This window comes from Lepidochelys olivacea (genome assembly GCF_965140295.1).
Source record: "Lepidochelys olivacea isolate rLepOli2 genome assembly, chromosome: 24".
In the NCBI taxonomy this organism is placed as follows: Eukaryota; Metazoa; Chordata; order Testudines; family Cheloniidae; genus Lepidochelys; species Lepidochelys olivacea.
Window position 1 is genome coordinate 6,900,665 of NC_140434.1, and position 70,189 is coordinate 6,970,853.

Genomic DNA, 70,189 nt, shown 5'->3' on the forward strand with positions numbered 1-70,189 from the left:
TGTGGTGGCATCACGATCCTCTTGGCTCGAGTCAGCCACTTACTTGTGTCTGGTTTTTAGCTTCCTCCACAGCCCCTGCCAGGGAGTGCTCACATTACATTGTGCCCCTTGCGGCTGGAGCTGGTCTGCTGCTGCTGGTGGTGTCTCTGAGCCTCGTCTGGACCCTCTGCCCTTCTGCACTAGGTAATAAACACAGCCCAGCCCAGACACTCTCCCGCAGAGAGAAATCCTGCTCCCCTGCTTGCTACTGGGGACTGCAACTGTCCTGTCCAACATATGAACACTCTGCAAATGTCACAACTGCCAGCACTGATCTCCGAATGTTTGTTTTCTGAAACTTGAATGTCCTGTGTTGGGAAAACGGCTTTGTTCTCCGTGACAAAGGGAGCGATGTGGCAAGGCTTCTCCTGCCCATGGCCCGTTGTGTATAGCTCACAAAGAGCACTAGCCTTTCTGACGAGCCCCTCTCATGGTGCCATGCATGGAGGTGCCCTGCGCACCCACAGCTCGGATGCACCACTCATCAGTGAACTGCAGCTGGGGGGTGACCGTGGAAGAGGAACTTTGACTGTTGTCTTTGTTTGTTCCAGGATTCCAGCCCAGGGTCTCAGCACCCCCAGCTTCCGAGGAGAACCAGGTACCTCAAGTTACAAGCGATCTCTGTCTAAATCAATGTGTGCGGTGTTTGTTGTAGCCGTGTTGGTCCCATATTAGAGAGACAAGGTGGGTGAGGTAATATCTTTTATTAGACCAGCTACTCTTGGGGAGGAAGACACATGTTAGCGTTTACACAGAGCTCCTCTTCAGGTCTGGAACACATACTCAGACTGTCAGTCAATGTGTCTCTCCGCCATTTCCAGTCCCTCAGTCCAACTTCATAGATTTCACACTTAAACTGATTGATCTTGAAGCAAAGGTGAAAGTCAGGTCTAGCTGTTGGAGTAGCAGAAGGGGAAGAAGGAGCTTTAGTGCTACCTCTGGTACCAATTTACTGTGGGATAGTGGGCAAGTCACTTCCTGCTCTGTGACTCAGTTTCCCCATATATAAAAACTAGACTTACTGCGCAAGAATGAGGAGAACTTTAATGTTCTATTGTTACTGACCATACCCTTTACGGGGTTTTTGTGTGCAGCTGGGAACATTTTTGGAATTTAAAAGATAAAGAGCTATAAGAAATTATATTTGTAAAGCACATGGAGATTTTCCAGTGAAAGGTGTTAAGGACCTGATCCAAAGCTTATTGACCTCAGTAGGAGACTGTCCATTTATATGGGGTTTGGATCTGGCAAGTTATTGTCAGTAGTTGAGTTCTGAAAATCAGAATCCAGCGCTGGTTTCAATTCTGATAACACGCACAATTTGTAGGAGAAGTAGGAGAATCAGAGATGAGAGGAAATATTTCATCAGACTAAAATCACTTGGATGTTCAGTTCTGTCTCACTCTACATCCCTTCATTTTACAAGGAGGAGGCTAATTTTACTAACTGTCGCCAAACAGGATGGAATCTTATACTCTCATCTGGATTTTGATTCACGGAATCGCAACAGGCGCACGATGCAGCCATTGGCCAGAGGGAAACGTGTAAAAGCCTGAACTGTCTCATGCAGGGGAATCCGCACGTGGGAACTGATGGCTGGTTCTCTGCTGATCGGACGTAGCAGCCGGAAGAAAGCTCTGTCTGTCGCCTTTTGTACTTATTTTCTCCACTTCTCTGTTTAGAATAAAATGCTCAGAAGATCCCCACAGGGTCCAGCCTCATCAGGTGGGAAATCTCCTTTTGGGATATAAAGGCATCATGGTGTAGATGACTTTACACGTCACTTGTATATTAGTTTGGAAGCTCTTTGGGGCAGGGACTGTCTCTTTGTTCTGTGTTTGTTCTGCGCCTAGCACCATGGGGCCCTGGTCCATATCTGGAGCTCCTGGAAGGAAAGGTAATACAATCATCATCCTCCCTGCATCTGTTTAGGGACCCGGACACAGTTAAATGGCTGCAGCTCCCCTGCACACAGTGAGGCCAGATGGCAGGAGCCGGCAGAAGGGACGTGCAGCCCCTGTATACTCCATAGCTCCCAGCTCCCCTGATCATCAGCAGGCGCATGCTCCCTTTGCAGTAAGGTTACATGGACGTGCCGTGGGATTGGGAAGGGGAAGGATGGATGCAGGAGGAGCTGGGAGGGATGAGAATCTCTTCCCAGGCCACTGCGGGAGCTGCTACTCCAGTGCTTCTTCTGCAGGCTGCTGCTTTCCCCCATGGGCGAGATTCACAGATCCCCATGCGCCAGCCCCTCTGCGCCATCTAACGAGAACAACACGTTACCGATGACTGGAGCTCTCCTGGTGCCTGAGCCTGCTCGCGCTGCCTGTTTGCATCACAACTTGCTGTTGTTCAAACTGTCATTCGAACTGTTACTCATTAAAAAGGGACGACAATCCTATTAGTGAGGTTTGTGTTGTCTTTATTACCTGTTCAATGCATGAAGCTCAGCTTATTGTGTAATAAGAAAGATGACCTCTTAAATCCCTTGGGCCAGATTCTGCTCTGGTTTGCAGCAGTATAAATCTGGAGGAGCTCTGTTGCAGTCAGTGGAGTTACTCCGGATTTACACCGGTGTCTCTGACAGCAGAATCCGGTCCTTTCTATCCCACTGAGCATCTGTGTTTCTTTTGATGGATGATACAACAAATGTGTTACACAGAACTTGTTGCACGCAGACACCTTCAAACATGACAGATGGTGATCAATTGTTCTTCATTTCCACTAAAGGCAGGACAAGTTATGGGCTTAACCTGCAGCACGGCAGATTTAGGTTAAATGGTAGGAAAAACTTTCTAACTCTCAGGGGAGTTCAGCTCTGGAACTGGCTTCCAAGGGAGGCTGTGGAATCCCCGTCATTGGCAGGTTGAACAAACACCTGTGAGGATGGCCTAGCTTTACTTGTCCAGACCCCCGTGCTGAGGCAGGACCTTGAGGACTTTTCAACTTCTCCTACAGCCTGACATTTCTATGATGCTCTGAATGCCAATAAAAATGAATAACTAAGGGCCTGAATCTGATCTCAGGTTACCCTGAGTGCTGAACCCAACTGGGCTGCAGGAGGGCCCAGATTTCTATTATGACTTCAAACTGAGGTCTTGAATGAAAGTTTAAGCTAGTTATTGCTGAAATAAAATTTAACATAGTCCAAATTTTATATGGTCATAATTGAAAGGAAACATTTCAAAATTATTAAAACAAAACGCTTCCTTTCATCCAAACCCAGAATGATTTTTTTTCCAGGAAAATATTTGAGATTTTGATTATTTCATCCTAGTTCATGACAGGAAAAGTTTTCAATATCTTGAAAATTTGTGTGGGATGGGAAATCCATTTTCTGCCCAGCCCTGGTAATTACATTAGTGTAAAATGTAGCTGTAGTTGGCTATATTGCTCCTTTTCCCTTCCTACCCTAAGCCACTGTGCAGGGCTACTGTGGGGCTGTCAAACAGCTGCCCCACTCCACCCCCACAGTGCATGAAGATATTTCTTTACACAGAATAAGGGCCCAATCCTGCATGGTGCTGAGGCACCTCCTGTGATGTGCTGGGCAGACACAACACTCTGCAAAGTCAAGGGGAATGGTGGGTGCTCAGCTGCTTTTAGGATCAGCGCCTAAGTCCAGTTCCTTAAAGCAATTTACATTGTAAAGCATTGTGTTTGGATCCCTTGAGCAGTAAATAAAGCATTGTGCTGTTGTCAGTCAGTGTTCCTTGGAGGTTTATAACAGGCGCTTTCTTTTATATGGGACTTTGCTGGGCAGACTTTGTGCTTGAATAGCGTTATGATTTCTATGGTCTCATCTGTACTGCCACTGACAACATTCAGCCCCTTAACAGCGAGCCTGGGGACCTGATTCTCATCTGCATTAAGCCCTTTTCCACCATGGTAAAGCACAGGGGCCTGGAAGTGGCTGTCAGTGTAATTTCTGCTCCTCTAAACTCCTCGTTCCATTGGGGCAAAAGGGAAGCTGTGTAATTGTGAGTAATGCCCTTGGGCTAGAAATCAGGCAGAATCTTGGCCGGTCCAGTCGTCCTTCGTCAGGCCAATCTCCTGCTTCCACGTAACACTGCGTCAGTCAGGGACTGCAGGATTTAGCCCGGGTCATGCCCCAACCATGGGAGGGAGGGAGTGAAAGGGAAGGCAGGAAGAAGGTAGATGGTCCCCAGCATTAGAGCATTGCTGGGAAGGGGGTTGTAACCGATCGATCCCCCCTTTGCCAGTGGAGCTGCAGCCAGTCAGTCCAGTCTCAGAAAATGGAGTAGGGTCTAAGGAGACGTGGACAAGTAACCGAGGGAATCTGGCCTTTTCTGAGCCAATGGCTCTATTCGCTAGCCCATGTTGCCCTCTATTGTCAGCTGTTTCAGAAGGGTCACTGATAGATGCACTTTCCTTTTTGTGCAGCCAGACGCAGCTTTTTAACCAGCCCCGTTCAATTTGTTTTTAGCCAGTTTATTGATAGATCCAAGCGGAGGCCCTTAACTTCCATTGACTTCAGTAGGAGTGAGGCTCCTAACCCACCTAGCCATGTTTGAAAATCCCACGAGGCACCTCTCTGCTTTATAGGCACTGAAATACTTTTGACCATCTGGCCCTAAGTCACTGCTGAGAATGGGACTTGTATTCTTGAAAATTGCATTCCACGTTATCTTCTTTCTCAAATGTCAGAGCTTTCAGTGTGATTATTTAAGGTACAATTAAAGTCCTCCAAGACAAGATGCCGAACAATCATTACATATCTGTGTTGTACCACCCAGAAAGATGATACCTTAAACCAAACATGGAAGACTGGGCAGAGACTTACGTTGGGAGTCTCAGAAGACCTTAGTGATTTAGGAGCATTCTCCTTTGAAAGTCAAAGGGACTTGTGCTCTGAAGTCATGGGGATTTGTTTCTATAGATCATCCATATTCTGGATGTTTAAATTTATTCTCAATTATCATAGTACACCCCTGAGCCACTGCAATGCAGAGAAATTCTACAAGATATGCTGTAGCCTCTTTAACCCACCCCTCTAGTATCTATCACCACAGCACACCCTCCTTGGAGGCGTTCCTCACTGGACATAATCAAGACACTGTACCCAGTCACTGCAGCAGTGCACTGGGCATCAGCCTTTGGGCCAGTGTGTCAGGATTTTGTTCTACTTGTTTAATGAAAATGATCTTTGCCGAGTATCTGGTTTTATCTTCCTTAGGTAAAACTTCTGCATTAAGCTTTGGAATTGAGAGAACAGCCTCTTCAGTAGGACACCAGTGTTGACTATGATATGTTTTCAAGCTTTAGCTGCATTTTAATAGCAGGTTATTTTAGCATTTAGGCTGCAGAGCACAGATGTTATCAGATTAAATAAATTCTAGTGCTGAGCTATCCATTCCATCTGTGGCAGTTGGAGACCTGATGGAAACTGACTATAACAATATTTTATTTCTCCAGTGCTGGGAGTGCAGTTATTTCTGCACCAGACTCAGCGGATCCAGTTTGTTGAAGTTAATGACACCGCCAAGATCCACTGTTCTTCCACAAAAGACTTGAAAGGAGGAGGATGGAAGGTGTTTTGGTATTTGAGAAGAGAAGGTGAGAAACCCACCTGCATTAAGCACTGTTTTGATGACCAAAATGTAAGTAAATTTGCTTGCAAACATGAAAGACACAGCTCTACACTGGAAATCAGCACTATCCAAAAGACGGAGTCTGGTATTTACTACTGTGCATATAAATACAGCAGCTACCTGATCTTCGGGAATGGATCCTCGCTGATTGTTGGAGGTAAGGAACCACATAACTTGTTTAAGGAGACTAATAATTGATTAACAACCCATATTTCATGTTCCTATTAACATGAAACAAGATACCATAGCTATTGATGAATGGTTCAAAGGAAAGCATGCTTTAATGCAAACAGTTCAGCTAAACATGAAATACTATGGGTACAGAGGGGATATAATACACATACATTTTATAAGTAAAAATGTTAAAACTTGAAAGTGCCAAAAATAAACTATTGACGTTTCTCTGACTGTTCAGGGCACCCGGGTAGGGAATATTTCTAACCTAAGAGCCTCGACTACATGAAACTATATGTTGAGTTAATGAAATGTTTATAAAAAATTTAAAATTTGCACACAATTTTCCTCCTGGCTAGTGCAGATACGTATTGCTCTACAATCTAGTTAGCGGTAGTGTGGTGATTTACTATTTCCTTCTTTAATAGATGTGTTTCTTGGAATTAATGTCTCAGTGATTGTTGTAGCTACGTTGGTTTCAGGGTATTAGAGACACAAGGTGGGTGAGGTAATAGCTTTTATGGGACCAGCTTCTGTTGGTGAGAGAGACGAGCTTTCGAGCTGGCAAGGAGCTCTGAGTAAATTCCCAGACCTGAAGAAGAGCTCTGTGTAAGCTCAAAAGCTTATCTCTCTCACCAAGAAGTGAGAGAAGTCCTAGTGAAAGACTAACATCTTTAATCAGACTGCAGCTCACTAAATTCTCCACCTTCTTCTGCTCAGACAGTTATACCAAGAACAGCTGGGTGATGCTTCTGGTCCCATTTCCACATGGCAGTCAAGTCACTGGGGCAGCGAATCTGGCCTGTGTGATCCATGGAGTGTCCAGCCCGGTCCATGTTTCCTGGAGTGTTTCTGGGGAGCTGCAGGAACAGGGGCTGACACGCTCACTGAAAGCAAAGGATGGATCTTTAACCCTCATAAATCACATCAGCGTCCCCATGGACACCTGGACCAGTGGGAAGAATTTCACCTGTGAAGTCAAATTCAACTCTTCCGGCAACAGTGTGAAGAAAAGTACCAGATATTCTGCAGGTGAGTGATACTATATTTGAGACCAAGGGAGACTCAGATGTGAAATAGGGGTGAAGTGGCCACAGTCAGAGCTCCTTCTACGTAACTTTCCATCACAGAAAGCTGGAATATTCTATGTCTTAGTTAGAATTTCTCTAGAGAATTTGGGGAAAAGTCACGTGAGACATTACAGGGATCACAAGACAATGTAGCTCTGATCTCGAAGGGGGCTTTCACCCAGACTGTCCATATAAAGCACTGTAAAGAGTTAAGTAATAATAAATACCAGGAGTAAAGGGGAATTCAGAGGCATTTGAGAAGAGAGATGTGTTCCAGTGAGATATGCAAAGTGATGGGGAGGCGATGAGGTGAGGAGAGACCTAGAGGGAGGATTTTGTAGATGGCAAAAGGTCCAGAGAAGATTCTGATTACAGGGGAAAGAATTTGCCTAAGGGAAAGGGGCAACACAGAGGGTGAAAGGTGCTGAAGGCTCCTGTCGCCTCTCTCCTTAGGGGTTAAGGCCTGTGGTGAAATGCGGATCAGGAGGGGAGAGCTGGATGTGGTGGCATCACGACCCTCTTGGCTCAAGTCAGCCACTTACTTGTGTCTGGTTTTTAGCTTCCTCCACAGCCCCTGCCAGCGAGTGCTCACATTACATTGTGCCCCTTGCGGCTGGAGCTGGTCTGCTGCTGCTGGTGGTGTCTCTGAGCCTCGTCTGGACCCTCTGCCCTTCCACACTAGGTAATAAACACAGCCCAGCCCAGCCCAGCTCAGACCATCTCCCTTAGGGAGAAATCCTGCTCCCCTGCTTGCTACTGGGGACTGCAACTGTCCCGTCCAACACACGAACACGCTGCAAATGTCACAACTGCCGGCACTGATCTCCGAATGTTTGTTTTCCGAAACTTGAATGTCCTGTGTCGGGAGAACGGCTTTGTTCTCCGTGACAAAGGGAGCGATGTAGAAAGGCTTCTACTGCCCCTGGCCCAGGCACCTTGTCTATAGTTCACAAAGAGCACTAGCCTGTCTGACGAGCCCCTCTCCATTTACCATCATGGAGGTGCCCTGCGCACCCGCAGCTCGGACGCACCATTAGTCAGTGAACTGCAGCTGGGGGGTGACCGTGGAAGAGGAACTTTGACTGTTGTCTTTGTTTGTTCCAGGATTCCAGCCCAGGGTCTCAGCACCCCCAGCTTCCGAGGAGCCCCAGGTACGGCTCTTTGCAAACTGTCTCTGTCTAAATCAACGTGTGCAGTGTTTGTTGTAGCCGTGTTGGTCCCATATTAGAGAGACAAGGTGGGTGAAGTAATAACTTTTATTGGACCAACTACTCTTTGGTGAGGAAGACACGCTTTCGAGCTTACACAGAGCCCCTCTTCAGGTCAAGAACATGTACTCAGAGTGTCAGTTTCTCTCAGCCATTTCTAGTCCCTCAGTCCAACTTCATAGATTTCATACTTAAACAGATTGATCTTGAAGCGAAGGTGAATGTGAGATCTAGCTGTTGGAGTAGCAGAAGGGGAGCAAGGAGCTTTAATGCTACCTCTGGTACCAGTTTACTGTGGGATAGTGGGCAAGTCACTTCCTGCTCTGTGACTCAGTTTCCCCATGTGCAAAAAATGGATAAGAAGATTAACTGCGCAAGAATGATGAGAACTTTAATGTTCTATTGTTACTGACCATACTCTTTACAGGGTTTTTGTGTGCAGCTGGGAACATTTTTGACATTTTAAAGATAAAGAGCGATAAGAAATTATATTTGTTAGGTGCATGAAGATTTTCCAGTGCAAGGTGCTGTGGGCCTGATCCAAAGCTCCCTGACTTCAATAGGAGACTGTCCATTTATATGGGGTTTGGATCTGGCAAAATATGATCAGCAGGTGAGTTCTTAAAGACAGAATCCAGTGATGGTTTTGAACACACACAATTTAGAGGACAAGCAGGAGAATCCAAGATAAGAGGGAATTTTCCACAAGGCTAAACTCGCTTGTATGTTCAGTTATGTCAAGCTTGATCTCAGCTCTGTCTGATCACCTCCTTCATTTTGCAAGGCGGTGGCTAATTTTTCTAACTGTTGCCAAACAGGGTGGAATCTTATACGCTCATCTGGATTTTGATTCACGGAATCGCAACGGGCGCACGATGCAGCGACCGGCCAGAGGGAAACGTGTAAAACCCTGAACTGTCAAGCGCAGGGAAATCCACACGTGGGAACCGATGGCTGGTTCTCTGCTGATTGGACATAGCAGCTGGAAGTAGCCTCTGTTTGTCTCCGTCTCCTTTCTTTTTGTATTTTTTCTACTTCTCTGTTTAGAATAAAAAGCTCAGAAGATCCCCACAGGGTCCAGCCTCATCAGGTGGGAAATCTCCTTTTGCGGTATAAAGGCATCATGGTGTAGATGACTTTACACATCACTTGTGTATTAGATTGGAAGCTCTTTGGGGCAGGGAGTGTCTCTTTGTCTTATGTTTTGTGCAACGTCTAGCACAGAGAGGCTCTGGTCCATAACTGGGGCTCCTGGGTGCTATGGTAATACAATCATCCTCCTCATCATCATCATCCTCCCTCTCTCTGCAGAGGGACATGGACACAGCTGAACGGCTGCAGCTTCCCTGCACAAAGAGTGAGGCCAGATGGCAGAAGCCGGCAGAGGGGACGTGCAGCCCCTGTCTACGCCACAGCTCCCAACTCCCCTGATCCTCAGCAGGCGCATGCTCCCTTTGCAGTAAGGTTACATGGACGTGCCGTGGGATTGGGAAGGGGAAGGATGGATGCGGGAGCAGCTGGGAGGGATGAGAATCTCTTCCCAGGCCACTGCGGGAGCTGCTACTCCAGTGCTTCCTCTGCAGGCTGCTGCTTTCCCCCATGGGCGAGATTCACAGAGCCCCATGGGCCAGCCCCTCTGCGCCATCTAATGAGAACAACACGTTATCGGTGACTGGAGCTCTCCTAGGCCCTGAGCCTGCACGCGCTGCCTGTTTACATCACAACTTGTTGTTCAAGCTGTCATTCGAACTGTCACTCATTAAAAACAGACGGCAACCCCACTAGTGATGTTTGTTTTGCCTCTTTTACCTGTTCAATGCATCAATCTCACTTTATTGTGTAATAAGAACGGTGACCTCTTAAATTCTTTGGGCCCAATTCTGCTCTGGTTTACAGCAGTGTAAATCTGTAGGAGCTCTGTTGCAGTCACTGGAGTTACTCCAAATTCATTCCGGTGTCTCTGAGAGCAGAATCTGGCCCTTTCTATCTAACTTAGCATCTGCGTTTCTTTTGGTGGATGCTACAGCCAATGTGTTACACAGAACCGATGCAGTGAGCTGTAGCTCATGAAAGCTTATGCCTAAATAAACTGGTTAGTCTCTAATGTGACACAAGTCCTCCTGTTCTTTTGGCGAATACAGACTAACACGGCTGCTCCTCTGAAACGGAACGTCTTGCACGCACACCTTCAAAATATGGTGGATGGTGATCATTTCCACTAAAGGCAGGACAAGTTGTGGGCTTAATCTGCCGCAAGGGAGATTTAGGTTAAATGGTAGGAAAAACTTTCTAACTCTCAGGGGAGTTCAGCTCTGGAACTGGCTTCCAAGGGAGGTTGTGGAATCCCCGTCACTGGCGGTTTGAAAGAACAGGTTGAACAAACACCTGTCAGGCATGGCCTAGCTTTACTTGTCCAGACCCCTGTGCTGAGGCAGGACCTTGATGACTTGTCAACTTCCCCTACAGCCTGACATGTCTATGATTCTCTGAGTGCCGATAAAAAATGAATGGCTAAGGGCCTGAATCTGATTTCCGGTTACTCTGAGGACTGAACCTAACAGAGCTGCAGGAGGGCCCTGATTCCCAATGAGCCTTCATATTGAGGACTTGAATGAATGGTGACTTGAAGTCACTGAGGATGCTTTCAGCAAGATGAGAGCAGCTGGCTCTGGTTCCTTGGCCAACTTCCCATTTGGGTTATTACGAGAGATGGTCAGGTCTTTAGAGGGACCATTTCTTTGTCAGAAAACTCCTATTTGTTGAAATGGAGATTTTTTTTCCCATGGGAAAAGGGTCAGCTTTGATGAATGTTTTGACTTCACAAAAAGTTTCAGAATTGAAAAATGAACCATTCTGGTTCTCCAGTTCAAAATGACGCCATGCTTAGAAGTTTAAGCTAGTTATTGATTCAATAAAATGTAACCTGGTCAAAATTTCATATGGTGAAAATTGAAAGGAAACATTTCAAAATTCTTAAAACAAAATGCTTCCTTTCATCCAAACCGATGATGATTTTTGGTTCCAGGAAAATTTTTGAGATTTTGATTATTCTATCCTAGTTAGTGAGAGGAAAAGTTTTCAGTATCTTGAAAATTTGTGTGGGGTGGGAAATCCATTTTCTGCCTAGCCCTGGTAATTACATTCATGTAAAATTGCTCGTGTCGCTGCAGTTGCCTACATTGCACCTTTCCACTTCCTGCCCTAAGGCACTGCACAGGGCTGCTGTGGGGCTGTCAAACAGCTGCCCCGCTCCACCCTCACCGTGCATGAAGAGATTTTTATACACAGTGTAAAAGCCCAATCCTGCAAGGTGCTGATGCATTGACTGTGATGTGCTGGGCAGACACAACACTCTGCAAAGTCAAGGGGAATGGTGGGTGCTCGGCTGCTTTTAGGTTCAGTGCCTAAGTCCAGTTTCTTAAAGCAATTTACATTGTAAAGCATTGTGTTGGGATCCCTCGAGCAGTAAGTAAAGCATTGTGCTGTTGTCAATCAGTGTTCCTGGGAGGTTTATAACAGGCGCTTTCTTTTATAAGGGATTTTGCTGGGCAGCCACTGTGCTTGAATAACGTTATGATTTCTATGGTCTCATCTGTACTGCCACTGACAACATTCAGCCCCTTAACAGCGAGCCTGGGGACCTGATTCTCGTCTGCATTAAGCCCTTTTCCACCATGGTAACGTACAGGGGCTTGGAAGTGGGTGTCATTGTAATTTCTGCTCCTCTAAACTCCTCGTTCCATTGGGGCAAAGGGGAAGCTGTGTAATTGTGAGTAATGCCCTTGGGCTAGAAATCAGGCAGAATCTTGGCCAGTCCAGTCGTCCTTCGTCAGGCCAAACTCCTGCTTCCACGTAACGTTGCCTCAGTCAGGGACTGCAGGATTTAGCCCGGGTCATGCCCCAACCATGGGAGGGAGGGAGTGAAAGGGAAGGCAGGAAGAAGGTAGATGGTCCCCAGCATTAGAGTGTTGCCTGGAAGGAGGTTGTAACAGATCGATCCCCACTTTGCCAGGGGAGCTGCAGCCAGTCAGTCCAGTCTCAGAACATGGAGTAGGGTCTAAGGAGACGTGGACAAGTAACCGAGGGAATCTGGTCTTTTCTGAGCCAATGGCTCTATTCGCTAGCCCATGTTGCCCTCTATTGTCAGCTGTTTCAGAAGGGTCACTGATAGATGCACTTTCCTTTTTGTGCATCCAGACGCAGCTTTTTAACCAGCCCCGTTCAGTTTGGTTTTAGCCAGTTTATTGCTAGATCCAAGCAGAGGCTCTTAACTTCCATTGACTTCAGTAGGAGTGAGGCTCCTAACCCACCTAGACATGTTTGAAAATCCCGCGAGGCACCTCTCTGCTTTATAGGCACTGAAATACTTTTGACCATCTGGCCCTAAGTCACTGTTGAGAATGGGACTTGTACTCTTGAAAATTGCATTCCACGTTGTCTTCTTTCTCAAATGTCAGAGCTTTCAGTGTGATTATTTAAGGTACAATTAAAGTCCTCCAAGACAAGATGCCGAACAATCATTACATATCTGTGTTGTACCACCCAGAAAGATGATACCTTAAACCAAACATGGAAGACTGGGCAGAGACTTACATTGGGAGTCTCAGAAGACCTTAGTTGATTTAGCAGCATTCTCCTTTGAAAGTCAAAGGGACTTGTGCTCTGAAGTCATGGGGATTTGTTTCTATAGATCATCCATATTCTGGATGTTTAAATTTATTCTCAATTATCATAGTACACCCCTGAGCCACTGCAATGCAGAGAAATTCTACAAGATATGCTGTAGCCTCTTTAACCCACCCCTCTAGTATCTATCACCACAGCACACCCTCCTTGGAGGCGTTCCTCACTGGACATAATCAAGACACTGTACCCAGTCACTGCAGCAGTGCACTGGGCATCAGCCTTTGGGCCAGTGTGTCAGGATTTTGTTCTACTTGTTTAATGAAAATGATCTTTGCCGAGTATCTGGTTTTATCTTCCTTAGGTAAAACTTCTGCATTAAGCTTTGGAATTGAGAGAACAGCCTCTTCAGTAGGACACCAGTGTTGACTATGATATGTTTTCAAGCTTTAGCTGCATTTTAATAGCAGGTTATTTTAGCATTTAGGCTGCAGAGCACAGATGTTATCAGATTAAATAAATTCTAGTGCTGAGCTATCCATTCCATCTGTGGCAGTTGGAGACCTGATGGAAACTGACTATAACAATATTTTATTTCTCCAGTGCTGGGAGTGCAGTTATTTCTGCACCAGACTCAGCGGATCCAGTTTGTTGAAGTTAATGACACCGCCAAGATCCACTGTTCTTCCACAGAAGACTTGAAAGGAGGAGGATGGAAGGTGTTTTGGTATTTGAGAAGAGAAGGTGAGAAACCCACCTGCATTAAGCACTGTTTTGATGACCAAAATGTAAGTAAATTTGTTTGCAAACATGAAAGACACAGCTCTACACTGGAAATCAGCACTATCCAAAAGACGGAGTCTGGTATTTACTACTGTGCATATAAATACAGCAGCTACCTGATCTTCGGGAATGGATCCTCGCTGATTGTTGGAGGTAAGGAACCACATAACTTGTTTAAGGAGACTAATAATTGATTAACAACCCATATTTCATGTTCCTATTAACATGAAACAAGATACCATAGCTATTGATGAACGGTTCAAAGGAAAGCATGCTTTAATGCAAACAGTTCAGCTAAACATGAAATACTATGGGTACAGAGGGGATATAATACACATACATTTTATAAGTAAAAATGTTAAAACTTGAAAGTGCCAAAAATAAACTATTGACGTTTCTCTGACTGTTCAGGGCACCCAGGTAGGGAATATTTCTAACCTAAGAGCCTCGACTACATGAAACTATATGTTGAGTTAATGAAATTTTTATAAAAAATTTAAAATTTGCACACAATTTTCCTCCTGGCTAGTGCAGATACGTATTGCTCTACAATCTAGTTAGCGGTAGTGTGGTGATTTACTATTTCCTTCTTTAATAGATGTGTTTCTTGGAATTAATGTCTTAGTTAGAATTTCTCTAGAGAATTTGGAGAAAGGTGAATTGAGACCTTACAGGGACCACAAGACAAAGTAGCTCTGATCTCTAGGGCAGCTTTCACCCAGATTGTACATATGAATCCCTGTAGAGAGCTAAATAATAATAAATACCAGGAGTAAAGGGGAATTGAGAGGTATTTGAGAAGAGAGATGTTTTCCAAAAACAGATTTCATAGTGGAAGCTGAGTTAGTCTGTATCAGCAAAAGCAACGAGGAGTCCTTGTGGCACCTTAGAGACTAACAAATGTATTTGGGCATAAGCTTTCATGGGCTAGAACCCACTTCATCAGATGCATGGAGTGGAAAATACAGGAGCAGGTATAAATACATGAAAAGATGGGAGTTGCCTTACCAAGTGTGAGGTCAGTCTAACGAGACAATTCACTTAGCAGCAGGACACCAAGGGAGGAAAAATAACTTTTGAAGCGGTAGTGACAGTGGCCCATTTCAGACTATTTCCCCAATACTAATTTCCCCCTACTCTTACTCACACCTTCTTGTCAACTGTCTGTTTATTTGTTTTTTCCACAGCCCCTGCCAGCAAGTGCTCACATTACATTGTGCCCCTTGCGGCTGGAGCTGGTCTGCTGCTGCTGGTGGTGTCTCTGAGCCTCGTCTGGACCCTCTGCCCTTCCACGCTAGGTAATAAACACAGCCCAGCCCAGACACTCCCCCACTGAGAGAAATCCTGCTCCCCTGCTTGCTACTGGGGACTGCAACTGTCCCGTCCAACACATGAACACGCTGCAAATATCACAACTGCCAGCACTGATCTCCGAATGTTTGTTTTCTGAAACTTGAATTTCCTGTGTCAGGAGAACGGCTTTTTCTCCGTGACCGAGGGAGCAATGTAGCTTCTACTGCCCATGGCCGAGGCGCCTTGTCTGTAGTTCACAAAGAGCACTAGCCTTTCCGATGAGCCCCTCTCATTGTGCCGTGCATGGTGGTGCACTGCGCACCCACCGCTCGGACGCACCATTAGCCAGTAAGTACAGCTGGGGGAGTGACCGTGGAAGAGGAACTTTGACTGTTGTCTTTGTTTGTTCCAGGATTCCAGCCCAGGGTCTCAGCACCCCCAGCTTCCGAGGAGCCCCAGGTACGGCTCTTTGCAAACTATCTGTGTCTAAATCAATGTGTCTGTCTTAGACATTTCTAATCCATCAGCTTCATATATTTGGCACTTAAACTGATTGATCTGGAAGGAGGAGGTGAAAGTGAGATCTAGCTGTTGGAGTAGCAGGAAGGGAGGTCCGAGTCTTATTGTGAGCTTTAATACTAGCTACTGATAATGGGCAAGTCACTTACTACTATGACTCAGTTTCCCCATGTGTAAAAAGTGGATAACTAGACTTACTGTACAAGGATGATGGGAAGTTGGATGTTTTATTGGTTCTGACTGTACCCTTTACAGGGTTTTTGTGCAGCTGGGAACATTTTTGGCACTTAAAAGATAAAGAGCTATAACAAATTATATTTGTAAGGCACATGAAGATTTTCCAGTGACAGGTGCCGTGGGCCTGATTCAAAGCTCAGTGACCTCATAGGAGACATGGGGTTTGGATCTGGCAAAATAGTATCAACAGGTGAGTTCTTAAAGTCAGAATCCAGGGCTGGTTTCCATTCTGAGAACACGCACCGTTTATAGGACAAGCAGGAGAATCAGAGATGAGAGGGAATTTTTAATCAGGCTAAACTCACTTAGATGTTCAGTTCTGTCTCAGCTTGTGTCCCTTCATTTTACAAGAAGGGGGCTAATTTTACTAAATGTCGCCAAACAGGGTGAAATCTTACACGCTCATCTGGATTGCGATTCACGGAATCGCAACGGGCGCACAATGCAGCGATCGGTCAGAGGGAAACGTGTAAAACCCTGAACTCTCTGGTGCAGGGGAATCCACACGTGGGAACTGATGGCTGGTTCTCTGCTGATTGGAAGTAGCAGCTGGAAGAAGGCTCTGTCTGTCTCAGTCTCCTTTCTTTTTGTATTTTCTCCCCTTCTCTGTTTCGAAATAAAAGGTCAGAAGACCCCCACAGAGTCCAGCCTCATCAGGTGGGAAATCTCCTTTTTCGGATATAAAGGCATCATGGTGTAGATGATTTTACACGTCACTTGTGTATTAGATTGGAAGCTCTTTGGGGCAGGGACTGTCTCTTTGTTCTGTGTTTTGTGCAGTGCCTAGCACAACTGGGGCTCCTGGATGCTATGGTAACACAATAATTGTCATCATCATCATGATCCCCCACGTGCAGAGGGACCCAGGCACAGCTGAACGGCTGCAGCTTCCCTGCAGAGAGTGAGGCCAGATGGCAGGAGCCTGCAGAGGGGACGTGCAGCCCCTGTATACGCCACAGCTCCCAGCTTCCCTGATCCTTAGCAGGCACATGGTCCCTTTGCAGTAACGTTACATGGGCGTGCAATGGGATTGTGAAGGGGAAGGATGGATGCGGGAGGAGCTGAGAGGGATGAGAATTTCTCCCCAGGCCAGTGCGGGAGCTGCTATTCCAGGGCTGCCTCTGCAGGCTGCTGCTTCCCCCTCATGAGCAAGATTCACAGGCCCCCATGCACCAGCCCCTCTGCACCATCTAACGATAAGAACACGTTATCGATGACTGGAGCTCTCCTAGGCCCTGAGCCTGCACGCTCTGCCTGTTTACATCACAACTTGTTGTTTTTCAAGCTGTCATTCTGTCTCTCATTAAAAAGGGATGGCAACCCCACTAGTGATTTGTGTGTGTTGCCTTTTTTACCTGCTCAATGCATCAAGCTCAGCTTATTGTGTAATAAGAACGGTGACCTCTTAAATTCCTTGGGCCAGAGTCTGCTCTGGTTTGCAGCAGTGTAAACCTGGAGGAGCTCTGTTATAGTCAGTGGAGTTACTCTGGATTTACACCAGTGTCTCTGGAAGCAGCATCTGGCCCTTTTTAATCCCACTTAGCCTCTGTGTTTCTTTTGATGGATGATACAACAAATGTGTTACACACCACTTGTTCCACACACATCTTGGAATAGGGTAAGGGCTGTTTTGAAGAGGATGGTGATCAATTGTTCTCCATGCCCAAGGGAAGATGGACAAGAAGTTATGGGCTTAATCTGAATCAAGGTGATTTAGGTTAGATATTAGGGAAAACTTTCTAACTTTAAGGGGAGTTCAGCTCTGAAACAGGCGTCCAAGGAAGGTTGTGGAATCCCCATCATTGGAGGTTGAAAGAATACATTGGACCTGTCAGGGATGGTCTAAGTTAACTTATCCAGACCTCTGTGCTAAGGCAGCACCTTGATGACTTTTCAAGGTCCCTTAAAGCCTGAAATTTCTGTGATTCATTTTTTCATGGACATTCATAGAATGACGAAGGGCCTGAATCTGATCTTGTATTACCCTGAGTAGTGAACCCAATGGGGCTGCAAGAGGGTCCAGATTTCCAATGAGTCTTCAAACTGAGGTCTTGAATGAATGTTAACTTGCAGTCCCTGAGGGTGCTTTCCTCAATTTATCTTAAAGTTTCATAACTGAAAAATGAATAATTCCGGTTCTCCAGTTCAAAATGGCGTCTTGCTTAGCAGTTTAAACTAATTATAGTTGTAAAAAAATAACACGGTCAAAATTTGACATGGTCAAAATTGAAAGGAAAAATTTCAAAATTGTTAAACCAAAATGCTTCCTTTCCCCCAAACCAGAAATGATCTTTGGATTTTTGGTTCAAGAAAAATGTTTGAGATTTTGATTTTCATCCTAGCTCAAGACAGGAAAATTTTTCAATCTTTTAACAATTTTTGTGGGATGGAAAAACCATCTTCTGCCCAGCCTCTGTAATCACATGAGTGTAAAATGTAGCTACATGGCTCCTGCCCTAAGCCACTGTGCAGGGCTGCTGTGGGGCTCTCAAAAAGCTGTCCCACCCCACCCCTGCAGTGGATGGATGAAGATATGTCTAGACACAGCATAAGGGCCCAATCCTGCATGGTGCTGAGGCACCTGCTGGGATGTGCTAGACACCTACAACTCTCAGCAAAGTCCCGGGGAGTGGTGGGCGCTCAGCTGCTTTTAGGATCAGAACCTACTTTCAGTTCCTTAAAGCACTGCACGTATTCTGCTGGGATCCCGGGAGCAATAAAGCATCGTGCCATTGTTAAGCGGTATTACTTGGAGGTTTAGAACAGGCACTTTCTCTTATAAGGGACTTTGCTGGGGAAACATTGTGCTTGACTAGCATTAAGATTTCTATATTCTTGTCTGTGGTACCACTGACAACATTCAGTGTCTTAACAGCGAGTCTGGGGACATGAGAACATAGTGCAAAGGACAATCAGGTCTCTTGATGATTAAGCCCCTTTCCACCATGGTAACACACAGGGGCCTGGAAGTGGGTGTCAGTGTAATTTCTGCTCCTCTAAACTCCCTGTTCCATTGGTGCAAAGGGGAAGCTGTGTAATTGTGAGTAATGCCCTTGGGCTAGAAATCAGGCAGAATCTTGCCCAGTCCAGTCGTCATCCATCAGCCAAACTCCTGCTTCCACGTAACATTGCCTCAGTCAGGGACTGCAGGAGTCTGGCCAGGTCGCTCCCCAGCAGTGGGAGGGTGGGAGTGAAGCAGGGGAAGGAAGGAGATAGATGGTCCCCAGCACTAGAGAGCTGCCGGGAAGGGGTTTGTGACAGATCAATCCCCATTTTGCCAGGGGAGATGCAGCCAGGCAGTGCAGCCTCAGAAAACGGGGTACAGTCTAAGGAGACGTGGCCAAGGCACCCAGGGAATCTGTGCTTTTCTGAATCAATGCCTCTTTTTGCTCACCCATATTGCCCTCTATTGTCAGCTGTTTCAGAAGAGACACTGAGATGCACTTTTCTTCTCTATCGCTTCTTTGTGCAGCCAGACGCAGCTTTGCATCAGCCCTGTTCAGTTCATTTTCAGCCAGTTTATTGCTAGATCCCAAGAGAGGCAGGGGAGGCGCTTAACTTCCATTGACTTCAGTAGAAGTGAGGTCCCTGACCCTCTTAGCCATGTTTGAAAATCCCGCTAGGCACTCTCTGCATTTATAGGCCCATAAACACCTTTGAAAATCTGGCCCAAGTCACTTTTGAAAATGGGACTTGGGTGCTTTTGAAAATCATATTCTTCATTTTCTTATTTCTCACACAAGTTGAAACTCCAAATGCTCACTCCTGGTCAGCATCGTACCACCAAGAAACACAGTACAAAGATGGACCAAACATGGAGTGTTGGGGAGAGACTTAGGTTGGAATTGTCAAAAGCAACTAAGTGGTGTAGGAGCATTTTCCTTTGAAAGTCAATGGGGTGAAGTCAGATGGGCACATTTATTCAGTTTATACATAGGAAACATTGTGCCAGGTACTGGATGTTGTTTAAAATTGTTATTAATCATTATAGCACACCCTTGTGCCAGTGGAATGCAGAGAAATTCTACAAGAAATACCGTATCCTCTGTAGATTCGTTAAACCACCCACACACCCCCCAGTATCTACCATGACAGCACATGCTCCTCGGAGGCGTCCCTCACTGGAAATGACCAACATACTGTACCCCGTCTCTGCAGCAGTGCACTAGGCGTCAGCTTTTGGGCTAGTGTGTCAGGACTTTCTTTCACTTTTTTTTTCCTAAAATGATCTTTGCTGAGTATCTGGTTTTATCTTCCTTAGGTAAAACATCTGCATTAAGCTTTGGAATTGAGAAAACAGCCTCTTCAATAGGACATCCTTGTTGAATATATAGGATATATTTTGAAATTTTCCTGGATTTTAATTGCATTTCCATTTACTTGAACAAAGTTATTGCAGGTTTTTTAGCATTTAAGCTGCAGAGCATAAATATTATCAGGTGAAGTATATGCCATTGCTGAACTATCCACACCTGATGGAAACTGACTATAACAATGTTTTATTTCTCCAGTGCTAGGAGTGCAGTTATTGCTGTACCAGACTCAGCGGATCCAGTTTGTTGAAGTTAGTGACACTGCAAAGATCCACTGTTCTTCCACAGAAAACTTGGAAGGAGGAGGGGAAGTGTTTTGGTATTTGAGAAGAGAAGGCGAGACACCCACACACATTAAGAAGTGTTTCAATGATCAAAATGTAAGTAAATTTGTTTGCAAACGCGAGACTCAACGCTGGAAATCAGCAATATCCTAAAGACTGAGTCTGGCATTTACTACTGTGCAGTTACAATGACCAGCTACCCAGTCTTTGGGAATGGATCCGCACTGATTGTTGGAGGTAGGGAATCATAGCTTGTTTAAGGAGGCTATTAACTGATTGACAAAGCACATTTCATGTTCCCATTAAAATGTAACCAGATACTAGAGCTATTGATGAACGGTTAAAGGGAAAGAGTACTTCAGGCCAAAAAGATCAGCTAAACATTAAATTCTATGTATACAGAAAGACTATAATGTGTATTTTTAATAAATAAGAGAACAAAATTTGAAAAGGCTCAAAAAAAGCCTTAGAAGTTTCTCTGTGTGTTCAAGGCACCCAGGTTGGGAATATTTCTAACCTAAGAGCCATGATTGCGTGAAATAATGTTTTGAGTTAATGAAAGGTTCCTTAGAGGGCATCAATTTATAAAATTGCACACGACTTTCCTTCTGGCTAATGCAGATATGTATTGTGCTATTTCTCCTCTTTAGATTTAATATGTCTTCCTTTTTCAATAGCTTCTTTGTCTTTGAATTAGAGCCTTAGCATAAGATAGTATGTAGTTTTGCTGGACCTGTCTTGGTCCCAGGATCTGAGAGAGACAAGGTGGGGGAGGTAATAGCTTTTATTGCATCATCTTTTGTTGGTGAGAGAGACGAGCTTTCAACTTTACACAGAGCTCCTTCAGGTCTGGGAAATGACACACTCAATAGATTTCCCAGGCCTGAAGGAAGAGCTCTGTGTAAGTTTGCCTCTTTCACCAACAGAAGTTGATCCAATAACAGATATTACCTCACCCACATTGTTTCTCTTAGTGAAAGATTAATCAGACTGCAGCTCATCTGATTATCGCACTGAATTTGCCACCTCTTTCCGCTCAGACAGTTATGCCAACAGCAGCTGGGTGATGCTTCTGGTCCCATTTCCACGTGGCAGTCAAGTCACTGGGACAGCGAATCTGGCTTGTGTGATCCATGGAGTCTCCAGCCCAGTCCATGTTTCCTGGAGTGTTTCTGGGGAGCTGCAGGAACAGGGGCTGACACGCTCACTGAAAGCAAAGGATGGATCTTTAACACTCATAAATCATATCAGCGTCCCCAGGGACACCTGGACCAGTGGGAAGAATTTCACCTGTGAAATCAAATTCAACTCTTCCGGCAGTAGTGTGAAGAAAAGTACCAAATATCCTGCAGCTGAGTGATATGATATTTGAGACCAAGGGAGACTCAGATGTAAAAGAAGGGTAAAGTGGCCACAATCAGAGCTACTTCTACATAACTTTCCTTCACAGAAAGCTGGAATTTCTATGTCTTACATAGAAGTTTTCTAGAGAATTTGGGGAAAGGTGAATTGAGACATTACAGGGACCACAAAACAATGTAGCTCTGATTTTACACCCCAATTGTACATATAAAGCACAGTAAAGAGTTAAAAAATAATATATCTCATGAGTAAAAGGGCATTTGAGAAGAGAGATGTTTTCCCGATGAGATATGCAAAGTGATGGAGAGGTGATGAGGTGAGGAAAGACCTAGAGGGAGGATTTTGTAGATGGCAGACGGTGCAGAGAAGATACTGATGACAGGGGAAAGAATTCACCTGAGAGAGAGGGGGCACAGAGGGTAAAAAATGCTGAAGGCTTCTGTATCCTCACGCCTCGGGGGTTAAGGCCGGTGGTGAAATGTGCTCAGGAGGGAAAAGCTGGATGTGGTGGCATTAAGGCCCACTTTGCTCAAGTCAGGCACTTTTGTCTGTTTTTTTGCTTCCTCCACAGCCCCTGCCAGGGAGTGCTCACATTACATTGTGCCCCTTGCGGCTGGAGCTGGTCTGCTGCTCCTGGTGGTGTCTCTGAGCCTCGTCTGGACCCTCTGCCCTTCCACGCTAGGTAATAAACACAGCCCAGCCCAGACACTCCCCCACTGAGAGAAATCCTGCTCCCCTGCTTGCTACTGGGGACTGCAACTGTCCCATCCAACACATGAACACGCTGCAAATGTCACAACTGCCAGCACTGATCTCCGAATGTTTGTTTTCTGCATCTTGAATGTCCTGTGTCGGGAGAACGGCTTTGTTCTCCGTGACAAAGGGAGCGATGTGGAAAGGCTTCTACTTCCGATGGCTCAGGCACCTGGTGTATAGCTCACAAAGAGCACTAGCCTGTCTGATGTGCCTCTCTCCATTTGCCATGCTTGGTGGACCCCTGCACAATTACAGCTCGGATGCACCATTAGTCAATGAACCAGTTGGGGGAGTGACCGTGGAAGAGGAACTTTGACTGTTGTCTTTGTTTGTTCCAGGATTCCAGCCCAGGGTCTCAGCACCCCCAGCTTCCGAGGAGCAACAGGTACGGCCCTTTGCAAACTGTCTCTGTCTAAATCAATATGTCTGTTTCAGGCATTTCTAATCCATCAACTTCATATATTTGGCACTTAAACCAATTTGTTTTGAAAGGTGAAAGAGAGATCTAGCTGTTGGAGTAGCAGAAGGGGAGCAAAGAGCCTTACTGCTAACAATGGTACCAATTTACTGTGGGATAGTGGGCAAGCCACTTAGTACTCTGTGACTCAGTTTCCCCATGTGTAAAAAGTGAATAACAAGGTTTACTGCGCAAGGATGTTGGGAAGTTTGATATTTTATTGGTTCTGACTGTACCCTTTACAGGGTTTTTGTGCAGCTGCGAACATTTTTGGCACTTATAAGATAAAGAGCCAGAAGAAATTATATTGGTAAAGCACATGAAGATTTTGCAGTGACAGGTGCTGTGGGCCTGAGTCCAAGCTCACTGACCTCAATAGGAGACTATCCATTTATATCAGGTTTGGGTCTAGCAAAATATAATGAGCAGGTGAGTTCTTAAAGTCAGAATCTGACACTGGTTTCCATTCTGATAACACGCACAGTTTACAGGACAATAAGGAGAATCAGAGATGAGAGGGAATTTTTAATCAGGCTAAACTCACTTGAGTGTTTGGTGTTCTCACACCCTGTATCCCTTCATTTTACAAGGAGCTGGCTAAATTTACTAATTGTCACCAAACAGGATGGAATCTTATACACTCAACTGGGTTTCAATTTGCGGAATCACAACGGGCGCACAATGCAGCGATCAGCCAGAGGGAAATGTGTAAAACCCTGAACTGTCTCGTGCAGGGGAATGCACACGTGGGAACTGATGGCTGGTTCTCTGCTGATTGGAAGTAGCCGCTGGAAGAACGCTCTGTCTGTCTCAGTCGCCTTTTTTACTTATTTTCTCCCCTTCTCTGTTTAGAAATAAAAAGTCAGAAGACCCCCACAGAGTCCAGTCTCATCAGGTGGGAAATCTCCTCTTGGGATGTAAAGACATTGTGGTGTAGATGACTTTACACGTCACTTGTGTATTAGATTGGAAGCTCTTTGGGGCAGGGACTGTCTCTTTGTTCTGAGTTTGTGCAGCGCCTAGCACAACGAGGCCTGGTCCATAACCGGGGCTGCTGAGTGCTATGGTAACACAACAATTGTCCTCATCATCCTCCCCCACGTGCAGGGGGACCCGGACACAGCTGAAAGGCTGTGGCTTCCCTGGACAGATGGCAGGAGCCTGCAGAGGGGACGTGCAGCCCCTGTATATGCCACAGCTCCCCTGATCCTCAGCAGGCACATGATGCCTTTGCAGTAACATTACATGGACGTACAATGGGATTGGGAAGGGGAAGGACGGATGCGGGAGGAGATGGGAGGGATGGGAATCTCTCCCCAGGCCAGGGCTGGAGCTGCTAGTCCAGTGTTTCCTCTGGAGCAGTGTTTCTCAATGACCAGTCCGTGGACCAGTGCCGGTCCCTGAGATCTCCCTGACACAGTTTAGGAAGGCAGCCAGCCGGTCCCTGGTATCAGAAAGGTTGAGAAATGCTGGTGTAGAAGCTGCTTCTTTCCCCAAAGGCGAAATCCACAGGGCCCCAGGTGCCAGCCTCCGTGCACCATCTAACAATAACAACACGTTATCAATGACTTGAGCTCTCCTGGTGCCTGAGCCTGCACGCGCTGCCCGTTTACATCACAACTTGTTGATCAAGCTGTCATTCTAAATATCACTCATTAAAAACAGACGGCATCCCCACTAGTGATTTGTGTGTGTTGCCTTTTTTACCTGTTCAATGCATCAAGCTCAGCTTATTGTGTAATAAGAAAGGTGAGCTCTTAAATTCTCTGGGTCAGATTCTGCTCTGGTTTACTACACTGTAAATCTGAAGGAGCTGTGTTGCAGTCAGTGGAGTTATTCTGGATTTACTCCAGTGACTCTGAGAGCAGAATCCGGCCCTTTTCATCCCACTTAGTGTCTGTGTTTCTTTGATGGATGATACAACAAATGTGTTACACACCACTTGTTAGACACACATCTCCACATATGATAAGGACTGTTTTAAAGAGGATTTTTTGTTCTCCATGTCCACTAAAGGCAGGACAAGAAGTAATGGGTTTAATCTGCAGCAGGGAATGTTTGGGGTAGATATTTGGAAAAAGTTTCTAACTCTCAGGGGAGTTCAGCTCTGGAACTAGCTTCCAAGGGAGGTTGTGGAATCCCCGTCACTGGAGGTTTTGAAGAGCTGGTTGAACAAACACCTGTAAGAGATGATCCAGGTTTACTTGTCCAGACCCCTGTGCTGAGGCAGGACCTGGATGACTTTTCAAGGTTCCTTCCAGTCTGACATTTCTATGATTCTCTGAGTGCCAATAAAAATTGAATGACTAAGGGCCTGAATCTGATCTCAGGTTACTGAACCCAACGGGGCTGCAGGAGGGCCCAGATTTCCATTGAGCTTTCAAACTGAGGTCATGAGTGGATGGTGACTTGACATCCCTGAGGATGCTTTCAGCAGGATGAGAGCAGCTGGCTCTGGTTCCTTGGCCAACGTCCCATGTGAGTAAATTACTAGAGCTGGTCAAGTCTTTAGAAGAAACATTTCTTTGTTGGAAAATGCACACTTGTTGAAATGGAGAATTTTTTTTTCCCCCAGGGGAAAAGGGTAAGCTTTGATGAATTTTTTGACATGTATTAAAAGTTTCAAAATTGAAAAACTCCAGTTCAAAATGATGAATTGCTAAGAAGTTTAAACTATTTATATTTGAAATCATTTTAAGTTTAACATGGTCAAAATTTTATATAGTCAAAATTGAAAGGAAACATTTTCAAAAATACTAAAACCAAAACACTTCCTTTCACACAATCCAAAAATGATTTTTGGTTCTCGGAAACATTTTGAGATTTTAACTTTTCATCTCAGTTTGAGACGAGAAAATTTTTTGATATCTTGAAAATTTTTTGTGCAATGGGAAATTTTCTGGCCCAGCCTGGTAATCACATGAGTGTAAAAGTGCTCGTGTAGCTGCAGTTGGCTACATGGCTCTTTTCCACTTCCTGCCCTAAGCCACCGCGCAGGGCTGCTGTGGGGCTGTCAAACAGCTGCCCCGCTCCACCCCCACAGTGCATGAAGATATTTCTGTATATACTGTAAGGGTCCAATTCTGCATGGTGCTGAGGCACTTGCTGTGATGTGCTGGGCACCCACTGAACTAAGCTAAGTCCAGAGGAGTGGTGCGTGCTCAGCTGCTTTTAGTTTCAGCACCTACCTTCAGTTCCTTAAAGCACTGTACGTTGTAAAGCATTTTCACTGGGAACCTTAGAACAGTAAGTAGGGCTTTGTACCATTGTCAGTCCGTGTTACTGGGAGGTTTATAACATGCCCTTACAGGAACTGGGCTGGGGAGACATTGTGCTCGAATAGCGTTATGATTTCTGTGGTCTTATCTGTACTACCACTGACAACATTCAGCCCCTTATAAGTGAACCTGGGGACCGGATTCTCATTTGCACTAAGCCCCTTTCCACCATGGTAATGCACAAGGGCCTGGAAGTGGGTGTGAGTGTAATTTATGCTCCTTTAAACTCCTCTTTACCTTGGTGCAAAGGAGAAGCTGTGTAATTGTGAGTAATGCCCTTGGGCTAGAAATCAGACAGAATCGTGACCAGTCCAGCCTTCCTTTAAACTCTTGCTTCCATTTAATATTGATTGAGGCAGGGACTGCAGGATTTAGCCCAGGTAGCTCCACACCCATGAGAGAGAGCGAGAGAGGGAGGGGAAGGAAGGAAGATGGTCCCCAGCATTAGAGTGTTGCCGGGAAGGGGTTTGTAACAGATCGATCCCCACTTTGCCAGGGGAGCTGCAGCCAGTCAGTGCAGCCTCACAAGTGGGCTTGAGGCTAAGGACACCTGGCCAAGGCACCGAGGGAATCTGGTCTTTTCTGAGCCAATGACTCTAATCGCTAGCCCACATTGCCCTCTGTTGTCAGCTGTTTCAGAAGGGTCACTGACAGATGCACTTTTCTTCTCGCTCCCTGCTTTGTGCAGCCAGACGCAGCTTTCGAACCTGCCGTGTTCCGTTCATTTTTAGCCAGATTATTGGTAGATCGAAAGGGAGGCAGGGGAGGCATTTAACTTCCACTGGCTTCAGTAGGAGCGAGTCAGCTAACCCTCTTAGCCATGTTTGAAAATCTCACGAGGCACCTCTCTGCATTTAGAGGCACCGAAATACTTTTGAAAATCTGGCCCGCAGGCAGTTTTTAAAATGGGACTTGGTCTCTTTTGAAAATTGTATCCCTTGTTGTCTTATTTCTCACACAAGTCAGAGCTTTCAGCGGGATGATTTAAAGTGCTATTAAAGTCCTCCAAGATGAGACTCCAAATGATTGTTACAGGCAAATTTTATAGCACCAAGAAATATGGTACAACAATGGACCAAACATGGAAACCTGGGAAGAGATTTAGCTTGGGCTTGTCAAAAGAACTAAGTGATTTAGGAGTATTTTCCTTTGAAAGTCAATGGGATTTGTGCTCCGAAGTCTTGTGGGTTTGTTTATATACATCATCCATGTTCTGGAGGTTTAAAATTATTCTAAATCATTAGAGTACACCCCTATGCCATTGAAACGCAGAGAAATTCTACAAGAAATGGTGTACCCTCTGTAGAGGCTTTAACCCACCCCTCTAGTATCTATCAGCACAGCACATCCTCCTCGGAGGCGTTCCTCACTGGGAATGACCAAGACACTGTACCCAGTCACTGCAGCAGTGCACTGGGCATCAGCCTTTGGACTAGTGTGTCAGGATTTTGTTCTCCTTTTTTATGAAAATGATCTTTGCCGAGTATCTGATTTTATCTTCTTTAGGTAAAACTTCTGCATTAAACTCTGGAATTGGGAAAACAGCCTCTTCAGTAGGACACCAGTGTTGAATATCTATGATATGTTTTGAAACTTTTGCTGGATATTAATTGCATTTCCATTCACTTGTACAAAGTTAGTACTTTAGCATTTTGGATGCAGAGAATAACTAACAGATTAAGTAATTTCTAGTGCTGAGCTATCCATTCCATCTGTGGCAGTTGGAGACCTGGTGGACACTGACTATTAACGATATTTTATTTCTCCAGTGCTAGGAGTGCAGTTATTTCTGCACCAGACTCAGCGGATCCAGTTTGTTGAAGTTAGTGACAACGCAAAGATCCACTGTTCTTCCACAGAAAACTTGGAAGAAAGTAGAATGTTTTGGTATTTGAGAAGAGAAGGAGAGAAACCCACCTGCATTAAGCGCTGTTTGGATGATCAAAATGTAAGTAAGTTTGCTTGCAAACACAAGACGCACAGCTCGACACTGGAAATCCGCAATATCCAAAAGGCTGAGTCTGGCATTTACTACTGTGCATATATAGACAGCAGCAACCTGCTTTTCGGGAATGGATCCACGCTGATTGTTGGAGGTAAGGAACCATAGCTTGTTTAAGGAGACTAATAACTGATTGACAAAGCATATTTCATGTTCCCAATAAAATGTGACAAGATACCATAGCTATTGATGAATGGTTCAAAGGAAAGCATGCTTTAAACCAAGCAGATGAGCTAAACATTAAATGCTCTGGGTATAGAAGGAATATAACAACATATAATGTTATAAAATATATGTGTAAAACCTGAAAGTGCCAAAAATAAACTATTGAAGTTTCTCTGTGACTGTTCAGGGCACCCTGGTAGGGAATATTGCTAACCTAAGAGTTATGTTTGCACGAAGTAATATTTTGAGTTAATGAAAAGTTTATAAAATTTATAAAATTGTTCGCAATTTTCCTTCTAGGTAGTGCAGCTATATCCTAGTCAGTGTTGGTGTGGTAATTTAATATTTCCTTCTTCAGTACATTTGTTCCTTTGAAATAATGTCTTAGTGAATGATAGTATGCAGTGTTGCTGTAGCCGTGTTGGTCCCAGGATATTAGAGAGACAAGGTGGGTGAGGTAATAGCTTTCATTAGGCCAACTTCTGTTGGTGAGAGAGACAAGCTTTCTTGCTGACACAGAGCTCTCCTTCTGGTCTGGGAAATGACACTCTGAATATATTTCCCAGACCTGAAGGAGAGCTCTGTGTCAGCTTGAAAATTTGTGTCTTTCTCCAACAGAAGTTGGTCCAATGAAGGATTTTACCTCACCCACCTTGTCTCTCTGGGTGAAAGATTAATACCTTTAATCAGACTGCAGCTCATTTGATCATCACACTGAAATATCACACCACCTTCTGCTCAGACAGTTATACCAAGAACAGCTGGGTGATGCTTCTGGTCCCATTTCCACATGACATTCAAGTCACTGGGACAGCGAATCTGGCCTGTGTGATCCATGGAGTGACCAGTCCAGTCCATGTTTCCTGGAGTGTTTCTGGGGAGCTGAGGGAACAGGGGCTGACACGCTCATTGAAAGCAAAGGATGGATCTTTAACCCTCATAAATCACATCAGCATCCCCAGGGACACCTGGACCAGTGGGAAGAATTTCACCTGTGAAGTCAAATTCAAGTCTTCCGGCAGCAGTGTGAAGAAAAGTACCAGGTATCCTGAAGGTGAGTGATGATATATTTGAGACCAAGGGAGACTCAGATGTGAAATAAAGGTGAAGGGGCCACAATCAGAGCTGCTTCTACGTAACTTTCCATCACAGAAAGCTGGAATATTCTATGTCTTAGTTAAAATTTATCTAGAGAATTTGGGGAAAGGTAATGTGAGACATTACAGGGATCATAAGACAATGGAGCTCAGATCTCTACTGCAGCTTTCACCCAGATTGTACATATAAAGCACTGTAAAGACTTAAAATATAATATATCTCTTGAGTAAAGGGGAATTGAGAGGCATTTGAGAAGAGAGATGTGTTCCAGTGAGATATGCAAAGTGATGGAGAGGCAGTGAGGTGAGGTGAGACCTGGAAGGAGGATTTCGTGGATGGCAGAAGGTCCAGAGAAGATTCTGATTATAGGGGAAAGAATTTGCCTAAGGCAAAGGGGGCAACACAGAGGGTGAAAGGTGCTGAAGGCTCCTGTTGTCTCACTCCTCGGGGGTTAAGGCCTATGGTGAAATGGGGATCAGCAGGGAAGAGCTGGATGTGGTGGCATCACGACCCTCTTGGCTCAAGTCAGCCACTTACTTTTGTCTGTTTGTTTGCTTCCTCCACAGCCCCTGCCAGCGAGTGCTCACATTACATTGTGCCCCTTGCGGCTGGAGCTGGTCTGCTGCTGCTGGTGTCTCTGAGCCTCGTCTGGACCCTCTGCCCTTCCACACTAGGTAATAAACACAGCCCAGCCCAGCCCAGCTCAGACCATCTCCCTTAGGGAGAAATCCTGCTCCCCTGCTTGCTACTGGGGACTGCAACTGTCCCATCCAACACACGAACACGCTGCAAATGTCACAACTGCCAGCACTGATCTCCGAATGTTTGTTTTCTGCATCTTGAATGTCCTGTGTCCGGAGAACGGCTTTGTTCTCCGTGACAAAGGGAGCGATGTAGAAAGGCTTCTACTGCCCCTGGCCCTGGCACCTGGTATGTAGTTCACAAAGAGCACTAGCCTGTCTGAGGAGCCCCTCTCCATTTACCATGCTTCGTGGTGCACTGGGCACCCACAGCTCGGATGCACCATTAGTCAGTGAACTGCAGCTGGGGGGTGACCGTGGAAGAGGAACTTTGACTGTTGTCTTTGTTTGTTCCAGGATTCCAGCCCAGGGTCTCAGCACCCCCAGCTTCCGAGGAGCCCCAGGTACGGCTCTTTGCAAACTGTCTCTGTCTAAATCAATGTGTCTCTCTCAGGCATTTCTAATCCATCAACTTCATATATTTAGTAATTAAAGGTTTCAGAGTAGCAGCCGTGTTAGTCTGTATTCGCAAAAAGAAAAGGAGGACTTGTGGCACCTTAGAGACGAACCAATTTATTTGAGCATAAGCTTTCGTGAGCTACAGCTCACTTATCCGATGAAGTGAGCTGTAGCTCACGAAAGCTTATGCTCAAATAAATTGGTTCGTCTCTAAGGTGCCACAAGTCCTCCTGTTCTTTTTAGTAATTAAACTGGTTACTCTGGAAGGAGGAGGTGAAAGTGAGATCTAGCTGTTGGAGTAGTTGAAAGGGAGCAAAGAGTCTTACTGCTAACTCTGGTACCAATTTACTGTGGGATAGTGGGGAAGTCACTTAGTGCTCTGTGACTGTTTCCCCATGTGTAAAAAATGGATAACTAGACTTACTGCTCAAGGGTGATGGGAAGTTTGATGTTTTATTGTTGCTAACTGTGCCCTTTACAGGGTTTTTGTGTGGAGCTGGGAACATTTTTGGCACTTATAAGATAAAGAGCTTTGAGAAATTATATTTGCAAAGCACATGAAGATTTTCCAGTGACAGGTGCTGTGGCCCTGATCCAAACCTCAGTGACTTCAATAGGAGACTGTCCATTGACATGGGGTTTAGATCTGGCAAAATATTGTCAGTAGCTGAGTTCTTAAATTCACAATCCAGTGCTTGTTTCCATTCTGATAACACGCCCAGCTAACAGGACAAGCAGGAGAATCAGAGATGAGATGGGATTTTTCATCAGACTAAACTCACTTGGATGTTTGGTTCTGTCTCAGCTTGTGTCCCTTCATTTTACAAGGAGGTGGCTCATGTTACTAATTGTGGCCAAACAGGTGGAATCTTATACGCTCATCTGGATTTTGATTCGCGGAATCGCAACGGGCGCATGATGCAGCGATCGGCCAGAGGGAAACATGTAAAAGCCTGAACTGTCTAGTGCAGGGGAATCCACACGTGGGAACTGATGTCTGGTTCTCTGCTGATCGGACATAGCAGCCAGAAGAAGGCTCTGCCTGTCTCCGTCTCCTTTCTTTTTTATTTTCTCCACTTCTCTGTTTAGAATAAAAAGCTCAGAAGATCCCCACAGGGTCCAACCTCATCAGGGGGGAAATCTCCTTTTAGGATATAATTATAAAGGCATCAGGGTGTAGATGACTTTACACGTCACGTGTGTATTAGATTGGAACCTCTTTGGGGCAGGGACTGTCTCTGTTCTGTGTGCAGCGCCTAGCACAACGGGGCCTGGCCCATAACCGGGACTCCTGGGTGCTATGGTAACACAATCATTATCATCATCCTCCTCCCCCTCCTCCTCCTCTCATCTGCACAGGGATCCAGACACAGATGAATGGCTTCAGCTGCCCTGCACAGAGTGAGGCCGGGTGGCAGGAGCGTGAAGAGGGGATGTGCTGCCCCAGTGTATGCCACGGCTCCCCTGGCCCCCAGCAGGCACATGCTCCCTTTGTAGAAATGCTACATGGACGTGCAATGGGATTGGGAAGGGGAAGGATGGATGCGGGAGCTGGGAGGGGTGAGAATCTCTCCCCAGGCCAGGGCTGGAGCTGCTAGTCCAGTGCTTCCTCTGGAGCAGTGTTTCTCAACGACCCGTCTGTGGACCAGTGCCGGTCCCTGAGATCTCCCTGACACAGTTTAGGAAGGCAGCCAGGCGGGCCCTGGTACCCAAAAGGCAGAGAAATGCTGCTCTAGAGTCTGCTGGTTTTCCCCCAAAGGCGAGATCCACAGAGCCCTATGTCCCAGCCCCTCTGCACCATCTAATAACAACACGTTACCAATGACTGGAGCTCTCCTGGTGCCTGAGCCTGCACGCGCTGCCTGTTTACATCACAACTTGTTGTTGGTCAAGCTGTCGTTAGAACTGTCACTCATTAAAAAGACCCAGAATTGATGTTCGTGTGTCTTGCCTTTTTTATCTGTTCAATGCATCAAGCTCAGCTTATTGTGTAATAAATAAGGTGATCTCTTAAATTCTTTGGGCCAGATTCTGCTCTGGTTTACAGCAGTGTAAATCTGGAGGAGCTCTGTTGCAGTCAGTGGAGTTACTCTGGATTTACTCCGGAGTCTCTGAGAGCAGAAGCTGGCCCTGTCTATCCCACTTAGCATCTGTGTTTCTCTTGGTGGATGATACAACGAATGCGTTACACAGAACTTGTTACACACACATCTTCAACTATGGTAAGAGCTGTCCACTAAAGTCTGGAGAAGAAGTAATGGGCTTAATCTGCAGTAAGGGAGATTTAGGGTAGGTGTTAGGTAAAACTTTGTAACTCTAAGGAAAGTTTGGCTCTGGAACAGGCGTCCAAGGGAGGTTGTGGAATCCCCGTCACAATAGAGGATTTTAAGAACAGGTTAGACAAACGTGTCCAGGATGGTCCAGGTTTACTTGTCCAGACCCCTGTGCTGAGGCAGGACCTGGATGACTTTTCAAGGTTCCTTCCAGTCTGACATTTCTGTGATTCTCCGAGTGCCAATCACAAATGAATGAATAAGGGCCTGAATCTGATCTCATGTTACCCTGAGTACTGAGGCCAACGGGGCTGCAGGAAGGCCCAGATTTCCATTGTGACTTCAAACTGAGGTCAAGAAGTGGAAGGTTGGACATATGACCAGGGAAGAGTATAAAAATATTGCTCGGGCATGTAGGAATGATATCAGGAGGGCCAAATCGCACCTGGAGCTGCAGCTAGCCAGAGATGTCAAGAGTAACAAGAAGGGTTTCTTCAGGTATGTTGGCAACAAGAAGAAAGCCAAGGAAAGTGTGGGCCCCTTACTGAATGAGGGAGGCAACCTAGTGACAGAGGATGTGGAAAAAGCTAATGTACTCAATGCTTTTTTTGCCTCTGTTTTCACTAACAAGGTCAGCTCCCAGACTCCTGCGCTGGGCATCACAAAATGGGGAAGAGATGGCCAGCCCTCTGTGGAGATAGAGGTGGTTAGGGACTATTTAGAAAAGCTGGACGTGCACAAGTCCATGGGGCCGGACGAGTTGCATCCGAGAGTGCTGAAGGAATTGGCGGCTGTGATTGCAGAGCCATTGGCCATTATCTTTGAAAACTCGTGGCGAACCGGGGAAGTCCCGGATGACTGGAAAAAGGTTAATGTAGTGCCAATCTCCAAAAAAGGGAAGAAGGAGGATCCTGGGAACTACAGGCCAGTCAGCCTCACCTCAGTCCCTGGAAAAATCATGGAGCAGGTCCTCAAAGAATCAATCCTGAAGCACTTGCATGAGAGGAAAGTGATCAGGAACAGCCAGCATGGATTCACCAAGGGAAGGTCATGCCTGACTAATCTAATTGCCTTTTATGATGAGATTACTGGTTCTGTGGATGAAGGGAAAGCAGTGGATGTATTGTATCTTGACTTTAGCAAAGCTTTTGACACGGTCTCCCACAGTATTCTTGTCAGCAAGTTAAGGAAGTACGGGCTGGATGAATGCACTATAAGGTGGGTAGAAAGCTGGCTAGATTGTTGGGCTCAACAGGTAGTGATCAATGGCTCCATGTCTAGTTGGCAGCCGGTATCAAGTGGAGTGCCCCAAGGGTCGGTCCTGGGGCCGGTTTTGTTCAATATCTTCATAAATGATCTGGAGGATGGTGTGGATTGCACTCTCAGCAAATTTGCGGATGATACTAAACTGGGAGGAGTGGTAGATACGCTGGAGGGGAGGGATAGGATACAGAAGGACCTAGACAAATTGGAGGATTGGGCCAAAAGAAATCTGATGAGGTTCAATAAGGATAAGTGCAGGGTCCTGCACTTAGGACGGAAGAACCCAATGCACAGCTACAGACTAGGGACCGAATGGCTAGGCAGCAGTTCTGCGGAAAAGGACCTAGGGGTGACAGTGGACGAGAAGCTGGATATGAGTCAGCAGTGTGCCCTTGTTGCCAAGAAGGCCAATGGCATTTTGGGATGTAAAAGTAGGGGCATAGCGAGCAGATCGAGGGACGTGATCGTTCCCCTCTATTCGACATTGGTGAGGCCTCATCTGGAGTACTGTGTCCAGTTTTGGGCCCCACACTTCAAGAAGGATGTGGATAAATTGGAGAGAGTCCAGCGAAGGGCAACAAAAATGATTAGGGGACTGGAACACATGACTTATGAGGAGAGGCTGAGGGAGCTGGGATTGTTTAGCCTGCAGAAGAGAAGAATGAGGGGGGATTTGATAGCTGCTTTCAACTACCTGAAAGGGGGTTCCAAAGAGGATGGCTCTAAACTGTTCTCAATGGTAGCAGATGACAGAACGAGGAATAATGGTCTCAAGTTGCAGTGGGGGAGGTTTAGATTGGATATTAGGAAAAACTTTTTCACTAAGAGGGTGGTGAAACACTGGAATGCGTTACCTAGGGAGGTGGTAGAATCTCCTTCCTTAGAGGTTTTTAAGGTCAGGCTTGACAAAGCCCTGGCTGGGATGATTTAACTGGGAATTGGTCCTGCTTCGAGCAGGGGGTTGGACTAGATGACCTTCTGGGGTCCCTTCCAACCCTGATATTCTATGATTCTATGATTCTATGATTCTTGAATGAATGGTGACTTGAAGTCACTGAGGATGCTTTCAGCAAGACAAAAGTATCTGGCTCTGGTTCCTTGGCCAACTTCCCCTGTGGGTAATTACAAGAGCTGGTCAGGAGTCTTTAGAAGAAACATTTCTTTATCAAAAAATACCCATTTGTTGAACTGAAGATTTGTTTTCCATAGGAAAATCGTCTGTTTTGATTAATTTTTTTACTTGATAAAAAGGTTTCAGAATTTCAGAATGAAACATTCTGGTTGTCCAGTTCAAAAAGACATCTTGCTTAGAAATATACACTAATTATAGTGGAAAAAAATTAGTTTTTCTTGGTCAAAAATGTATATGTTCAAAATTGGAAGGAAACATTTCAAAATTCTTAAAACAAAACGCTGCCTTTCACCCAAACCGAAAATGATTTTTGGTTGAAGAAATTATTTGAGATTTAGACTTTTTGTACCGACAGGGGAAAATGTTTCAGTCTCTTGAAACGAAATCCATTTTCTGCCCAGGCCTGGTAATTACAAGAGTGTAAAATTGCTCCTGTCGCTGCCGTTGGCTACATTGCGCCTTTCCACTTCCTGCCCTAAGGCACTGCGCAGGGCTGCTGTGGGGCTGTCAAACGGCTGCCCCACTCCACCCCCACCGTATATGAAGAGATTTCTATTTACACTGTAAAGGCCCAATCCTGCATGGTGCTGAGGCACTTCCTGTGACTTGCTGGGCAACCGCAACGCTGAGTAAAGTCAAGGGGAGTGGTGGGTGTTCAGCTGCTCTTAGGCTCAGCTCCTACCTTCCATTCCCTAAAGCACTGTACATTGTAAAGCATGTTCGCTGGGAACCCTAGAGCTGTAAATAGGGCTTTGTCATTGTCATACCATTGTCAGTCCGTGTTACTAGGAGGGTGACAACAGGCCCTTACAGGAACTGAGCTGGGGAGACATTGTGCTTGAATAGCGTTATGATTTCTATGGTCTTATCTGTACCACCGCTGACAACCCCTTAACAGCGACCCTGGGGACCGGATTCTCATTTGTACTAAGCCCCATTCCACCACGGTAACGTACAGGGGCCTGGAAGTGGGTGTGAGTGTAATTTATGCTCCTCTAAACTCCTCTTTACATTGGTGCAAAGGGGAAGCTGTGTAATTGTGAATAATGCCCTTTGCTACAAATCAGGCAGAATCTTGGCTAGTCCAGTCATCCTTTAAACACCTGCTTCGACTTAACATTGCCTCAGTCAGGGACTGTGGGATTTAGCCCAGGTCGCTCCCCAACCATGGGAGGGAGGAAGGCAGGGGAGGGAAATGGAAGGAAAAAGGAAAATAGTCCCCAGCATTAGAGAGCTGCCTGGAAGGGGTTTGTGACAGATCGATCCAGGGGAGCTGCAGCCAGCCAGAGCAGCCTCACAAGTGGAGTGCGGGCTACGGAGACATGGCCAAGGCACCCAGGGATTCTATTCTTTTTTGAGCCAATTGCTCTAATCACTAGCCCACATTGCCCTCTGTTGTCAGGTGTTTCAGAAGGGACATTGACAGATGCACTTTACTTCTTTCTCCCTGCTTTGTGCAGCCAGACGCAGCTTTCTAAGCAGCCCTGTTCAGTTAATTTTAACCAGTTTATTGCTAGACTCAAGGGGTGGCGCTTAACTGCCATTGATTTCAGTAGGAGTGAGGCACCTAACCCTCTTAGCCAGGTTTGAAAATCCCACTAGGCACATGTCTGCATTTATAGGCACCTACATACCTTTGAAAATCTGGCCCAAAGTCACTTTGGGAAATGGGACTTAGACTATTTTGAAAATCGTGTCTTATGTTGTCTTTTTTTCTCACACATGCCAGAGCTTTCATGATCTGCAGTGCGGTTAACAGTCCTCCAAGACAAGACAAGACAACAACCGTTACATGTCTTCGTTGTGCCACCAAGAACTGTGCTACAATAAACCAAACATGGAAGGCTGGGGAGGATTTACATTGGGATTGTCAGAGGCCCTAAGTGGTTTAGGAGCATTTTCCTTTGAAAGTCAATGGGGCTTGTGCTCCGAACTCATGTGGGTTTGTTTATTTACATCATCCATATTCTGGACATTTAATTATTCTGAATTATTATTTACACCCCTGTGCCACTAGAACGCAGAGAAAATCTACAAGAAATGCTGTAGCCTCTGAAGAGTCTTTAGCCCACCCATCACCACAGCACATCCTCCTCGGAGGCGTCCCTCACTGGAAATGACCAAGACACTGTACCCAGTCACTGCAGCAGTGCAGTCGGCGTCAGCCTTTGGGCCACTGTGTCAGGATTTTGTCCTACTATTTTTATGAACATGATCTTTGCCGAGTATCTGCTTTTATCTTCTTTAGGTAAAACTTCTGCATTAAGCTCTGGAATTGGGTAAACAGCCTTGACAGTAGGACACTAGAATTGAATACTCTATCTATGATATGTTTTGAAACTTTTGCTGGATATTAATTGCATTTCCATTCACTTGTATAAAGTTACAGCAGCTTTTTAAGCATTTGGGATGCAGAGAATAACCATTATCAGATTAAGTAATTTCTTTTGCTCAGCTATCCATTCCATCTGTGGCAGTTGGAGACCTGGCGGACACTGACTAGAACAATATTTTATTTCTCCAGTACTGGGAGTGCAGTTATTTCTGTACCAGACTCAGCGGATCCAGTTTGTTGAAGTTAGTGACAACGCAAAGATCCAGTGTTCTTCCACAGAAAACTTGGAGGGAGGAAGTAACATATTATGGTATTTGAGAAGAGAAGGTGAGAAACCCACCTGCATTAAGCGCTGTTTGGATGATCAAAATGTAAGTAAATTTGCTTGCAAACATGAGACACACAGCTCGACACTGGAAATCAACAACGTCCAAAAGACTGAGTCTGGCATTTACTACTGTGCATATAGATACAGCAGCTACCTGATTTTCGGGAATGGATCCACGCTGATTGTTGGAGGTAAGGAACCATAGCTTGTTTAAGGAGACTAACAACTGATAGATAAAGCCTATTTCATGTTCCCATTAAAATGTGACAAGATACCATAGTTATTGCTGAATGGTTCAAAGGAAAGCATGCTTTAAGCCAAGCAGATCAGCTAAACATTAAATGCTTTGGGTATAGAAGGAATATAACAACATTTATTGTTATAAAATATATGTGTAAAACTTGAAAGTGCCAAAACTAAACTATTGAAGTTTCTCTGTGACTGTTCAGGGCACCCAGGTAGGGAACATAAGACAGACAAGGTGGGTGAGATAATATCTTTTATTGGGCCATCTTTGGTTGGTGAGAGAGACGAGCTTCCTTGCTGACACAGAGCTCTTCTTCAGATCTGGAAAATGACACTCTGAATATGTTTCCCAGACCTGAAGGAGAGCTCTGAAGCAGCTTGAAAGTTTGTGTCTTTCACCAACAGAAGTTGGTCCAATGAATGGTTTTACCTCACCCACCTTGTCTCTCTGAGTGAAAGATTAATACCTTTAATCAGACTGCAGCTCATTTGATCATTGCACTGAATTCACCACCTCCGTTTGCTCAGACAGTTATACCAAGAGCAGCTGGGTGATGCTTCTGGTCCCATTTCCACATGGCAGTCAAGTCACTGGGACAGCGAATCTGGCTTGTGTGATCCGTGGAGTGTCCAGCCCGGTCCATGTTTCCTGGAGTGTTTCTGGGGAGCTGCAGGAACAGGGGCTGACGCGCTCACTGAAAGCAAAGGATGGATCTTTAACCCTCATAAATCACATCAGCGTCCCCATGGACACCTGGACCAGTGGGAAGAATTTCACCTGTGAAGTCAAATTCAACTCTTCCGGCAACAGTGTGAAGAAAAGTACCAGGTATCCTGCAGGTGAGTGATACGATATTTAAAGATAATGGAAACTCAGATGCAAAATATGCATGTGACCAAGATGAGAGCTGCTTCTATGTGATTTTCCATTACAGAAATTTGGAATATTCTATGGCTTCATTAGAATTTCTCCAGAGAATTTGGGGAAAAGTAAATTGAGGTGTTACAGGGACCACAAGACAACATACCTCTGATTTCTAGGACAGCTTTCTCCCAGACTGTCCATATAAAGCACTGTAAAGAGTTAAATAATAATAAATCCCAGGAGTAAAGGGGAATTCAGAGGCATTTGAGAAGAGAGATGTTTTCCAGTGAGATATGCAAAGTGATGGAGAGGCAGTGAGGTGAGGAGAGACCTAGAGGGAGGATTTTGTAGATGGCAGAAGGTCCAGAGAAGATTCTGATTACAGGGGAAAGAATTTGCCTAAGGGAAAGGGGGCAACACAGAGGGTGAAAGGTGCTGAAGGCTCCTGTCGCCTCTCTCCTCAGGGGTTAAGGCCTATGGTGAAATTGGGATCAGGAGGGAAGAGCTGGATGTGGTGGCATCACGACCCTCTTGGCTCAAGTCAGCCACTTACTTGTGTCTGTTTGTTTGCTTCCTCCACAGCCCCTGCCAGCAAGTGCTCACATTACATTGTGCCCCTTGCGGCTGGAGCTGGTCTGCTGCTGCTGGTGGTGTCTCTGAGCCTCGTCTGGACCCTCTGCCCTTCCACACTAGGTAATAAACACAGCTCAGCCCAGCCCAGCCCAGCTCAGACCATCTCCCTTAGGGAGAAATCCTACTCCCCTGCTTGCTACTGCGGACTGCAACTGTCCCGTCCAACACATAAACATGCTCCAAATGTCACAACTGCCAGCACTGATCTCCGAATGTTTGTTTTCTGAAACTTGAATTTCCTGTGTCGGGAGAACGGCTTTGTTCTCCGTGACAAAGGGAGCGATGTAGAAAGGCTTCTACTGCCCCTGGCCCTGGTACCTTGTCTATAGTTCACAAAGAGCACTAGCCTGTCTGATGAGCCTCTCTCTATTTACCATGCTTCGTGGTGCACCGGGCACCCAGTTGGGGGAGTGACCATTGGAAGAGGAACTTTTACTGTTGTCTTTGTTTGTCCCAGGACTCAAGCCCAGGACCTCAGCACCCCCAGCTTCAGAGGAGCACCAGGTATGCCTCTTTGCAAACTGTCTCTGTCTAAATCAATGTGTCTGTCTCAAGAATTTCTAATCCGTCAACTTCTTATGTTTAGTAATTAAACTGGTTGCTCTGGAAGGAGAAGATGAAAGTGAGATCTAGTGGTTGGAGTAGCTGAAAGGGAGCAAAGAGCCTTAATACTAACTCTGGTATCAATTTACTGTGGGATAGTGGGCAAGTCACTTACTGCTCCGTGACTCAGTTTCCCCATGTCTAAAAAGTGGATAACTAGACTTATTGCTCAAGGATGATGGGAAGTTTGATATTTTGTTGTTCCTGACTGTGCCCTTTACAGGGTTTATATGTGGAGCTGGGAACATTTTTGGCACTTATAAGGTAAAGAGCTTTGAGAAATTATATTTGCAAAGCACATGAAGATTTTCCAGTGACAGGTGCTATGGGCCTGATCCAAAGCTCAGTGGCCTCAATAGGAAACTGTCCATCGACATGGAGTTTGGATCTGGCCAAATGTTGTCAGTAGCTGAGTTCTTAAAGTCTAGGAACCCAGAATCCAGCGCTGGATTCCATTCTGATAACACGTACCGTTTATAGGACAAGCAGAAGAATCAGAGATGAGATGGGATTTTTCATCAGACTAAACTCACTTGGATATGCACATCTGTTTCACCTTGTGTCCCTTCATTTTACAAGGGGGTGGCTCATGTTACTAATTGTCGCCAAACAGGGTGGAATCTTATACGCTCATCTGGATTTTGACTCGCGGAATCACAAGGGGCGCACGATGCAGCGATCGGCCAGAGAGAAACGTGTAAAAGCCTGAACTGTCTAGTGCAGGGGAATCCACAAATGGGAACTGATGGCTGGTTCTCTGCTGATCGGACGTAGCCGCTGGAAGAAGGCTCTGTCTGTCTCCGTCTCCTTTCTTTTTGTATTTTCTCCACTTCTCTGTTTAGAATAAAAAGGTCAGAAGATCCCCACAGGGTCCAGCCTATCAGGTGGGAAATCTCCTTTTGGGGTATAAAGGCATCATGGTGTAGATGATTTTACATGTCACTTGTGTATTAGATTGGAAGCTCTTTGGGGCAGGGAGTGTCTCTTTGTTCTGAGTTTGTGCAGCCCCTAGCACAATGGGTGCTATGCTAACACAATAATTGTCATCATCATCCTCTCATCTGCAGAGGGACCCAGACATAGCTGAATGGCTGCAGCTTCCCTGCAGAGAGTGAGGTCAGATGGCAGGAGCCTCCAGAGGGGATGTGCAGCCTCTGTATACACCGCAGCTCCCAACTCCCCTGATCATCAGCAGGCGCATGCTCGCCTTGCAGTAACGTAACATAGACGTGCAATGGGATTGGGAAGGGGAAGGATGGATGCAGGAGCTGGGAGGGGTGAGAATCTCTCCCCAGGCCAGGGCTGGAGCTGCTAGTCCAGTGCTTCCTCTGGAGCAGTGTTTCTCAATGACCCGTCTGTGGACCACTGCCAGTCCCTGAGATCTCCCTGACACAGTTTAGGAAGGCAGCCAGGCGGGCCCTGGTACCCAAAAGGCTGAGAAACGCTGCTCTAGAGTCTGCTGGTTTTCCCCAAGGGCGAGATCCACAGAGCCCTATGTCCCACCCCTCTGCGCCATCTAATAACAACACGTTACCAATGACTGGAGCTCTCCTAGGCCCTGAGCCTGCTCGCGCTGCCTGTTTACATCACAACTTGTTGTTGGTCAAGCTGTCGTTCAAACTGTCACTCATTAAAAAGACCCAGTATTGATGTTCGTGTGTCTTGCCTTTTTTATCTGTTCAACGCATCAAGCTCAGCTTATTGTGTAATAAATAAGGTGATCTCTTAAATTCTTTGGGCCAGATTCTGCTCTGGTTTACAGCAGTGTAAATTTGGAGGAGCTCTGTTGCAGTCAGTGGAGTTACTCTGGATTTACTCCGGAGTCTCTGAGAGCAGAAGCTGGCCCTGTCTATCCCACTTAGCATCTGTGTTTCTCTTGGTGGATGATACAACAAATGCGTTACACAGAACTTGTTACACACACATCTTCAACTATGGTAAGGGCTGTCCACTAAAGTCTGGAGAAGAAGTAATGGGCTTAATCTGCAACAAGGGAGATTTAGGGTAGGTGTTAGGAAAAGATTTGTAACTCTAAGGAGAGTTCGGCTCTGGAACAGGCGTCCAAGGGAGGTTGTGGAATCCCCGTCACAATGGAGGATTTTAAGAACAAGTTAGACAAACGGGTCCAGGATGGTCCAGGTTTACTTGTCCAGACCCCTGTGCTGAGGCAGGACCTGGATGACTTTTCAAGGTTCCTTCCAGTCTGACATTTCTATGATTCTCCGAGTGCCAATCACAAATGAATGAATAAGGGCCTGAATCTGATCTCATGTTACCCTGAGTACTGAGACTAACAGGGCTGCAGGAGGGCCCAGATTTCCATTGTGACTTCAAACTGAGGTCTTGAATGAATGGTGACTTGAAGTCACTGAGGATGCTTTCAGCAAGACAAAAGTATCTGGCTCTGGTTCCTTGGCCAACTTCCCCTGTGGGTAATTACAAGAGCTGGTCAGGAGTCTTTAGAAGAAACATTTCTTTCTCAGAAAATGCCCATTTGTTGAACTGAAGATTTGTTTTCCATAGGCAAAGCGTCTGTTTTGATTAATTTTTTTACTTGATAAAAAGGTTTCAGAATTTCAGAATGAAACATTCTGGTTGTCCAGTTCAAAAAGACATCTTGCTTAGAAATATACACTAATTATAGTGGAATTTTTTTAAAAAATATTTTGTGGTCAAAAATGTATATGTTCAAAATTGGAAGGAAACATTTCAAAATCCTTAAAACAAAACACTGCCTTTCACCCAAACCGAAAATGATTTTTGGTTGTAGAAAATTTTTGAGATTTTGACTTTTCATCCCAGTTCAACACAGGAAAATGTTTCAGTGTTTTCTGAAAATTTGTGTGGGGTCGGAAATCCATTTGCTGCCCAGCCCTGGTAACTACAGGAGTGTAAAATTGCTCCTGTAGTTACAGTTGGCTACATTGCTCTTTTTCACTTCCTGTCCTAAGCCACTGCAAAGTGCTGCTGTGGGGCTGTCAAACAGCTGCCCCGCTCCACCCCCACAGTGTGTAAAGAGATTTCTATATAAACTAAGGGCCCAATCCTGCTTGGTGCTGAGGCACTTCCTGTGATGTGCTGGGCACCTCCCATATTCAGCAAAGTCAAGGGGAGTGGTGGGTGCTCATCTGCTGTTAGGATCAGCTCCTACCTTCCGTTCCCTAAAGCACTGTACATTGTAAAGCAATGGAAGGAAGAAGGAAGATGGTCCCCAGCATTAGAGAGCTGCCTGGAAGGGGTTTGTGACAGATCGATCCAGGGGAGCTGCAGCCAGCCAAAGCAGCCTCACAAGTGGGGTGCGGGCTACAGAGACATGGCCAAGGCACCCAGGGATTCTATTCTTTTTTGAGCCAATTGCTCTAATCACTAGCCCACATTGCCCTCTGTTGTCAGGTGTTTCAGAAGGGACATTGACAGATGCACTTTACTTCTTTCTCCCTGTTTTGTGCAGCCAGACTGCAGCTTTCTAAGCAGCCCCGTTCAGTTAATTTTAACCAGTTTATTGCTAGACTCAAGGGGTGGCGCTTAACTGCCATTGATTTCAGTAGGAGTGAGGCACCTAACCCTCTTAGCCAGGTTTGAAAATCCCACTAGGCACATGTCTGCATTTATAGGCACCTAAATACCTTTGAAAATCTGGCCCAAAGTCACTTTTGGAAATGTGACTAAGACTATTTTGAAAATCGTGTCTTATGTTGTCTTTTTTTCTCACACGTCAGAGCTTTCAGTTTGATGATCTACAGTGCGGTTAACAGTCCTCCAAGACAAGACAACAACCGTTACATGTCTGCATTGTGCCACCAAGAACTGTGCTACAATAAACCAAACATGGAAGGCTGGGGAGGATTTACATTGGGATTGTCAGAGGCCCTAAGTGGTTTAGGAGCATTTTCCTTTGAAAGTCAATGGGGCTTGTGCTCCGAACTCATGTGGGTTTGTTTATTTACATCATCCATATTCTGGATGTTTAATTATTCTGAATTATTATTTACACCCCTGAGCCACTGGAACGCACAGAAAATCTACAAGAAATGCTGTACCCTCTGCAGAGACTTTAACCCACCCCTCTAGTATCTATCACCACAGCACATCCTCCTCAGAGGCGTCCCTCATTGGAAATTACCAAAACACTGTACCCAGTCACTGCAGCAGTGCACTGGGCGTCAGCCCTTGGGCTAGTGAGTCAGGAGTTTGTCCTACCATTTTTATGAACATGATCTTTGCCGAGTATCTGCTTTTATCTTCTTTAGGTAAAACTTCTGCTTTAAGCTCTGGAATTGGGAAAACAGCCTCGTCAGTAGGACACTAGAGTTGACTACTGTATCTATGATATGTTGTGAAACTTTTGCTGGATATTAATTGCATTTCCATTCACTTGTATAAAGTTACAGCAGCTTTTCAAGTATTTGGGATGCAGAGAATAAATATTATCAGATTAAGTAATTTCTTTTGCTGAGCTATCCATTCCATCTGTGGCAGTTGGAGACCTGGCGGACACTGACTATAACGATATTTTACTTCTCCAGTGCTAGGAGTGCAGTTATTTCTGCACCAGACTCAGCGGATCCAGTTTGTTGAAGTTAGTGACACCGCAAAGATCCACTGTTCTTCCACAGAAAACTTGGAAGGAGGAAGTAGCATGTTTTGGTATTTGAGAAGAGAAGGTGAGAAACCCACCTGCATTAAGCGCTGTTTGGATGACCAAAATGTAAGTAAATTTGCTTGCAAACACGAGACACACAGCTCGACACTGGAAATCCGTAATATCCAAAAGACTGAGTCTGGCATTTACTACTGTGCATTTGAATACAGCAGCTACCTGATTTTTGGAAATGGAACCACACTGATCATTGGAGGTAAGGAACCATAGCTTGTTTAAGGAGACTAATAACTGATTGACAAAGCATATTTCGTATTCCCATTAAAATGTGACAAGATACCATAGCTATTGATGAATGGTTCAAATGAAAGCATGCTTTCAGCCAGAAATATCAGCTAAACATTGAATGCTCTGGGTATAGAAGGAATATAACAACATTTATAGTTGTAAAATATATGTGTGAAACCTGAAAGTGCCAAAATTGAAGTTTCTCTGTGACTGTTCAGGGCACCCAGGTTGGGACTATTGCTAACCAAAGAGTTATGTTTGCATGAAACAATATTTTGATTTAATGAAAAGTTTATAAAATTTATAAAATTGTTCGCAATTTTCCTTCTAGTTAGTGCAGCTATGTATTGCGCTCTATCCTAGTTAGGGGTTGTGTGGTGATTTAATATTTCCTTCTTCAATAGATTTGTTCTTTTGAATTCATGTCTTAGTGACAGATACGCAATGTTGTTGTAGCTGTGTTGGTCCCAGGATATGAGAGAGACAAGGTGGGTGAGGTAATAGTTTTTATTGGACCAACTTTGGTTGGTGAGAGAGACGAGCTTCCTTGCTGACACAGAGCTCTTCTTCAGATCTGGAAAATGACACTGAATACGTTTCCCAGACCTGAAGGAGAGCTCTGTGGCAGCTTGAAAGTTTGTCTTTCACCAACAGAAGTTGGTCCAATGAATGGTTTTACCTCACCCACCTTGTCTCTCTGAGTGAAAGATTAATACCTTTAATCAGACTGCAGCTCATTTGATCATCACACTGAATTCGCCATCTCCTTCTGCTCAGACAGTTATACCAAGAGCAGCTGGGTGATGCTTCTGGTCCCATTTCCACATGGCAGTCAAGTCACTGGGACAGCAAATCTGGCTTGTGTGATCCATGGAGTGTCCAGCCCAGTCCATGTTTCCTGGAGTGTTTCAGGGGAGCTGCAGGAACAGGGACTGACGCGCTCATTGAAAGCCAAGGATGGATCTTTAACACTCATAAATCACATCAGCGTCCCCATGGACACCTGGACCAGTGGGAAGAATTTCACCTGTGAAGTCAAATTCAACTCTTCTGGCAACAGTGTGAAGACAAGTACAAGATATTCTGCAGGTGAGCGATATTATATTTGAGGCTAATTGAGACTCTGATGTAAAATAGGTGTAACGTTGCCCCAGTCAGAGAGGCTGAAACATAATTTTCCATGACAGAAAGCTGGAATATTCTATATCTTAATTAAAACTTCTCAAGGGAGTTTTGGGAAAGGAAACTTGAGACATTACACGGACCACAAGACAAAGTAGCTCTGATCTCTAGGGCAGCTTTCACCCAGATTGTACATATAAAGCACTGTAAAGAGTTAAATAATAATAAATACCAGGAGTAAAGGGGAATTCAGAGGCATTTGAGAAGAGAGATGTTTTCCAATGAGATATGCAAAGTGATGGAAAGGTGATGAGGTGAGGCGAGACGAAAGAAAACAAATAAGAAGAAAACAAAGAAAGACGAAGTGGGACCGCTAAACACTGAGGATGGAGTGGAGGTTAAGGATAATCTAGGCATGGCCCAATATCTAAACAAATACTTTGCCTCAGTCTTTAATAAGGCTAATGAGGATCTTAGGGATAATGGTAGCATGACAAATGGGAATGAGGATATGGAGGTAGATATTACCATATCTGAGGTAGAAGCGAAACTCAAACAGCTTAATGGGACTAAATTGGGGGGCCCAGATAATCTCCATCCAAGAATATTAAAGGAATTGGCACATGAAATTGCAAGCCCGTTAGCAAGAATTTTTAATGAATCTGTAAACTCAGGGGTTGTACCGTATGACTGGAGAATTGTTAACGTAGGTCCTATTTTTAAGAAAGGGAAAAAAAGGTGATCCGGGAAACTACAGGCCTGTTAGCTTGACATCTGTAGTATGCAAGGTCTTGGAAAAAATTTTGAAGGAGAAAGTAGTTAAGGACATTGAAGTCAATGGTAACTGGGATAAAATACAACATGGTTTTACAAAAGGTAGATCGTGCCAAATCAACCTGATCTCCTTTTTTGAGAAAGTAACAGAATTTTTAGACAAAGGAAACGCAGTGGATCTAATTTACCTAGATTTCAGTAAGGTGTTTGATATGGTGCCACATGGGGAATTATTAGTTAAATTGGAAAAAATGGGGATCAATATGAAAATTGAAAGGTGGATAAGGAATTGGTTAAAAGGGAGACTACAGCGGGTCCTACTGAAAGGTGAACTGTCAGGCTGGAGGGAGGTTACCAGTGGAGTTCCTCAGGGATCGGTTTTGGGACCAATCTTATTTAATCTTTTTATTACTGACCTCAGCACAAAAAGTGGGAGTGTGCTAATAAAGTTTGTGGATGATACGAAGCTGGGAGGTATTGCCAATTTAGAGAGTGATCGGATCTGGTTGACCTTGTAAACTGGAGTAATAGTAATAGGAAGAAATTTAATAGTGAGAAGTGTAAGGTCATGCATTTAGGGATTAATAACAAGAATATTAGTTATAAACTGAGGCCACATCAATTAGAAGTAACGGAGGAGGAGAGGGACCTCAGAGTATTGGTTGACCACAGGATGACTATGAGCCGCCAATGTGATGTGGCCGTGAAAAAAGCTCATGCGGTCTTGGGATGCATCAGGCGAGGTATTTCCAGTAAAGATAAGGAGGTGTTAGTACCATTATACAAGGCACTGGTGAGACCTCTTCTGGAATACTGTGTGCAGTTCTGGTCTCCCATGTTTAAGAAGGATGAATTCAAACTGGAACAGGTACAGAGAAGGGCTACTAGGATGATCCGAGGAATGGAAAACCTGTCTTATGAAAGGAGACTCAAGGAGGACTTAAATAGCTCAGACATAGGTGAGAGGTTTATTGTAGGAGTGGCTGGGTGAGATTCTGTGGCTGCATTGTGCAGGAGGTCAGACTAGAAGATCATAATGGTCCCTTCTGACCTTAATATCTATGAGTCTATGAGACCTAACAGGGAGGATTCTGTAGATGGAAGAAGGTGCAAAGAAGATTCTGATTACAAGGAAAATAGAATTCACCTGTGGGAAAGGGGGCAACACAGAGGGTGAAAGGTGCTGAAGGCTCCTGTAGCTTCACTCCTCGGGGGTTAAGGCCCGTGGTGAAATGGGGATCAGGAGGGGAGAGCTGGATGTGGTGGCATCACGACCCTCTTGGCTCAAGTCAGGCACTTGTGTCTGGTGTTTTTGCTTCCTCCACAGCCCCTGCCAGGGAGTGCTCACATTACATTGTGCCCCTTGCGGCTGGAGCTGGTCTGCTGCTGCTGGTGGTGTCTCTGAGCCTCATCTGGACCCTCTGCCCTTCCACGCTAGGTAATAAACACAGCCCAGCCCAGACACTCCCCCACTGAGAGAAATCCTGCTCCCCGCTTGCTACTGGGGACTGCAACTGTCCCGTCCAACACATGAACACGCTGCAAATGTCACAACTGCCGGCACTGATCTCCGAATGTTTGTTTTCCGAAACTTGAATGTCCTGTGTCGGGAGAACGGCTTTGTTCTCCGTGACAAAGGGAGCGATGTGGAAAGGCTTCTACTGCCCCTGGCCCAGGCACCTTGTCTATAGTTCACAAAGAGCACTAGCCTTTCTGATGAGCCTCTATCCACGTGCCATCATGGAGGTGCCCTGCGCACCCACAGCTCGGACGCACCATTAGTCAATGAACTGCAGCTGGGGGGTGACCGTGGAAGAGGAACTTTGACTGTTGTCTTTGTTTGTTCCAGGATTCCAGCCCAGGGTCTCAGCACCCCCAGCTTCCGTGGAGCCCCAGGTACGGCTCTTTGCAAACTGTCTCTGTGTAAATCAATGTGTCTGTCTCAGGCATTTCTAATCCATCAACTTCATGTGTTTGGCACCAAAGCTGATTGATCTGGAAGGAGGAGGTGAAAGTGAGGTCTAGCTGTTGGAGTAGCAGGGAGGAAGGACGGAGTCCTACTGTGAGCTTTGCTACTAACTTACTGTGGGATAGTGGACAAGTCACTTACTGATCTGTGCCTCTGTTTCCCCATGTGTAAGGAGTGGATAACAAGACTTACTGCATAAGGATGATGGGAAGTTTGATGTTTTATTGGTTCTGACTGTACCCTTTACAGGGTTTTTGTGTGCAGCTTGGAATATTTTTGGCACTTATAAGATAAAGAGCTATAAGAAATTATATTTGTAAAGCACATGAAGATTTTCCAGTGAAAGGTGCTCTGGGCCTGATCCAAAGCTTACTGACCTTAATAGGAGACTGTCCATTTCTACTGGGTTTGGATCTGGCCAAATATTTTCAGCAGGTGAGTTCTTATGGTAAGTCAGAATCCAGTGATGGTTTCCATTTTAAAAACACGCAGTTTATAGGACAAGCAGGAGAATCAGAGATGAGAGGGAATTTTTAATCAGGCTAAACTCACTTGGCTGTTCAGTTCTGTATCCTGTACCCTGTATCCCTTCATTTTACAAGGAGATGGCTCATTTTACTAATTGTCGCCAAACAGGGTGGAATCTTATACGCCCATCTGGATTTTGATTCGCGGAATCGCGACGGGCGCACAATGCAGCGATCGGCCAGAGGGAAGCATGTAAAAGCCTGAACTGTCTAGTGCAGGGGAATCCACACGTGGGAACTGATGGCTGGTTCTCTGCTGATCGGACGTGGCAGCTGGAAGAAGGCTCTGTTTGTCTCCATCTCCTTTCTTTTTGTATTTTCTCCACTTCTCTGTTTGGAATAAAAAGGTCAGAAGATCCCCACAGGGTCCAGCCTCATCAGGTGGGAAATCTCCTTTCGGGATATAAAGGCATCATGGTGTAGATTGTGTATGAGATTGGAAGCTCTTTGGGGCAGGTCTGGTCTCTTTGATCTGTGTTTGTGCCGCGCCGAGCACAATGGTGCTATGGTAACACAATAATTGTCATCATCACCCTCCCCTCATCTGCACAGAGACCCAGACACAGCTGAATGGCTGCAGCTTCCCTGCACAAAAAGTGAGGCCGGATGGCAGGAGCCTGCAGAGGGGATGTGCAGCCCCTGTATACGCCACAGCTCCCAGCTCCCCTGATTCTCAGCTGTAACGTTACATGGTCATGCAATGGGATTGGGAAGGGGAAGGATGGATGCAGGAGCTGGGAGGGGTGAGAATCTCTCCCCAGGCCAGGGCTGGAGCTGCTAGTCCAGTGCTTCCTCTGGAGCAGTGTTTCTCAACGACCGGTCCATGGGCTGGTGCCGGTCCCTGAGATCTCCCTGACACAGTTTAGGAAGGCAGCCAGGCGGGCCCTGGTATCCAAAAGGTTGAGAAACGCTGCTCTAGAGTCTGCTGGTTTTCCCCAAAGGCGAGATCCACAGAGCCCTATGTCCCAGCCCCTCTGCGCCATCTAACGAGAACAACACGTTACCAATGACTGGAGCTCTCCTGGTGCCTGAGCCTGCTCGCGCTGCCTGTTTGCATCACAACTTGTTGTTCTTCAAGCTGTCGTTCAAACTGTCACTCATTAAAAAGTGATAGAAATGCAATTAGTGATATTTGTGTTGCCTCTTTTACCTGGTCAATGCATCAAGCTCAGCTTATTGTGTAATAAGAACGGTGCCCTCTTAAATCCTTTAGGCCAGATTCTGCTCTGGTTTGCAGCAGTGTAAACCTGGAGGAGCTCAGTGGAGTTACCCCGGATTTACACCAGTGTCTCTGAGAGCAGAATCCGGTCCTTTCTATTCCTCTTAGCATCTGTGTTTCTTTTGAAGGATGACCCAACAAATGTGTGTCATGCAACTTGTTACACACACATAGGGTAAGGGCTGTTTTACAGAGGACGGTGATCGATTGTTCTCCATGCCCACTGGAAGAAGGACAAAAAGTTATGGGCTTAATCTGCAGCAAGGGAGATTTAGGTGAGATATTAGGAAAATCTTGCTAACTCCAAGGTTAGTTCAGCTCTGGAACAGGTGTCCAAGGGAGGTTGTGGAATCCCCGTCACTGGAGGTTTTTAAGAACAGGCTGGACAAACACCTGTCAGGCATGGTCTAGGTTTACTTGGTCTGGGACTTGATGACTTGTTGAGGTCCCTTCTAGCCTGACATTTCTGTGAATCAGAGTGCTAATAAAAAATGAATGACTAAGGCCAGAATATGATCTCATGTTTCTCTACATACTGAACCAAACGGGGCTGCAGGAAGGCCCAGATTTCCACTGAGCCTTCAAATTGAAGTCTTGAATGAACAGTGACTTGCAGTCCCTGACGGTGCTTTCAGCAAGACAAGAGTATTTGGCTCTAGTTCCTTGGCCAACGTCCCATTTGAGTTATTACTCGAGCTGGTCAAGAGTCTTCGGAGGAAACATTTCTTTGTCAGAAAATGCCTGCTTGTTGAAAGGGAGATTTTTATCCTCCCCTCAAGGGAAAAGGGTCAGTTTGACGTTTTTTACAAGAAGAAAAGTTTCAGAATTGCAAAATGAAAAATTCCGGTTCTTGAGTTCAGGACGACATCTTGCTTAGAAGTTGAAGTTGAAGCAATTATAGTTGAACAAAATTGTACAGTTGATCATAATTGTATATGGTCAAAACAGAAAGGAAACATCCCAAAATGTGTCCTTTCACCCAAACCAAAAATGATTTTTGATTCAAGAAAATTTTCACTTTTCATCTCAGTTCGAATCAGGACCATTTTTCGATCTCTTGAACATTTGTGTGGGGTGGGAAATCCATTTTCTGCCCCAGTCTGGTCATTAAAAGTGTAAAATTGCTCCTGCAGCTGCAGTTGGCTACATTGTGCCGTTTCACTTCCTGCCCTACGCCACTGTGCTGTGTTGCTGTGGGGCTGTCAAACAGCTGCCCCGCCCCACCCGCACAGTGCAAGGACAAGGCCTGCCCCAGAAACGCCCCAGGGCCCTGCCCATCCATGCCAGGTGCACCAGGTGTGGGCAGGCAGGCTCAGCATGGCAGGATCCAAGTGTGGAGGGGCTTAGGGTGCAGGGATCCAGGTGAGGGTTCAGAGGCTGTGTGGGGCATTCTGGGTGCGGGCGGCTCAGTGGGGGATCCGAGTGCAGTGGGGGGATCTGGATACATAGGGGCTCGTTGGGGGGGTTCTGGGTGCAACAGTAATAGGACTCTGCAGGGGGGTCCAGGTGAAGGTGGTTGGGGCTCATGAGGGGGGGTCTGGGTTGTGAGGGGATAGAGCTCATCAGGGGGGTCTGGGTGTGGGGACTCAGTGGGGGGTCCAGATGCTGGGGGAATGGGGCTCAGTGAGGTGGGGAAGGGCATCCAGGTGCAGCTCGTTGAGGCTCAGTGGACTGGGGATGGGGTGCAGGTGGCTTGTCAGGGTGGTCCAGGTGCAGGGGACGTGGGACTTGGTGAGGGGGCAGTTCTGAGTGTGGGGTATGAGGCTTGGTGGGAGGGTCTGAGTATGAGGGGGTCTGGATGCACAGGGATTGGGTGGATGGGGGAGCAGCTCCCTATACAGGGATCCCTCCCCCTGCAGCTGAGGAGCAAATGGTGCAGGAAGCGAGGGGTGGGGGTGGGGGGACTTTTCAGAACTTCCTGCAGCTGGGGGATAAATCTGGGGGTGGGTCTGATGCCATGCAGGGGAAGAGGAAGTCCCATCCTCCCGAGCATAGCTGGGACTAGTAGCTGAGCCCAATACAGGCTAGGAATCACCAGCCGGGTCTTTCCCAGTCCTGCCTCCTGCCCCACAGTGATTCACCTCTCTGCTGGCTGCTCTGGTCCCCCAAAATATACTGCTGGGAAGGGTCGCATGACTGCTTTTGTGGCTTCCCTTTGCCTCCCTGTCAGAAAGTCATTTTTCTGCTGGGAAGCAAAGAAATCTGCGGGGGACATAAATTCTGCGCCGTGCAGTGGTGCAGAATTCCCCCAGGAGTAACACAGCATAAGGGCCTAATCCTACATGGTGCTGAGGCACTTGCTCTGACATGCTGGGCAGCTGCCACACTCAGCAAAGTCAAGGGGAGTGGTGGGTGCTCAGCTGCTGTTAGGCTCAGCATCTACCTTCAATTCCTTAAAGCACTGTACATTGCAAATAGGGCTTTGTACCCTTGTCAATCAGTGTTACTGGGAGAGTTATAACAGGAACTGAGCTGGGGAGACATTGTGCTTGAATAGCATTATGATTTCCATGGTCTTATTTGTACAACCACTGACAACATTCAGCCCCTTAACAGCGACCCTGGGGACCGGATTCTCATTTGCATTAAGCCCCTTTCTACCACGGTAACGCACAGGGGCCTGGAAGTGGGTGTGAGTGTAATTTCTGCTCCTCTAAACTCCTCCTTACATTGGTGCAAAGGGGAAGCTGTGTAATTGTGAGTAATGCCCTTGGGCTAGAAATCAGGCAGAATCTTGGCCAGTCCAGTCATCCTTCGTCAGCCAAACTCCTGCTTCCACTTAACACTGCCTCAGTCAGGGACTGCAGGATTTAGCCCAGGTCACTCCCCAGCCATGTGGGGGAGGAAGGCAGGGGAGGGTAGAAGGGAAGGAAGGAAGGACAGGGTAGAAGGGAAGGAAGGAAGGACGATGGTCCCCAGCTTTAGAGAGCTGCCTGGAAGGAGTTTGTGACAGATCGATCCAGGGGAGCTGCAGCCAGCCAGAGCAGCCTCAGGAGTGGGGTGTGGTCTAAGGAGATGTGGTCAAGTCACCTAGGGAATCTGTTCTTTTTTGAGCCAGTCGCTCTAATCACTAGCCCATGTTGCCCTCTATTATCCGCTGTTTCAGAAGGGACATTGACAGATGCACTTTACTTCTCTTTTCCTGCTTTGTGCAGCCAGACGCAGCTTTCGAACCAGCCCCATTCAGCTCATTTTTATCCAGTTTATTGCTAGATCCAGGGGGAGGCACTTAACTTCCATTGACTTCAGTAGGAGTGAGGCACCTAACCCTCTTAGCCATGTTTGAAAATCCCACTGGGCACCTGTCTGCAGTTATAGGCACCTAAATACCTTTGAAAATCTGGCCCTAAGTCACTTTTGAACATTGTATCCTTCATTGTCTTATGTCTCAAACATGTCAGAGCTTTCGGTTTGATGATTTAAAGCGCAATTTAAGTCCGCCACGACAAGATGCCAAATGGTCATTACGTGCCTGCATTGCAGCACCAAGAAGTATGGTGCAACAGCGGCCTGCACATGGAAAGCTGGGGAGAGACTTAGGTCAAAAGAACTAAGTGATGTCGGAGCATTTTCCTTTGAAAATCAATGAGGCTTGTGCTCTGAAGTCATGTGGGTTTGTTTCTATAGAACATCCATGTGCTGGATATTTAAAATTATTCCAAATCATCTAGTGCACCTCTGCACCGCTGGAATCCAGACAAATTCTACAAGAAATGCTGTAGCCTCTGTAGATTCTTAAACCCACACATCCTGTGTTTGTCACAACAGCACATCCTCCTCGGAGGCGTTCCTCACTGGACACTGTACCCCATCACTGCAGCAGTGCACTGGGCATCAGCCTTGGGGCTAGTGAGTCAGGATTTTGTCCGACTCTTTTATTAAAATGATCTTGACGAAATACCTCATTTTATCTTCCTTAGGTAAAACTTCTGCATTAAATTTTGGAATTGAGAAAACAGCCTCTTCAGTGAGACATCAGTGTTGAATATCTATGATATGTTTGGAAACTTTTGCTGGATTTTAATTGCATTTCCATTCATTTGTACAAATGTTAGAGCAGCTTTTTTAGCCTTTAGGCTGCAGAGCATAAATATAATCAGATTAAGTAAATTCTAGTGCTGAGCTATCCATTCCATCTGTGGCAGTTGGAGACCTGGCGGACACTGACTATGATGATATTTTATTTCTCCAGTGCTAGGAGTACAGTTATTTCTGTACCAGACTCAGCGGATCCAGTCTGTTGAAGTTAGTGACACCGCAAAGATCCACTGTTCTTCCACAGAAAACTTGGAAGGAGGAAGTAGCATATTATGGTATTTGAGAAGAGAAGGCGAGACACCCACCTGCATTAAGAGCTGTTTGGATGATCAAAATGTAAGTAAATTTGCTTGCAAACACGAGACACACAGCTCGACACTGGAAATCAGCAATGTCCAAAAGACTGAGACTGGCATTTACTACTGTGCAGTTAGAATTACCAGCTACCTGCTTTTCGGGAATGGAACCACACTGATTGTTGGAGGTAAGGAACCATAGCTTGTTTAAGGAGACTAACAACTGATAGATAAAGCCTACTTCATGTTCCCATTAAAATGTGACAAGATACCATAGTTATTGCTGAATGACTAAAGAGAAAGCATACTTCAAGCCAAACAGATCAGCTAAACATTAAATGTTCTGGGTGCAGAACGAATAAGTTTTAACCAAAAATGTTAAAACTTGAAAGTGCTGAAAATAAACTACTGACGTTTCTCTCTGACTGTTCAAGGCACCCAGGTTGGGAATATTTCTAACCTAAGAGCCATGATGGCATGAAACAATATTTTCAGTAAAAAAAAAAAAAGTCAATTAAATTCATAAAATTGCACAAAATGTTTCCTACTAGGTAGTGCAGCTACGTATTGCTCTATATCCTAATTAGTGCTGGCGTGGTGATTTCCCATTTTCTTCTTCAAAATAGATTTGTTGCTTCGAATTAATGTCATAGGGAATGATAGCATGCCGTGGTGTTGTAGCTGTCTTGGACCCAGGATATTAGAGAGACAAGGTGGGTGAGGTAATATCTTTTCTGGGACCAACTTCTGTTGCTGAGAGAGACGAGCTTTCGAGCTTCCACGGAGCTCTTCTTCATGTCTGGGAAATGACACTCTGAATATATTTCCCTGATCTGAAGAAGAGCTCTGTGGAAGCTCGAATGCTTGTCTCTCTCACCAACAGAAAGTTGGTCCCATACAAGATTTTACCTCACCCACCTTGTCTCTTAGTGAAAGATTAACATCTTTAATCAGACTGCAGCTCATCTGATCATCACACTGAATTCGTCATCTCCTTCTGCTCAGACAGTTATACCAAGAGCAGCTGGGCGATGCTTCTGGTCCCATTTCCACATGGCAGTCAAGTCACTGGGACAGCAAATCTGGCCTGTGTGATCCATGGAGTGTCCAGCCCGGTCCATGTTTCCTGGAGTGTTTCTGGGGAGCTGCGGAAACAGGGGCTGACACGCTCATTGAGAGCAAAGGATGGATCTTTAACCCTCATAAATCACATCAGCGTCCCCATGGACACCTGGACCAGTGGGAAGAATTTCACCTGTGAAGTCAAATTCAACTCTTCCGGCAACAGTGTGAAGAAAAGTACCAGGTATCCTGCAGGTGAGTGATACGATATTTAAAGGTAATGGAAACTCAGATGTAAAATATGCATGTGACCAAGATGAGAGCTGCTTCTATGTGATTTTCCATTACAGAAATTTGGAATATTCTATGGCTTCATTAGAATTTCTCCAGAGAATTTGGGGAAAAGTAAATTGAGGTGTTACAGGGACTACAAGACCACATAGCTCTGATTTCTAGGGCAGCTTTCTCCCAGACTGTCCATATAAAGCACTGTAAAGAGTTAAATAATAATAAATCCCAGGAGTAAAGGGGAATTCAGAGGCATTTGAGAAGAGAGATGTTTTCCAGTGAGATATGCAAAGTGATGGAGAGGCATACAGGGAGGATTTTATAGACGGCAGGAGGTGCAGAGAAGATTCTGATTACAGGAAAAATCATTGGCCTAACAAAAAGGGAACAACGGAGAGGGTGAAAGGTGCTGAAGGCTCCTGTAGCCTCACTCTTTAGAGAGTAAAACAGGTGGTGAAATGGGGAACAGGATCACAGAACATGTCTAATTCTGACCTAGTGCAGCAGCCGATCTCAAAGCACTTTACAAAGGAGGTCAGTATCACTAGCCTCATTTTATAGATTGGGAAACTGAGGCACAGAGAGTAGCTGTGATGTGTCCACGCTCACCCAGCAGGCCAATGGCAGAGCTGGGAGCAGACCCCAGGTTTCCTGAGTCCCTGTCCTCTATCCATTAGGCCACACTGCCTCTTGGAAGGGTGTAGGCAGGACTGCTGAAGGAAGCCTTTTGTGTCTTTCTTTTAGCCACCTCCACAGCCCACGCCAGTAGTTGCCTACCTTCCATTGTGTCCCTGGCGGTGCTGAGCGCCCTGATGCTGTTGCTGGTGTCTCTGAGTCTCATCTGGACCCTCTGCCCTTCCAGGCTAGGTAACAAGCACTGCCCATCCCCAACATTCTCCTGCAGAGAGCGATCCCACTCCATCCCTCCTCCTGGGGATTACGAGTGTTACCCCATGTGCTACACGGACACACGGTAAATCTCATGAGCACCAAGTCTGAGCTCAGAATGTGACTTTCCTGTGTCGGAAGAACGGCTTTGTTCTCCATGACAAAGGGAGCGATGCCCACGGCCCAGGCTGCTTGTGTATAGTTCACAAAGAGCACTAGCCTTTCAAAGGAGCCCCTCTCCATGTGCCATGCATGGTGGTGCACTGGGCACCCACAGCTCGGATGCACCATTAGTCAGTGAACCTTACAGCTTGGGGGAATGACCGCGGAAGAGGAACTTTTACCGTTGTCTCTGTCTGTCTGTTCCAGGATTCCAGCCCAGGAGCTCAGCACCTCCAGCTTCGCAGGAGAACCAGGTACGTCACGTTACAAATGATCTCAGTCTAATTGTGTTTGTCTCAGGTATTTCTAATGGGTAAATCACCTTAGCGCATTAGAGGCCTACAAGTGTTGTTTCCAGCCCAGCTTCTAACAGACTTGGCCATTCGGCAAATCACTTAACTGCTCCATGCCTCGGTTTCCCCAAGTATACAAAAAGAGATAACAAGACCTAATTCACATGGATACTAGGACATTTAATTTATTAGTGTTTCAGACTGTACACTCTTTCAGAGCAGTTCGTCTTCGCTTTGGCCCAGATTGTCAAAGGTATTTAGGTGCCTCCCTCCCATAGTTGGGCATATACATACTTTGAAGATCTGAGCCTTTGTGTCTTATACAGAGCAGGGCATAGTGCTGGCACTTAACAAACAAATAATAATAATTGATAGTACTGGAAAAGAACATTAAGATTCTCAACAATGAAAAGTGCTTGAGACCTGATCCAAAGCTAACTGAAATGAACCGGAGAGTTTTCATTATTTCCGTGACCTGCACATCAGGCCTGAGCAGAGCCAAATGTTATCACTGAGTTCTTAAAGTCACATGGCACTGTCCATTTTCATAACACACACCATTTATAGGAAAAGTGGGAGAATAAGAGACAGGAGGGAATTTTTAGTAAGGTCAATGGATGCTAAACTCACTTGCCTGTTCCAGTCTGTCTCTGCTTGTATCATTTCATTTTACAAGGAGGTGGCTAATTTTATTAAATGTCGCCAAACAGGGTGGAATCTTATACGCTCATCTGGATTTCGATTCACGGAATCGCGACGGGCGCACGATGCAGCCATCAGCCAGAGGGAAACATGTAAAACCTTAAACTGTCTAATGCAGGGGAATCCACACATAGGAACTCACTGTTCTCTGCTGATCTCAGTGGGGTTAGCCAACCTATAATAAAGCTCTTTCTGGCTGTATCCTTTTTTCTCTCCTCTTCTCTGTTTAGAATATAAATGTCAGAAAATCCCCCAAAGAATTATCCCCGAGAGGTGGGAAATCTCATTGTTTAAGCTAAGAGCATCATTATATAGGTGACTTTTCGGTTGATTTGCATATTTTGAAGAACTGGTTGGAAAATGGCTTTTTCTCCCTCATGGAAAATTTTGATAAAAGCAAAAAAGTTTAATTTTTCCTAAAATTTTCAGCAGCAAATGTTAACTTTTTGTTGAAGGATTTTTTTCACCCATAACACATCTTCAGCTACAAACCAAACGGTGATTTTATTTCCGGCTTTTCAATCTTCAGACCAAAAAAAATCAAAGATTTGGGTTTTGTCGAAAACCCAATTTTCCCTTGGGCGGGAAAAATAGTTTAGATGGAAAGTTTTCAACCAGGGCTCATATTTAGGAACAAATCCCTGCAGAGGGACTTCCTCAGATTCACAGTCTGATAAATGTGAAGGTCAGAAGGAACCATCGTGACCATCTTGTCTGACTTCCTGAGTCATAGACCAGAGAACCTCAAGCCCGTAACTTCTGGTTGCGCTGTGGTGTAGCTTTTAGAGAGACACCCAATCTGAACATAAAGCCTGCAGAATCACATCCGTGGGCAAGAGGACCTGCTGCCGTTTTGCAGTGACAGGCGATGCACCATGCATGTCAGCTGAGATTATTAATGGCAAAGAGGGATCTAGAAAGAGCTGGTAGGTCAGGCTCTCTGTCTGAGGAGTGGTGCTGCTATTGTACTGATTCCTGCTTTTCTTGAAGGGCCAGATCCTTAGAAGACCGCAGGCCATGCCATCTAATAAGAACAGGTAATCAACAAAAGGGGCTCTCCCTAGCCATTGAGGCTGCACTGTTGGGATCCCAGCCAGCTCTTTTCAAGCTCTCCTAATGCTCCTTACTAAAACGGTACATCAGTCTCGTCACTGAAGCGTCCGTTGCCTTTTTCAGCAGGTGAGATGCTGCAGCTCAGCTTATTGTGTCTGAGGGGGAGACTTTGCAAATCCCTCAGGCCAGGTTCTGCTCTCACTTGTGCCCGCGTAGACGTGCGGCAGTCCCTGGAGTTGTGCCAGCTTCACCACCGTGTCCCAGGCAGCAGAATCCGGCCCTGGACATTTCATTTAATACCTGGACTCAACTTGCTGCACACCACAAGGGCCAATAAAAAGATGAATGAAGAAGGGCCTCAACCTGAGCTCATTTCACCCACGAGGCAGCAGGAGAAGGTCCTCTGTCCGATGGGACTTCACACTGGGGTCTGGAACAGGGGCAGATGGTCCCCAGTACGCTTTCAGCAAGCGGAGAAGAGCTTGGCCAGCTTCCCGAGTGGGTACACGTCAGCCTACTCAGGTGGTTGTTGCAACCGGGTACACGATGCATCTTCACTTCCTGTCCTGAGCTGCAGTGCAGGGTTGCTGGGGGGCCCTTAGCCAGCTCCAACCTTCCAAGCCGTTTTGCTGGTGGCCGACAGAATTCCTATAGACCGTTAAAAGGCCTTGTCCTATAGGCTGTTGAGGCCCCCGCTGTGATGTGCTGAGGTCAAAAGTAGGGGAGGATGCTCACCAGCTTGCAGGACCACAGCCCAAGTCCAGAGGGCTTTGGAATCCTGAAAGCACTGTACAGTTGGAAGTTATGACAGGTCCTTTCTGTAGGCAGGGGCCATGCTGGGGAGACACTGACCCACATCCTCAAAGGTATTTAAGCTCCTAACTTCCATTGAAATCAATGGGTGTTAGGTGCCTACATACCTTTGAGGATCTGGGCCATTATGCTTGCATAGCTTTAGGATTTCTATGGTCTTATCTGCATTACAACGTGAGCCTCTTCCAATGAGTCTGGGGGTCCTGATTCTCATTTGCACTAAGCCCCTTTACCAGGGCTTAATTTGGGCCAAGGCTGAGCCCTGTTTCCTCTAGGCCTGGCAGTGCATCGCCCCGGCATCTCTGAGCTTGCTGCATCAGTTATGAAAGTAAAAAAATTACTTGAGTCCCGGCACCTAATTGCTTGATCCCCAGCACCTCTTTCATTACAAATTAAGCGCTGCCCTGGTAGGGTCAAGGGGCCCGTAAGGGAGCATGACTAATTCACTGCCTGAACTGTGTAATGTAAAGGGACCCAAATGTAATGGAGAATAATCATATGAAATATAGACCCCGCCTGCTGTCAGGCGTGATCGGAAGCACAACCAGCCAAGGAATGACCCTAAAGGAACTGCGGGTTTAATATCAGAAGCAGAATACAGGATCACAGCGATGTTATCATTATCACCGGCAGCAGCAGCTGTAGCAACCCTTGCGGCTTTAAGCCAGCGGCAGGCTGGGTGTGTGTACAGAGGCTGTACAGCCCCGGGGGGGTCCTGCGGGGCTGCGAGAGCCAGCGCTGAAAGGTCACGTAGGCCGGGACATCTGTGACACAGAGTGTGCAGCGCCAGCCTTTCGACGAGTTCTGCTTTGTTCAAAGAGCCAGTTTCATTTCATGGGAAATGCGCTGTTGCTCTTACAGTGGGGTGAAGTAGGAAACCGCACAGACACAGGCCATGAGCTCAGTTAACGTGCTTACAGCTTTGAAAAACAAAATATGTACAACTCCTATCTAAAAATATAAATGAGATACACTAACACCCCAGCCATACCGCCAGCCTATGCAATAGGCCTCCTTGTTGCCACTAAGTCCCTCTCTGCCGCTCTGGTGGTGTAAAGGAGCCTGAAATGAGCATATATATTATTAACCTGCATTTTAAGGCCCCTTTACACAGTCTGAGTGATGCAAAACCCTTGATGTAAATGACGATCAACCCCTACGAGTTTAACAGTGGCCCAGCATGGATTTCTCGCATGGGGAGGGGCAAACCCCCATCTACCCGCACTCACCCATGTTTTAGAGCAAGCAGGAATTAATTCAGGGAGGTCTTATGGCCAGATGATCTCAGTGGTCCCTCCTGGCCTCATGATCTATGAATCCATGTTCTAACTTGGTTCCTTAAGCCCATTGTGGAGCGCTCAGCACAGTCATAACCGTGCAATGAGAATATTTTCTCCACTTATAACCAAATGACCAGCTATGGTGACAGGCATAAGCTACGCTTTTCACGTGTGGATTGACCACGCACTGAGCCAGATCTCCAGCGGCTGTCAACGTGTGGAGTTATGCCAGGATCTGACCCTCCGTCATCAATCAGAATGTCTGTTGTGAAAAGCGATATCTGGTAAAGAAGTGGCTTGTCCTGTCCACGTCGGTGACTCAACGTGCGTGAGCAGAGAGAGGCTCCTCCAAGTGCCGTATGGCTGGGCTTGTCATTTGGCTCGGCCCTGCCTAGGGAGAGTTACAGGGGGGGTTACCAGTGTTGGAGGTGAGGAAGGCTGCAGGTAAAATGGACCAGGCTGTGACTATGAGCAGCAAGGTCACGGGGTGACTTCCTGAAGGGGCCGACTGATTAGAGAAACAGCAGCTGAGTTATCCAGGACAATTCCTGCCCTGTGTGAGCAGCCTGAGCCACTCTCCGATGCAGGAGGTCCGCTCAGTAGTGGGGCTAGACGTGAAAACCGGGCAGAGGCTCTGCTGCTGCTGATGCAACGTTCTGAGTGGTGAGTGTGGAAACGCTGGCCGCCCGGTGCCAGGCGTCCGAGCCCACTGCACTGCAGACCCCAGCTGCAGGAGGTCCAGCTGCAGACCCCCCATCGGCACTGACCGCGTCAGAACAGCTACTCCTGTTTCCAGAGTCCAGACCCGCATGGTGCCTGCTGCATCGTCATTCTGCATGACCATGATACAGTAAGTCCTGTCGGACAGCCGCTCCCCTCCCCCCCGGTGCATCCGTGCTGAGCAGGAGACAGGCAGACCCCGGAGCAGAATTCAGTGTGTAGAGGCGCTCCAGCTATGGATGTTGCCTGCGTGTGGGATGCCCAGACTGATGCGGGACAAGGGCCGGGCGATCTGCCAACTAATTGAAAGGAAAATGGAGCTAAGGGGCCAGGCCCCCAGCTGGAGTAAATTCTCATTGCTCCATCGACTTCCATAAAGCTACGCTGATTTATGCCAGCTGGGGATCTAGCCCATCGGCTTCATTGGAGCTGCACCAATTTATACCAGATGGGAATGTGGCCCATCAACTTCAATGGAGCAATGCTGATTTACACCAGCTGGGGATCTGGCCCCTCGACTCCAATGGAACGATGGCAATTTGCACCAGCTGGGAATTTGGTCCCTTGACTACAGTGGAGCAGCACCGATTTTCACCAACTGGGGATCTAGCCCCGTTGATTTCAGTGGAGCAATGCTGATTTATACCAGCTGGGGCTCTGGCCCGTTGACTCCAAAGGAGCTCTGGCTGATTTTCACCAGCTAAGGATCCGTTCCAGTCTTTATTCTTGACCAAGTACATTAGTGAAAAACTGCAGCAAACCAAAGGTATTTTGCTAGTTGGAAAATCTACACTCAGAAGCTGTGAGCCTGTGGGTTAAACAAACCACAAATACGTTACAGCCAAAGTCTCAGTAAACAACAAACTTCTGGCTGCATTGACCTTTCTGACCACTACTGCTTTCTCATGCTTTGCAGAGAGAGCTCTGCAGCGTGGTTTAGTCTTTTGATCACTCATCTGAGAATTTAAATCTTGGGGCGGGGAGGGGGTTCCGCCATCTATTTTCACAAACGCTGTAGCCCCCTGAAGAGCACAAATCATATTTGCACCTTTTATTTTACATAATGTGAAACGTACAATTCCCCAGCCGACACAAAGACCAAATCCTAAGTCAACAGTTTTCCCAAAGACACCATCCGACCCTGCTCTTTCTGGCTGGATCAGCCGGGACCAACAGCCCCAACTTCTAGTCTCAAGAAAATGTTCCCATAAACCTGTCAAGAGAAAATGGAGTTAAAAATTAACTTGAATTTAGTGTTGGGCCTGAACTAAAACCTTAGAGCTGAATCTTTGTGAGCAGTTTATTGAGGAAGTTCTGATTTAGATCCTGGCTTGTGTGATGCTGCCCCCACCCGAGTGGGTTGTCGGCAGCAAGAATCAAACCTCGGGACCTCTGGCGCTAAAAGCATGAGCATCTACCATAGGAGCTAACAGATAGTTTTATTACCTAAAGGTGGAGTAGGGCTGTCAACCTGAATATGTGGCCCAATCACCACTAGAGGGCGGAAGAGTACACTTATAGTCGGACCCATTTCTACATAAAGTATTGTATTGTCCAGTACGTTCCCCTAAATTAGGATGTCCTTTAATTGGACCAGTGTAGCATCATGATAGCGAACGCAACACCAGGTGCTGACATGGGACCATTTTATCAGCACTTCTGCTTACTGGGCATGCAGTTAGCTAGAGAGGCCAGTTCTAAATGCCAGTGAAGTTACACAGACAAAGATATAAAGAATAAGAAGAAAGACTAAGTGCCGGGAATAGCATTTTTGTTCAATCTGGTGTTTCATTTCGTGTCAAGACTTTCCAGAATGTTTCTCTCCCCCAACAGCTTCTTCTCCTGGGGCCTGTTTCACCATCATCCTGCAGCTTGTGCCATCAGAGGGCGTGAAAACGCTTTGATCGCGCTCACTTTGCACTGGGGTAACGGATTGCACAAGGGGCAGGGCAACCTTACCAGGGAAAGCTGGTCAATTGGTGCAAGAGACCTGCCCTCCAGCTGTCTGAGTTGAGAAGCCTGGGCTGTATTATTTTCTCCTCTACTCCAGAGGTGAGTCCAGGCTGGGTTTAAATATTCCCACTTCCCGCGACAACCCATAAAATGGATTAGCGTTCAATAGGAGTTCAGTGTTCCCGCAGTGTAAGTGGGGCCCATATGAACTGATAGGTGACTTCCAGTCAGGGAACAGGTAGATGGCAAGGACAGGCAGCCAAAGGGGAATTGTGGGAAGACACTGGAGGACGAGGAGCCCTCAGGAGTTGAGTCACAGCCCTAGCCTGTATCCACGCTACAGAATGGTCATGTTAGCAGATGACAAAGTTGTGCTCAGTAGGGCATTAGCCTGTACCCCCAGCTGGGCCAGCCAGCGCATGTCACTAGCACCTCCACACATGAGAAAGGGTTCTTTGTGTGTGGACGGGGGTTGAGTTAACAATCACGTTCTAACACAAGTGAACTTTGCAGTGAAGACAGGCATGGCAGGGTTCACTACCCATTGAAGGAACTGTCTGGAGAGGACTGCTGAAGTCAGGCTGGGTACAATCAAGGATCCCCTTACCTTGCCCTAGGGCTGGGCTATTTAAACAGGAAGAGGAAATTGAGCAGGAAGGAGGGGACTAGAAGTTATGCAGGCTGCAGCTTCTCTTAGCTCCTGGAGATTAGCCTGGATGGGCCCAGAGATTTTGTTTGCTGACTCTTATATTTAGAAGTTGTGAACCGGGGCCTTGTGAAGTTTATTAAGGCTTCTCCTTCCCTGAGACCTTCTTAAAGGGGGCATGTTTGTTTTGGCTTCCCGTGTCTTGGATCCTTTACAACAAGGCTGAGACTTTGCAGCACAGATTTAAAATTAATCTAATCCCAGGAATTATGCTTAAGGCTACTATTCTGTCACAGAGGTCATGGAATCCATGACTTCCAGAGACCTCCGTGAGTGACATTTTCTGCCCTGGGGCTGGAGCTGTCAGCAGGCAGCCCTGCAGCTCTCAGACACTGCTGGCAGTGGGCCCGCAGCCGTTCCTAGCCAGTGGGCAGCAGGGAGACCCCAGAGCTCCTGACTCCTGCTGGCAGTGGGGGGACCCTGCAGTGGCTCAGATGCAGTAGGCGGCAGGGGGACCCCGGAGCTCCTGACTCCTGCTGGCGGCGGGGGGACCCTGCAGTGGCTCAGATGCAGTAGGCGGCAGGGGGACCCCGGAGCTCCTGACTCCTGCTGGTGGTGGGGGGACCCTGCAGTGGCTCAGATGCAGTGGGCGGCAGGGGTTCCAGAACCCCCAGCTGCCACAGGTGCTGGACCCTCCTCCCTCCCCATTTTGTGAGGGATATTTTATTAGTAAAAATCACAGACAGGTCACAGGCTTCCGTGAATTTACTAAAAATATCTGCGACCAAATCTGAGCCTTAATTACAATGAGATTATCTCAATTGACGTGAAGGGAAGTTGTGTGGCCAAATCCCAGCCATGCTTTTGAAGCAACCGTGGATAAAATGCAAGGTCACAATGATCCACAGTACACAGCGATCCTACACGAGTACTTCTGTGGCTTTGCAGGCATGTGCTGTGTATGACATTCGACATTGGTGAGGCCTCATCTGGAGTACGGTGTCCAGTTTTGGGCCCCACACTACAAGAAGGATGTGAATAAATTGGAAAGAGTCCAGCGAAGGGCAACAAAAATGATTAGGGGTCTGGAACACATGACTTATGAGGAGAGGCTGAGGGAACTGGGATTGTTTAGTCTGCAGAAGAGAAGAATGAGGGGGGATTTGATAGCTGCTTTCAACTACCTGAGAGGTGGTTCCAGAGAGGATGGTTCTAGACTATTCTCAGTGGTAGAAGAGGACAGGACAAGGAGTAATGGTCTCAAGTTGCAGTGGGGGAGGTTTAGGTTGGATATTAGGAAAAACTTTTTCACTAGGAGGGTGGTGAAACACTGGAATGCGTTACCTAGGGAGGTGGTAGAATCTCCTTCCTTAGAAGTTTTTAAGGTCAGGCTTGACAAAGCCCTGGCTGGGATGATTTAACTGGGAATTGGTCCTGCTTCGAGCAGGGGGTTGGACTAGATGACCTTCAGGGGTCCCTTCCAACCCTGATATTCTATGATTCTATGACCTTACTTCAGCATAACACAAGCAATACTGTCATGCTGGACACACAAGCTAAGGCCCCGATCCTGCCCTGAAAACCACCTGGTCGGACTTCTGCACCCAGGTGGACTCCCATGGGGTTCCGTGCAAGCACAGGGATTTACCCGTGCAGGTTCAGGGCCTAAAACGAGCAGACAGCAGCATGGGGCAATCACGGCTTCTGCTCATTTAACACCAGTGAGAACCAGACAAGGTGGGTGGCAGTTTCAATGGAATAGTCTGTCTCTTTGGGTCTGCAGCCTCCACCTCCTACCTCCTCCCAGAGCTGGTTACAGTTCTAGGCACTTTGAAGTTATAGATCTGATGTGTGGTGTGTGTCTGTCTGTCTGTCTGGGAGAATAAACATGCTGCAGTGTTAGAAAGACATCGTGTGTTAGGTCCCAGTTGCTGCTGATCGTTATTAATAACCAGGAGGACAATGTGGGGGTAGCAGAAATAATCCGGCATCTTCAAATAATGGGGTGATCTACTCTTGGAAATACCAGACATGCCCCTTCCAGTGTGATTTCTGTGCAAATACCTGCCAATGGTACCTATCACCACCACAGCCCATCCCCCCGGGAGGCGTTCACTGCCCATGTTATTGGACTCTTTCACAGTATAGATGACAGCAGCCCTTGAGCTGGGGTTGCAGGATGGTAATTATTTACTCCTACAGACATGCTGTTTGTCAGATACCTACTCTTGTCTTCCATGGGTAAAATCCTTCAGCATTTCTTAGAGCATTTACCTTTAGAATTGAGAAAACAGAACATCTATTGTGGGCTCAGAGAACTTAAGTGATCCATATGCTTTGATATAGTCTTAGCATGAGTTCTAGCAAGGCACTGTTACAGAGCATGAACTTTATGAAGATTAATTCATTTGAATTCTAAATATCCAGTTTATTTTGTAGCCGAGGACAAATGGAAGTTAATCGCTATACCCTGTTTTATCTCTGCAGTTTTGGGAGCACAGTTATCTCTGTACCCGACTCAGCGATTCCTGTTTGTCGAAATTAGTGCTACGGCAAAGATCCCCTGTTCTTCCAAATAAAAACTGGAAGGAGGTGGCATTTCGGTTTATTGGTACAGGAGAATAGAAGGTGAGCATCAAGAAATGCTTAAATGATCAAAATGTAAGTAAGTTTGCTTGCAAACCCGAGACACATGGCATGACACTGGAAATCTACAATGTTCAGCAGAAGGAGTCTGGTGACTATTACTGTGCAGTTAAATCCAGCAGCTATCTGATTTTTGGCAATGGATCCACACTGATTGTTGGAGGTAAGGAAAGATAATGGTGTAACTCGAGGGGAAAAGTGATTAACAATGCAGTGATGTTAAAAAAAAAACATCCCAGGAAAATGGAACAATATAGTACAATTTTCAAAGCTGAAATGGTTGAAAAGGGGAAACTAAGCTAAAAAATGACAACTAAATGGAGCTGGTAAGAGCCGATTTTGCAGTTTTGGGGGATTCAATTAAAAATGTTCCTTTAATGGTCAAATATGACAGGGTTTATTTTAAAGAGCTCCTGAATAATAATAAACAACCCACCTAGTACATACTTAGTGCTTTCCACCAGTAGATCTCAAAGCATTTTAGTTTTAGTCTCATCACTATTTATAGCTGCCAGATTGGGGATGTTTTTGACTTAACACCCATGAATGCAGTTAGCCAAATTTATCCTTTTGTTTTTGCAGAATTTTTTACTTTGAGTCAATCCCCATATCATGAGATTAACATTCCTAAGAGCCGGTCAGTTACACCAGTGTAATTGTATTGACTTCAGTGGAAGTGTACAATTGTAACAAAGTAAAATTGGTGCCCTTAATTAGATAATAAACAGCCCGCAGGTCTGTAGTGAGTCAGACACAGGATGGAACAATAAATTCTCTGCTCAATTCTGCTCAGACAGCTACACCACCAGCAGCTGGGTTTTGCTTCTTGCTCCATCTCTCCCTGGTCTCATCTCCACTGGGATGGCTGATCTGGCTTGCATTGTCCACGGAGTTTCCAACCCAGTCCAAATTTCCTGGAATATTTCTGGGGATCGGCAGGACCAGGCACTAATGCGATCACAGAAAGCAAAGGATGGATCCTTAATGTTCATAAGTCACCTTAGCATCCCGAAGGACACCTGGACCAGTGCAAAAATTCTCACCTGTGAAGTAAAATTCAACTCTTCTGGCAACAGTGTTAAGAAAAGTGCCAGGTATATTGAACGTGAGTGGTTTTATATTTGCTTCTGGAGTTAGAGGGGAGTAAGATCTAAGCTATAGCCATGGGAAGCGCCTTCAGTCCAAGCTGCTTTGAAATGATAAATTAAAATAATAAATAATTGGTCATCATGGAAAGCTGGACTGTATTAACCTTTTAGTTAATTAGGTGTAGAGAGACTTGCAATGAACTTTGAGAAGGGAAAGAAGAGGAAGTGCAAGAAAATGCCACTCTTCTTTCTGAGGCTATGTCTACACTAGGAGTGCTTTGCTGGTGTCGAAATACCAGTATGCTATACCGGCAAAGTGCTTCCGGTGTGGATGCAGCTACCCCTGGGAAGGTGTGCTTTGTACTGGTATAACAAAGCCACTCCCATGAGGGAAACAGGCGGCACTGGTAAAAGCCTACAGTAGGGGCATCTGTCAGTGAGGGATCTCACCTCTTCATACCTTGACGGGAATAGTTATGTCGGCAGAAGTCTGTCGTGGCCTGAACCAATGTGCACAAAAAGCCCATGTGTGAAGTATGTTCCACGGTGAAATAGTACCAAATATCCCTGGGAGAGGTGCTGTCACGGGGCACAGAAGGGAGAGGAGTGGCAGAAGCCGCAGCCTTCTGGTAACAGGCTAAATCACTGACCCAAGGGAATATTATTCATTGGCCTAATGAAAAGGGAGAGTGAAATGGATTGAAGGCTCCTACTGGTTTGTTCTGCAGAGCTAAAAACTCAAGGTGAAACGTTACATAGTAGAGCTGGTGGGGAATTTTTCAATTAACCTTCTTGTGCCAAGAAGTGTGAATTTGTCAAAACTAAAACAGTTCAGGAGACAGGGTCAGTTTGGACAAACCTCTCATCTTGACAAACTTTTGGAGGAAAGCTTCAAAATCGTGGAAATGTCCCTTTCTATGTTGCTGAACAGGAAAGTTTCCATTTTTCAAGTGAAATCTTTTCATGGAGATGTTTTAGTAAATTCAGACTAAAAATAGGTTAAGAAGAAAAGGTCAAAATTGAAACAAAATATTTTCATTGACCCAAAACCGGTGTTTGTTCCTTTGTTTGTTTTGGAGTTTTGGGTCACAGGCATCTGAGATACCGATTTTTTCTCCCGATTTGGGACGGGAACTTTTTTCAATATCAGGAGAATATTCATCGGACTGGCAAACTGTGTCCTGCCCAGCTCCTTACATGCTGTGCAATCATGACCTCCTCTACTCAAGTGAGCCAGTTGTGTCTGCTTCCTCCCCAGGCTTTGACAATGGATGCTTTCAGTACGCCGTACCCCTGGCAGTAGGGGGAAACCTGGTGCTGTTGATGGTGTCTCTGAGCCTTGGTTGGATTTGCTGCCCTTCCACTCAAGGTAATGAACACAGCTCATCCCAGAAACTCCTGCAGAGCGAAATCCTATTCCCATGCGTCACCCCAGGGCATTATTAGCTCCTGGGATGACTGAACACACTGTATATTAGACAAACACCTGTCAGGGATGGTTGATAATACTTAGTCCTGCCACCAGTGCAGGGGACTGGACTAGATGACCTCTCGAGGTCCCCTCCAGGCCTACGGTTCTCTGATTCTGTTTGTCACACTGCCTGATCTCGGT

At 46.0% G+C, this 70,189-nt stretch overlaps 5 protein-coding genes, 1 long non-coding RNA gene and 1 pseudogene across 7 annotated transcripts in view; all 7 read left to right on the plus strand.

The window, feature by feature from the left end:
* The first annotated feature begins 5,169 nt into the window (after positions 1-5,169).
* Positions 5,170-9,967, plus strand: LOC311512160 (immunoglobulin kappa light chain-like). Its single transcript, XM_084613218.1, has 7 exons — positions 5,170-5,236; positions 5,476-5,808; positions 6,546-6,857; positions 7,455-7,577; positions 8,000-8,046; positions 8,922-9,193; positions 9,415-9,967. Exons 1-6 carry the CDS (start codon positions 5,194-5,196, stop codon positions 9,015-9,017), a joined length of 954 nt encoding a protein of 317 aa, XP_084469344.1. The 5' UTR covers positions 5,170-5,193; the 3' UTR covers positions 9,018-9,193; positions 9,415-9,967.
* Positions 9,968-19,782: 9,815 nt separating this feature from the next.
* On the plus strand, positions 19,783-23,450 carry LOC311512665 (immunoglobulin kappa light chain-like; annotated as a pseudogene). Its single transcript has 6 exons — positions 19,783-19,819; positions 20,070-20,392; positions 21,196-21,511; positions 22,099-22,199; positions 22,612-22,658; positions 23,355-23,450. The product of its transcript is annotated as an immunoglobulin kappa light chain-like (transcript).
* A 4,021-nt stretch (positions 23,451-27,471) lies between these two features.
* LOC311512403 (immunoglobulin kappa light chain-like) lies at positions 27,472-31,429 on the plus strand (the record flags this gene model as incomplete). The annotated part of the gene is made up of 6 exons (XM_084613618.1): positions 27,472-27,514; positions 27,778-28,104; positions 28,918-29,229; positions 29,840-29,947; positions 30,371-30,417; positions 31,334-31,429. The coding sequence occupies 6 exons, from the start codon at positions 27,472-27,474 to the stop codon at positions 31,427-31,429; spliced, it is 933 nt and encodes a 310-aa protein (XP_084469744.1).
* A 5,916-nt stretch (positions 31,430-37,345) lies between these two features.
* Positions 37,346-41,800, plus strand: LOC311512784 (immunoglobulin kappa light chain-like; the record flags this gene model as incomplete). The annotated part of the gene is made up of 6 exons (XM_084614154.1): positions 37,346-37,388; positions 37,665-37,994; positions 38,578-38,889; positions 39,497-39,607; positions 40,005-40,051; positions 40,764-41,800. The coding sequence occupies 6 exons, from the start codon at positions 37,346-37,348 to the stop codon at positions 40,857-40,859; spliced, it is 939 nt and encodes a 312-aa protein (XP_084470280.1). The 3' UTR covers positions 40,860-41,800.
* A 2,989-nt stretch (positions 41,801-44,789) lies between these two features.
* LOC311512404 (immunoglobulin kappa light chain-like) lies at positions 44,790-49,635 on the plus strand (the record flags this gene model as incomplete). Its single annotated transcript, XM_084613619.1, has 5 exons — positions 44,790-45,006; positions 45,816-46,127; positions 48,262-48,372; positions 48,784-48,830; positions 49,540-49,635. 5 exons carry the CDS (start codon positions 44,790-44,792, stop codon positions 49,633-49,635), a joined length of 783 nt encoding a protein of 260 aa, XP_084469745.1.
* A 6,443-nt stretch (positions 49,636-56,078) lies between these two features.
* Positions 56,079-58,482, plus strand: LOC311512405 (uncharacterized protein; the record flags this gene model as incomplete). The annotated part of the gene is made up of 4 exons (XM_084613620.1): positions 56,079-56,300; positions 57,078-57,200; positions 57,591-57,637; positions 58,387-58,482. The coding sequence occupies exons 1-4, from the start codon at positions 56,207-56,209 to the stop codon at positions 58,480-58,482; spliced, it is 360 nt and encodes a 119-aa protein (XP_084469746.1). The 5' UTR covers positions 56,079-56,206.
* Positions 58,483-69,887: 11,405 nt separating this feature from the next.
* LOC311512070 overlaps positions 69,888-70,189 on the plus strand; it is a 2,899-nt gene continuing 2,597 nt past the window's right edge. The window contains exon 1 of the long non-coding RNA XR_014709385.1: positions 69,888-69,946. This is a non-coding gene — a long non-coding RNA (uncharacterized lncRNA). The remainder of the gene's footprint in view (positions 69,947-70,189) is intronic.

Bases quoted from the DNA above. Each gene is read 5' to 3' on its own strand.
- LOC311512160 (XM_084613218.1), top strand. From the start codon at position 5,194: ATGAAAATGATCTTTGCCGAGTATCTGGTTTTATCTTCCTTAG. The intron at 6,858-7,454 runs GTGAGTGATACT...TCTGGTTTTTAG, and splicing joins AAGTACCAGATATTCTGCAG to CTTCCTCCACAGCCCCTGCC. The intron at 7,578-7,999 runs GTAATAAACACA...TGTTTGTTCCAG, and splicing joins CCTCTGCCCTTCCACACTAG to GATTCCAGCCCAGGGTCTCA.